The sequence below is a fragment of the Phoenix dactylifera genome, chromosome 13, assembly GCF_051530095.1.
Source record: "Phoenix dactylifera cultivar Ajwa chromosome 13, Ajwa_hap1_PhDact_Kaust_v1.1, whole genome shotgun sequence".
NCBI lineage: Eukaryota > Viridiplantae > Streptophyta > Magnoliopsida > Arecales > Arecaceae > Phoenix > Phoenix dactylifera.
This window is the reverse complement of record NC_143202.1, coordinates 26117158-26187834: the sequence shown is the minus strand read 5'-3', so window position 1 is coordinate 26187834 and position 70677 is coordinate 26117158. Positions and strand designations below refer to the sequence as shown.

At 38.3% G+C, this 70677-nt stretch overlaps 6 protein-coding genes and 1 pseudogene across 13 annotated transcripts in view; 4 read left to right on the top strand and 3 right to left on the bottom strand.

Annotated features, from left to right (window-relative positions):
• Window positions 1-7512, bottom strand: part of LOC103719963 (protein PSK SIMULATOR 1-like) — a 10457-nt gene extending 2945 nt beyond the window's left edge. For 4 of the 5 annotated variants that reach the window (XM_008809457.6, XM_088710179.2, XM_088710178.2 and 1 more), the window contains exons 1-8: window positions 7106-7512; window positions 6433-6799; window positions 3331-3656; window positions 3084-3176; window positions 2896-2986; window positions 1881-1974; window positions 693-790; window positions 274-343 (exon numbers count right to left, since the gene is read on the bottom strand). In XM_008809457.6, the coding sequence (XP_008807679.4) occupies window positions 274-343; window positions 693-790; window positions 1881-1974; window positions 2896-2986; window positions 3084-3176; window positions 3331-3656; window positions 6433-6732 (1072 nt within the window). In that variant the 5' untranslated portion in view covers window positions 6733-6799; window positions 7106-7512. Of the gene's footprint in view, window positions 1-273; window positions 344-692; window positions 791-1880; window positions 1975-2895; window positions 2987-3083; window positions 3177-3330; window positions 3657-6432; window positions 6800-7105 lie in introns of those variants that run through there. The other variant, XM_088710181.2, reaches the window with a different exon arrangement.
• A 3094-nt stretch (window positions 7513-10606) lies between these two features.
• Window positions 10607-13292, bottom strand: LOC120112219 (protein-tyrosine-phosphatase PTP1-like; annotated as a pseudogene).
• Window positions 13293-17716: 4424 nt separating this feature from the next.
• LOC103719962 (zinc finger transcription factor YY1-like) lies at window positions 17717-26259 on the top strand. Of its 4 annotated transcripts, none has more exons than XM_008809451.6 (6): window positions 17717-18147; window positions 18343-18401; window positions 19546-19745; window positions 20417-20506; window positions 22581-22724; window positions 25379-26259. In XM_008809451.6, exons 1-6 carry the CDS (start codon window positions 18062-18064, stop codon window positions 25910-25912), a joined length of 1113 nt encoding a protein of 370 aa, XP_008807673.3. In that variant the 5' UTR covers window positions 17717-18061; the 3' UTR covers window positions 25913-26259. The 4 variants fall into 4 exon arrangements, with proteins under 4 accessions (XP_008807673.3, XP_008807676.3, XP_008807675.3 ...); XM_008809453.5 differs by having other exon boundaries at window positions 17718-18256; XM_008809454.6 differs by lacking the exon at window positions 18343-18401.
• A 6272-nt stretch (window positions 26260-32531) lies between these two features.
• On the top strand, window positions 32532-34179 carry LOC103719961 (myb-related protein 308-like). The gene is made up of 3 exons (XM_008809450.6): window positions 32532-32811; window positions 32929-33058; window positions 33265-34179. Exons 1-3 carry the CDS (start codon window positions 32679-32681, stop codon window positions 33770-33772), a joined length of 771 nt encoding a protein of 256 aa, XP_008807672.3. The 5' UTR covers window positions 32532-32678; the 3' UTR covers window positions 33773-34179.
• Window positions 34180-43567: 9388 nt separating this feature from the next.
• On the top strand, window positions 43568-49006 carry LOC103719960 (transmembrane 9 superfamily member 1-like). The gene is made up of 12 exons (XM_008809449.6): window positions 43568-43837; window positions 45286-45478; window positions 45602-45706; window positions 45872-45889; window positions 45991-46079; window positions 46172-46324; window positions 46534-46668; window positions 46837-47003; window positions 47362-47456; window positions 47586-47959; window positions 48301-48574; window positions 48670-49006. Exons 1-12 carry the CDS (start codon window positions 43730-43732, stop codon window positions 48735-48737), a joined length of 1779 nt encoding a protein of 592 aa, XP_008807671.3. The 5' UTR covers window positions 43568-43729; the 3' UTR covers window positions 48738-49006.
• Window positions 49007-50260: 1254 nt separating this feature from the next.
• LOC103719959 (uncharacterized) lies at window positions 50261-56762 on the bottom strand. The gene is made up of 11 exons (XM_008809448.5): window positions 56463-56762; window positions 56349-56387; window positions 55240-55331; window positions 54505-54754; window positions 54196-54315; window positions 54011-54086; window positions 52966-53174; window positions 52694-52802; window positions 52306-52398; window positions 51154-51314; window positions 50261-50904 (listed from the first exon to the last, which is right to left on the bottom strand). The coding sequence occupies exons 1-11, from the start codon at window positions 56607-56609 to the stop codon at window positions 50347-50349; spliced, it is 1854 nt and encodes a 617-aa protein (XP_008807670.2). The 5' UTR covers window positions 56610-56762; the 3' UTR covers window positions 50261-50346.
• A 6048-nt stretch (window positions 56763-62810) lies between these two features.
• On the top strand, window positions 62811-65554 carry LOC103719971 (patellin-3-like). Its single transcript, XM_088709979.2, has 4 exons — window positions 62811-64033; window positions 64412-64536; window positions 64641-64782; window positions 64912-65554. The coding sequence occupies exons 1-4, from the start codon at window positions 62882-62884 to the stop codon at window positions 65170-65172; spliced, it is 1680 nt and encodes a 559-aa protein (XP_088566105.2). The 5' UTR covers window positions 62811-62881; the 3' UTR covers window positions 65173-65554.
• Window positions 65555-70677: the final 5123 nt, after the last annotated feature.

The following is a 70677-nucleotide window of genomic DNA, read 5'->3' as shown; positions in this document are numbered from 1 at the left end:
TATTCACCAAAGATAAATGATAAATATCTAGTTTAAAAATTAAAAGTAAACAAAATTAAAGAGCTACAAAGAAGGTATACACAATCCACTTATAGGCAATCATTCTTTAGAACAGAAGCACTGAATAGGATCATGCCATTCGTATTGCAGGTTCTGGCTTTGCATCAAAGAAGGTAAGCATAAAGGGATTGATAATAATTCTCATATTTACAGCACTGAATATGAATATGGTTGCATATAAGTGATTAGAAGTAATTTTTAAAAAAAACATACCAGCAATCCCAAAGGCATCATGAATCTGCAGATGTAAGAAGTGAACAATGTCTACCAGCTTCTCCACGACCTACAACAAAGGTAAAATCTGTTTGCTATTCCAGTCAAAAAGTTTACTTTTTAAAACTAGTCATACACTTGATACCCATAGTTAGGGCCCTTCAGTAGCCCAGGCATAAAAATTAGATGCTTCTGAAAGGAACACCATACCGAATATTTACATGCAGGAAGAGTTTGCAACAACATGTACAGGGCATACGGTGAAGAAAGATAACTATAATCATAAATGTCCACCCTTTGCCCAACTATTTGGGGTTGGCAGTGAAGAAAAATAACAATATTTAAAATAATAATATAAATGCAGAGAAAATTACATGCTAATGGAAATGTTGACATGTAAGTGAATACTAACTACCTACCTCTTCCAAAATTCTGGACCAAAGTGATTTTTTCTTTAAGCTTTTTACATGCTTCCGTTGGCTCTTCAACTCCTGCCTTAGAATTTGAAGATTGTCCCCTACAGGTCAATGACAGACATAACATGGTCCAAAATTAATTAAATAAGTTACATAAGCAACATGAATTATCTCATCCGTTGGGGAAAGATTAAATCTAGTTATTGAATATCACACTCATGACAACAATGTTGATGATTGAAAATCAAGGCAACACCCAATGAAGTTAAATAATATCATAAAGAGCAAACATTTTTGTATTTTCTTCATAAATAAATAATAATTTGTTGTCTTGTTGAAAGCTGAGATTGTCTAAAACAAACATTTAAATGAGACTGGAAGAGTACAACAATAGTGAAGTGAGATAAACGTCTCATCTATAGTTCGCCATACTGGCCCGAATAGGGCGGTACAAGACGTACCGTACCGGTTCGGTACCTGCACCGAGTACAAGTAGCGTACAGACACTCGGTATGCAGAAAAGATTCCGTACCGTACCAACACAGTACTAGTGTGGTACCGGTATGGGATCCGGTACTGAGACAGCGAACCTTGATCTCATCAATTTTCTGTGATCTATGGATCCCAGTGTACTAAGCTTCATTGATAAGCTAGCTTATACAGTAATTTGAGCACAAATTTGAAGTGATGCCAACCTGTTAGCGGTAATTTTCTGCAGATATCATTTTTAATTTCTAAAAGTACAACATTATAATATCCATCTCATACACATGCATAGCTGAATCTACACCACCCTATCAGTGATGTTGTCCTCACTCTGACTCCCAATAGCGGGCTCTAAATTTTCTCTAGAACATTGTGCACTAAAGACAAGGTGCTATTTATACAGCATGGAGTGCATACTACCCAACAAACTACAAGAATTCAGCATAATTGGAGACAAAGAGTGTTGGCAATTTATCATAATATATTTATGCTTAGGTATATTCTGATGAAGTTGATACAGGCTCAATTATCTAGAATGATTCAGCTTTCAGCACTCATCAAGACAATCTTATTTTGATAAATAGCCAATCTTTCCCAAAAACAACAACTAATCTCCTATATGAAGAAAGCTTAAAACAAGTTGTTGGATAATGGACTTTTGCTGATATGAATAAATGGGAGGTTCACGTACGAAAAGAAGTGTACCTCTTTGAACTGCAGTTAAGTTCTCCTCTTCTTGGTGTTTCCGCCGATAATCTTGTTCAAATCTGTCCAATGCATGCAACTCATGGTACAGTTCCTGAGGGAAAAAAAGTTAGCAACCAACCCCAAAACAAATATGGAAATAGGTAAAAAATTATAGGCACTTCTAGAAAGACAGGGCCCTGAAAGGGTAATTGGTGAATTCCTATGACAATTATTATAAAGTTAACAAATTTATAAAATCAATAAAGACAGTGATGTCATTTCCCTATCTATATGATAGGTCACTTTCTATGTACTTGATCGTTGCCACGTTAGAGTGCTAAGTATACAAGCAAACCTATCTTCAGCAAGCTTCAGGTCAAACGACTAGCTTGTTACACCTTATACTGCAATGCCCGATATTTTAAAGACAGATTTCTTTGAAGGAAGGAAAATATCAATGGAAACAAGGCATTCGTGAGAGTCATGTCTTACAAGTTGAAATTTTTGCATTACAACTTCAACAGCACAAGACAATTCTTCTTGTGCCATAACAACAATCATCATATAAAAATAGATACAGACATAACAAACATGTAGCTAGATATAATTGGGTTGCTTCAAAAGCATAAGCATAGATAAGGAAAAGCCTAAGCAGTGTTAAGGGTATAGGTTGAACTCTTAAATATCTAGAATCATATTTTATATAATTAAAGTATTATTTTATAGTTAATCCACAAAAATAAATATCACGCATGCGACAATAACTTAAGTTTCCATTCCAGCCTATTTGAACAAACCTATCCTGAATTATCTAACCCCATCAGGAATCTGTGTTGGCAGTTCAAGCATTATGTTCATCAACTAATTCCTAGTTTAAAGGGGTTCTAGATACAACATCAGATTGCAATGATTTGTTAATGACCTCAATTTAATTAAATTGCATATTTTAGTCATTCATGAACGAAATCAGCATGCACATTTATAATAGAACAGATGCTTTATTCTTATTCCACCAAGAAATAAAAATACTCACAGCTGTATGACGAACCAATGTCATCAAATTATGCATTGCACCTGCTGTCGTTTCTTTCAGCTGCTTCTGAGGTGTAAGTTCTGACTCCTGTCTAGAAGATGATGAAGTAAACAAAAAAATATAAGTTATGCATTAATGTCGCAAAATGCATCAAAAATAATATACTGCAGAATAAATGAGATATTTACTTGGCAAAATAGCGGTCCAGGTTGTGCCACTGAGGATCTTTACAACGATTACCAAATCGAACAATCTCTCCTGAAAATACTCTCAACTCTTCCCTGTTTAAATGGTCATCAAAACAGACTAGTTATTTCTTGAGGGGGGCAGGCATATAGTCCATTTAAAGAAGGCAAACAAAATTTAACATGGATTCTTCTCCAAACAGATTATGACTCAGATTGAAACGAAAATATTTTCAGGCCAATTGCACACCTTTTGTCAGCTGCAGCAATCCTCAGCAACTCATCCATATCTTTCGAAATTAAATTGTGCACACCTTCTGAGCGAAGCACCACATTTTTCAAATACTCTATGTTTTCGTTTGAAAGTGATTGCATGAGATTGGCACCCTTGACTATTGTATTTGCAACCTCGAAAGCCAAAATTGATATTTTATTGCCTTTCGTTGCGACTGCTGAAACAAACCCACCATTGGGGTTCAAACTAGTCATGCTGCTACCAAGGGTGTCCAAAACCTCCACTGCTTTTCCAAGTCCAGCAGTACCGGCCCTGCCCCAAAGTGAGCTGACTTCTGAGACCTGTAACAACATGAATAGCTACATTGGTTGCTCTACTGAAGAATCTCAAAGAAGGAACAGTGTAAGTAATTATACTAGGCTTGCTTATCAAGGTAATAGTTATAAAAAACAATTAAACAGAGACAAACCTTTTCAAAAAGGTACATGAGGAAAGTGTGCAATACAATGAATAAGATGCATATAAAATCAGCAACCCACCAAAATTAATCAGCCATGGTAGATGAAATTCATAAGAAAAACAAGCTAGGGTGCATCACGATGCATCAGAAACTGGAAAAAAAAACAGCAAAGCTAACTCATTTACAGCTGTGCTAATCATTCATCACCATATATTTCTACTAAGGATTGCATCTGCTGCCAATGTGGGCTTTTCAGACCTTGGAACTTCCATAATGTTCAATTAGAACCTCTTCTTATCAGAGATGTATTTGACATCATTGCACATGATGATACATTCTCAAAGTTTGACCAGCTCTCATCACTATATATACTACTGATGCAACTCCTAAGCTTCCTTCAAATGTACTCATGTCAATCCATAAGACATTAGAGTAAGAGGAACAAGGGGCAGTTATATTTGGTTGATGGAATAGCATCCAAATTCCACAATGAAGAACAAAATAAAACCACCATGTAGGTCACGCTGATAAATAATACTATCTGAAAAATGCAACTTCAGAAACAAATTGCTATAGGGAAGTGAGAATTTCAATTTCTAGTTGCATGTCATTTGGCTCAACTCATATTGGCAATGTCAGGTATATCATTAGCCACCTAATAACAACTTCATTGCCATCATTATGAGAATTTGCAAGTTAAAATGAGCCAGGAGTTTCATGGACTGACCAGATGCAATCTCTCATGCTCTTTGTTAGAAATATAACAAGTGAGTTATATACATCCAATTCTACATTGTCAGAAGCTTAATTTGATGGAAGGACTATCGACAAAACCTTTTGAATACATATGAAAACAAGTGATAAAAGCATGCATTATCGAGTAGCTAAAAAAATTCCAAAATTGGTGAGTTTCTGAGCTCCAAATTAAATTTGAAAAGCACCGAGACATAAACATGATTGAAGCCAAGATTGTCCAATAAACTTGTTTGGTATAACATGCCCTTGGAACTTGATATGTTTCCTATCGCAATAAACCAAGAGTACTATACTATGCATAAGAATGCTGTTCTATCTTTCTTAAAGTATCATAAGAATAGGAGGAATTTTTGGAACAATGAGTTTTCGGAACAAGGAAATTTACTTTAAACACACAGGGAAGAAAGGAAAGATATTATTGAAAATTTTTGGGGAACCATTTCAACGATGTGTTGGCTTCCTAATTTGCTAATAGTATGTTTAAAAGTCACGTTTAATTTATAGTTTAGGTTGTGGTTGTTCTAGAGTCATTAAGATTGTATTTGAATGATTTAGCTGTTTCGCTAAACAAAGTTCCATAGGAAGCTGAATTTTGTGAGCTTAATACTGATTGTTTCCCAAATTACTGATGGCTAGCCAGCAAGCAATCTCCATAATTAGAAGAAACCTCCTGTATGAAGATTTGATTCAGCTATTGAAGTTCAAAAAATTCAACGTGATTTTGTAGCATTATCTAATATTTTGATCATCTTTTATTCTTCTGTTTGTTCCTTCTCTACCAACTGCATCAACTATGCTAGTGGTTTGCATCACTTGATGGGTTGATGTAATATATGATGCCAAGATATGTTCTGAGACATGCCACAAGAGACAATTAAAACAACGTAAGGAATGAAGGACAGTAAATATACATGCCAGACATAGTACTTTCGTCGTGACTACTACCTCTGGTTGTTTTACAACAACAACAAAAAAAAACACATATGTTGAAAATATAAACTAGAAATTTATACACCTCTGGTTGTCGTGACTACTACCTTAATGTTATTTATGCATCCTTGTGTTTTTAGATTGACAACTTAATCATATACTGCAAATTGTAAGCAAATTTAAACAATCAACCAACTTCTCTGATCATTTTGGTTAGTAGCTGTTCTATATATATTATGGTCTGGTTTGCTTAACTACAGGTTCTATTTCCTCCTCACATTAAGTTCATGTCACAACTCTGCCATGTCCATCTTCTTTCCTCCCTTCTCCAAATCATTTGTACCCATCACTGTTGTAAACGATGCATTCTAAGGGTTTGCGTTGCTAAAGTCTTAGGAACAACCAAGCAAGATCAACTCCAGGTCCATATTTTAAAAGAGTCATGCATACTACTAGTAATAGATGTAAGCAGCTAAGATCAGTTACCAATGGATGCCAATGATTTTGGTATATGCTTTTTGCCTGATATTTATGTATTGAACCTCAAGACAAGAAACTTAATTTTATTCTAGGGCATCATTGAGATCGAGTTTATGATATGGATTCTATAGCTTCTTTGACCCAACACATTTAAGAATGATTAAACAGAAGCAAAAATTCACTTAAACAGCAAAAATTCAGGACACCGTATGGTTAGCTTGAACTGTTGATTAATGTCATTCTCATGAATTTTCATAATAGACTTCATGTTGTATTTGCAGTGGAACTATATCCATTTAACCCAATTTTTTAGTTCAATTTTTAAAGGTGAAAAAATACTGATCCCCTAATCATCCATACATAATCATAGAAAATAATTCCTGACTGAAACATCGTACAAAACACAGTCCGTTATTTATATCATGCCATTCAAAACAATATGGTTCCCTTGATAATCAGAACAGAAGGAAGCTATCCAAGAAAGGGCTTGCCTTGGCCGTCGCGATCTTCCCAGAGGAAGCTGGCTTTGACTTTGTTGACTTGGCTTTCTGGGAAAGAACTCTGGACAACTGTGGTTCTTTGGGATCTTGGGGCTCTTTGGGTACCGAGTAGGGTTGTTCATGCAATCCCTTCTCCATAGTTTCAGCCGCCGGTGCAGTCTTCAAATTGCTCTTCTCCTTCCCATGAGACTCGTAACCAATCATGTCAGCATCTCTGAGGCCAATAGCATTAAGAGTGATTTCGCTTGGCGATTTATCGACAGCAGCTCCCTTCGAGCAAATCCCTCCCATGGTGTCGAACCTTCTTCTATTCCCTCAATTCTTTCTCACTCTTTCCATATGAAAAGAAGTAAACTGCCTGAGAAACGAAGTCAATGGCGAATTATACCAGGTTGAACAAAGTTGGATCCGATTTAAATTTCAATAAGAACTTCAATCCATCAACAGACCTCTGGAAACAAGAAGCGCAACAAAGAAGAAGTCCAAAAATAGCAAAAAGAAATGATCTTTAATATCGAAGCAAGCGAACGAAAGCCGCCCAATCCGCCAAGAACCAGAATCCGAAAGATTGGAGCAAACGAAACCCAAATCCAAAATCAGAGCAAAATGGTTCGATCCTTGAGCGATCCAAGGCGAGGAAAACTAAGGAGAAAAGAGAACAAACCTCTGGGGACCGACTGCCGGGGGGCGGAGGAGGGCCAAACAGAGGGTAATTGGTGGACTGCTAGATCGATCCGTCGCTCAAGAAGAGATCTTTCTCTCGGAGGCGGCGTCAAGGAGAGAGGCAGAAGAAGGAAGAAGAGGGGACGGAGGCAGAGAGCCAGAGACAGGAGGGTGGTTGGCTGGCTTCCGCGACAACGAATCACCGAGTCCAAGCACAAAATAATTCGGAAGCCAAACCCCACCCGCTGACCGAGATGGATCTGGTCAAACCCAACTCTCCTGCTATTAGATAAATTATAATTAATTAGCTTCTAAAATTTCCCATCCCCACCCAATAAACCTTAGCTATTTTTGCCAATAAGCTATCTTTGCGCTCTTGGAGACCGGTCATTGCTCCACAATATTCTTAAATTGCTGAAAGAGTATGGCTCTCATCATATCTATAAAAAAGCAAACAGTGCCACACATTGGGTTGCCTCATTTGTGACTCACCACTTTAAAGATTTTATTTAGGCGGACTGTGGGTCAGTGCCAAAGCCCCTGTATAGTCTTTTATTTTCTAATTTTATTAGCCACATCCACACTCGTCGTATATGAGCCGCCATTATACAAAAAAAAAAAAAAGACTTAGATAATCATATGAAAATTTTTCTCCAAAATGTTTCGGCTGAAACCAATACCAGCATATGCTGGTGAGCTTGGTTTCAACTATAAAATGAATTAACATTCTACTGGAATTTTGCAAAATGCAAAGCTAACCGGACCTTTCGGCGATATTGACTATGTTTAATAAGTGTCAATAATCCATCAAGAACTTATATATTGATGTATAGTATATTAGACAATTATTTATTGTATGGCAGTTGATCATGTTTTCAGCATGTTTGTTTTTCGTAATAATAGAAAAATTTTGTAACAGATCAAAATGTGATTGGCCAATAGCATAAGCAAAGGATCACGCATGTATGCTGTTTGGAGGTGCACTAAGACATCCAGAATAGTACAGAGGGCAAGCAAGAAAAACAAAGCAACAGCGTGGCATACTTGTTCTAATCCAAATTTGCTACCGGATAATCCTACCAAACCACATCACCAATTTGCTTGGAGTCATCTCTTCATGATCATATCCTAATTTGCCATTAATTTCCATCAAAAACCAGGTCCACCACTTCCCCATCAAGTGCATTTGCTCCATTTTGACTTTTTTCCTCTTTTTTCCTCCATTTCAACATCCCTCGTTCCAAACGCGCCGCCTCTAGTCCACATTTGACATGACCATACAATCTAATATTTAGTTCTAAAGAAAACTTCTTTGGAAGAGCCCTTCTCCATTTCTGGACAACAACAGTTTGAATCATCTCACCATACAATCTATATTTAGTTTCAAAGAAAACTTCTCTCGAAGACTGGATCAAACATGTTGCAAAACTGAAAATTAGAAATTCGCACAACTAATATTCTCTTCACATAAGCACGGTATTAGTGTTCTTGGCTCTAGAAAAGCCAGCTCTACATGGTTGATAATTTTGTGTTTGGTATGTGAGGGAGAGGACTGGAATTAGGCCCGAAGCAGCAATGCAAATTGCAATTTTAAAGGACAGATGCATCCCAAAACCCGGTCAGGCCGTCGCACTCGATTCACAACACTGCCCTTTCGGAAGGAAACGTCTTTGGACTTCCTTCTCCTTGGCGCTTGGGACCGGTTGACCTGGAGAGTATCAGATGAAGCTGTCGTCTAGGTTAGGTTAATGCTGCCAGAAACTTGAATTAAGGTTCATTTGGTAACAATCAGATTCATTTCCTGTGGGGGGGGAGGGAGGTGTCTTACAAAGTGACGAAATCATGGCGTTGTGCAGGGAAAGTCCATTGATTGACCTTCAGAAGATTTACCCGGGTGAAAACAGAGGTAACAAGCCCTTTTTTATTTTATTTTATTTTTATTTTCTAAAACGAATGTTTCATAGTACAAATATATCCAATAAAATTAGAAAATAATAGATTTTGGAGTACTCTATACAGCTCTCCCTTCCAGCCCACAGAGTGTCTGTAAAGTGACAGACCATATAAGCAGCTACTAAGTTCGCGGCCTGTTTGGTCTCTCTGAATACATGTTTAGCTTGAAAGACCATCCTGTTTCTTTACTTTCGGATCAGTCATTTTACTTTCTCTCTCTCTCTTCTTAAATTGGAGCGTCCCGAAATGGCAAGATCGCCCACAAATGGAATTTAGAGTAGCACTCCTCAAGTTAAAATCCAGAAAGAATTAAATAAGCCGTTCGCCATTCAATCACCGGTTGACCCAAGTAATCACTAAACCTGGCGTATCCACAGAGATCCGGCAGTTAGAGGTTGTGGTCCTTAAGTTCAAAGGCTCTGGTTTTCTATTATCAGAATTCAGAAGATATATATATATATATAACCTGATGAATTACTAAAATGAACATTTCACCCGGGCATGGAAATGTGGATTAACTTGATTCTGCAACACTGATTTCATCATGCTCTATATATTAAGTAATACAACTACATAGTATGGGATCAGCCCAAAGGAACACTGCATCCGCCAAAGCATAAAAGGAAATGCAGTAGGTTCTGGTCACAAATAAAAAATCTGAAGAAACCATAAAAGACAATTCCGTCAATGTTCATCAATTACTGCATAAATTCACGAGTTTCTCATCACAGGACTGAGATACCTGCTGCATTTCCAGGTAAAGCTCTTTTTTTTTTTTAATTGCTAGCAAACAAAAACCTAATATGTAAGCAAGCAAAAGAATTCTTTGGAGAAAAGCCATCTACTCAAGCTAAATTATCCGACTGCTCTATTATCTCATAAAAATGGGAAGAAACACATGTTTAGGAATCTTTGATACATGTTGATGAAACCATATGCAATGTTGTCAAGTGATAACTACGGCTTTGTACTTGCTTGATTTCTTGGAAAGGAGATGCCACTTACAGAGAATCAACTGGCTTTAGGAATGAGGGTGTGACAACCAAATGCAATCGACCTATATGAAGGTTAAAGCTTCATGTACCAGTTAAATTTAGGAAATTGTTTGGTGCACCTTCCCTATAGTTCATTTTTACTGGCTTACTATGTCAGAACAACAGCACTGTAAAGGCCACCAAGAGTGCATATTCAAATTGTGAGGCAGGAATATTGGTGCAGCAACAGCCCTTCTTTCTGCTGAGGTAACAGATTGCCAGACTTCATAATCTCTGCATCAATCCAAAGTTTGTTACAAAAATAGTCATGATACAACTTACTTTTGTTAAGAAGACTGCAACATTCTAAACTACCTTCATATGGAGCAGATGACTGGTATTATACAAGAGCTGGCCCTCATTTTCTTTTACTAGTCTCGATTTATTTATACCATGCTTTCATCCATGCAGGCAGGTTCTTGTGTATGTCTAGATGCATGTCAAAAATGTGTACACAATACTCCTTGTGCAATATGAAATTATTTGTAAGAATGTAACCTACCTTTAAGTGCACTTTATTGTTGATTGGATTTTAACACAAGGCCTTCCAGTTCATCAACAATTGCAGCATAGCAAAAGAAAAATTGCTCCTGAAAATTACCAAACAAGACAAAAAAATTCAGCTATTCTATAAGTCAAATAAAAAGTGTTTTCACAATGTACTATATTTTAGTTTTAGATTTTGATGCAACAATTTTCTGATAAGTATTGGACAATTTAACAGTTTGTAAAATCATGGGTAAAATATTTTTCTGTTATTCAGAATCAGTACTCAAATCTTTCATATTTGCATAAATTATCCATGGCTAATGATCTTAGCAATCTTCAGTTTCATGTAATAAAATTGGGACCTTCAAAAAAATTTTATTTTAATATCACATTAGAATCATTGATTTCCTACTCGAAAGTTTCAAACTTCAGTTGCTGATCCAGTTACTTTATATGATATCTTTTCCTTTTTGCATAATATATTTGTTTCTTATGAACTATCCTTAATTTTCTTATGTAAACAGCAAAATCATATAATTATTTTTTAAAAAACAGTCTGAACTAAAATCTATATAAAAATACAAGAAAGAAGAAATACCATTGTCTGAACCATCCCAATCCGCTGAGATCCAAATTGGGTAATAGTTTTAACAAGATCTAAAGAAGACATATCGCCAATAAGGATCCTTTGGATGGTATTATGAATTGTACAGTATGTACCAGTCGTTCCAATACCTGCACTAAGCCAAAAGAACATGACCCTATCAGATGGAGTATATTATATGTTGGAAAAACCGGTTCGGTCCACCCATGATGGTTCAACCAAACCGGTTAACCAAGAGACATGTTTTTTGTTCATGTCCAAAGACATGATCTTCCATGTCCAAAAGAGATGTCTTTCCAAAGACATCTCTCCAGCCCTTAAACTGTCTATAGACAGTTATGCATTAAAGCTATATATATATGTGTGTGTGTGTGTGTGTGTGTGTGTGTGTGTGTGTGTGTGTGTGTGTGTGTGTAAGGCTTCATTTTGTAAAGGGTGTCGGTTAAGAGAAAGGAAAGAAAACCATAAGAAAATAAGAGAAAAGAATGAAAAAAAAGAAAAAAAAATTCTAGAAATTCTCTGCAAGTGTCTTGGGCATTTAGGTTGCGGAAAACAGTAGATTTTCATTGGTGAAATCCGTTCCTTGACCAGTGAATCGAACCAAAGGAAGAAATCTGTAAGTGATCCAGAATTCTTGCTTCTGTAAATGTGTTTATCTTTCATTATAAAATATGCATATTGAAATGAAGTAGGCTATCAATCTAAAGTTTAAACCTGCAATGCACAACTACGGGGCCAAGATCAGCGGGACATGGTACATCCTCTTCAGAATTTCCCCAACAGAGACAGTATCACAAGGCACCCCATGATCAGGCCATTCAGGATACTGAATGTGGAGAACAGGCAGGGCAAACTCCTCCAACTACAAGAAACAGAACAAGCAAATGAACTTTATTTAAAAGGACACAAATTTCGCGAGCAAGGAAAAGGCTTCTGATAAAATAGTATGAAAGTAAAACCAGATCTGGAGATGTGAATGCATATGTGTGCATGTATATGTTACTTTCTTAAAATAAAGAAGAGTATATATGTGATTTTATCACAAGACTACATTATTATGAGCAAGCAGATGGAGATTTTATTAAGTAAAGAAAGTTTGCATATTGCTGATGAATGAAATGAAACTGAAAATAAGATTCACTTTTAACTTCAATGTGTCAGCTAAGACACACATGCCCCTGTGAATCTACCCTCCAATGCTTGATTCTGAACATCTCAAGCTGATGAACTCAGAAAACGAAGAATGATCTCTGAACACTCTGGGTAGCTTCAATGAACTCATTGGCCAAATCTACCAGTCCAAAGGGCAAGCCTCAATAAAGAAGACATTTGGCATTACAAATAGCAACAGCATAGCATATCTTCCTTCTATGCAACTAGGAAAAAAAACAATTTAGGCATTTCTCTATACTATTAGAATACCCCTCATGACTAGTACCAAGCCCTCCTCCCCACTTGGCTGCACCTCACACCCCTCTCCAACAAAAAAAACACAGAGAGAGACAGAAAAAGGATAAGGACACATGATAATGAGGATACCTACATGGATGAACTCGTACTATAAAATTAAAATTTCTAGACATATACACTATCTCATATGCACGCATTTATTGTAACCACCATTCATTTTATTCAGAACAAATTATCTCTCCATGGCTTGTAGAAAAGCAACAACTGATGAATAATGCTGTTTTAACAAAAATGTAAATTTATTTATACAAAAATTTGCAACTGCAGTTTAAAGGTGAAAAACCATAGCATCTAATTTTTCCTATTGAATTCATTTTATCTCTTTGCACTTCGCCTCCAAGCAACGCAGCACTGACGAAGACTTACTGATTCTTGTATTCTTAGTGAAAACATTTGTTCTTCCAAATTCTCTCAGCCCATTCTCTGTTTGAAAATAATCAGCACATTTTTTCATCATCTGCCATTATTTGGAAATGAGATGACTGTTTGATTTCTAGAACCTAATAACGACAATCAGTGGAAGCAAAGAGAAACTGCGGGATGCAGTTACAATATGAAGCATAAAAAGAATATCGATGCCATACATAAAGCACTAACACAACCGAAAGGGATGATGCAGGGCATTTAGATTTATACAAGGCAATCATGAAACTACACTATAATAATGACATTAATTCCAACTGAAGAAGGGAACTGAAATGAAAGTAGCAGCAGCACACAATAGAGTCACTCAAAGTTAGCAGATGAAAGCTCTCTAATACTCAAACACCATATAAATAAATAGGAGATCGGTTCACTTCATCTATTTTCTTTCTTTCTAGCAGCAGGAGGTTTAGCAAGAGACGACAAAAGGGGATATATGCGCTCTCTCAAGCAGTTAAGAACAAGACCATACTCGAAGTCGAGCTCTTTTGCATCTTCCAAGGTATGAAAATAGCAGCTGTCAAACCGCTTCAAATTAAATAATGTGGCAAGAATCTTATTATATGCACACCTGATGGTCGTACATGCATATATGGACTGTCAGCTTAGAGTATCAATACCCACAGATATTAAGTTTTCAAGAACTCCAAACATAACTTGAATGGAGTCTAACAGCATGAAGCAGAAGCATGAGCAAGAGCAGATAACATATGAAAGCAGGAAAGTAGCAACCCTAGAGACAAGGACTCAAAGGAGTCTCTGACAAAATCCTACTGTTCCAACATAAGGTGTTTACCTAGTATTATCATATAAGATACTATTGTCCAAACAGTTTGCCGACTTTACTTAAAAAATATCAACAAAAAAAAAGGGGCGGCCCCCTGTTTTGTTTCAAAAAAGGGGCAGCCCCTATAGCCGGTTGCTTGTGGAGAAGATGAGGGCTTTCAAGCCCTCTCTCCCCCTCATGGCCTCTCCTTCCTTTTTTTCTTTGGGGGGAAGTTGTTTAGCGGTCCAAAGTTAGACCCGTTTATAACGAATAGTCCCTGTTGACTGTTCTTACTCATTTTTTTTCCACCTTTCCTCTCTCTCTTTTCCTCTCTTTCTCCATCTCTTGCTGGATTTCTTGAACCGGGGGGCAGAACCAGGCCTGTCCACCCTCCATTCGGTCCAGTATGCAAAACTAGGCAATTCAGAGTAGTACGGCATTCCTTACCTATCAGTATGCAGCAATTGCCATATCTTTGACATATGGTCTCGAATCGGAGACGTGACAATTAAAATAAAATCAGAGCGAGAGTGTTCAGAGATAGTAACTTGTACCGTGACAAAGCTTGCATTGATATAACCACTCCCTAGAGATTTGATGTTACTAGAACCGAGAATGACTCGGGTGTTGTCAACTGAAAAGAGAGAAGAAAACAAAAATCAAGCAGATTTGTATATTAAATAACTTTGAAGATGGTCACTGCAGAGAAATGTGATGTTTGATTTTCTGAAATGACTTCAACTTATGAATCAAGAACGATGCAAACAGAATGGAAATTACATGGCATGACATCTATATAACGATTTTTGTTCAAATTGGCATCTTGAAGAGCCACTCTGCACCTTCTCACCATCTCAGCCTTTGTTAACCTCATTTCCTGGAAATATAAAAGCACTTATAATGAATTGTAAACTTTGAGGAGCATGCCATCAGACAGACGCTTGAAAACTGAACGAATCAATACTGCTTGTCATTCATTTGACTTACAAAGGAAAAAAAATGCAGTTTTCTTTACTCAACCATTACTAAGAATATGATAATGATGAGCAATAACATAGCAGCAATTTCTTAGGGAGTTCCACACCAAAATGTCAAGGAGACTTTCGGCAATGCCAGTCCCAGCCCACTGGGAGGTAGCATTTCATGCAACATGGCTCGGAATCCGGGATCGGGGCAGTGAGCACGAGTTTCCCCGGTCTCAGTTCCCTTTGTTTCCTTCTGTTGGAAAGGACTCACAAGTGAAGGAGAAACTCAATCACAAAAATTCATAGCTGCCATAACAACTGTAAATTTGAATTTCAAATTCATCCGAATTTAAAATGCACCGGTTTCCATCAGAACTCTCCAATTAAGCGTGCTTGGGCGAGGGTAGTACTAGGATGGGTGATTCCTTGGAAGGTCCTCGTGTTGCACTCATTTTATTTTGCCCCTTTTTTTATTTTTTGATAATATTTATTTTTAATTTTTAGGCTTTTTGCTTTTCCGCTCTGCATCATTTTTTCGCTCCGAAAACAATCCGAGTCTAGAACTAGAGGTGCCATGCAGCATAGCGGGACCCGCACGTTCAAATTTATAGCTGTTATGGCAGCTATGAATTTCTGGGATTAAGCTTCTCCTTCACTTGCGTAGAAGATTCGGACTCTTCTGGCGAGTCCGTTCCAACAGCTTCTCATCCAGAACATCATGGTACAAATATAAGTTGTGTAAAGCCTCGAAACCATCTCCATGCTATACTCGAGCAATGCAAAATTCCCCTCTCCTCCGACACAAATGATCAACGACTATGATCCTTTTATCTGCTTGAAGATCCAGGAATGAGTAAGAGTAGATTCATATGCCCAAATTCTTAAAAATTAAAGATTATTTCTTGAGATTTTTTTAATCTCAAGCAGGAAAGTTTTTGTTTCAAAATTTCTTTTCTAGATGGCAGAGTTGAACATCTACATTAGGCTATAGACTTTGTCTTGTAGCTGTATGGATATCCATATCTTGGTTCTTGAGAGAGATAGGCGAGAGAAATGTATCAAAGAAAAAAAGTGGGTGTGGGTCATCAATCTTTTTGGGAGAAAGGAATTTAATCAGAAATTTTGGAAATACGGACGCATGGAGCTTCATCAATGCAGTTCTCTGTAAGGTGATACAACAAAATGGAAAAACAATAAGAAAGATGTGTAAGTTCTTGTTATTCATACTTTTCTTGTATGGAAGTATCGTTGGTGGTTAATGTATGCTAGGAGAGGGAAGCAAAGGATCCCGCATATCAAAATATTTGTAGCCCTAAAAAATTTAGCCTATCTCATGGCAATAGATGTAAAACGATTATTGTGGTAGGAGAGCTGATTATTTATATTCGTTACAAGTATCCACATTCTTTTGATTATTTGTTCTTTGTACAAAAATTATTGAGCATGGCTAATGTCGATCTATCAAGACAAGGACAAACAGAGATCATGTTATGGTGTATAGTGCATATTGCGATACCAATATGTAACGACCTACACAAGGATCCATGCAAGTATGTATTTAGTCCAACATTAGTTATTCGCCAGAAAGATCTTAAGTGCTTGTATAGGACTAAAAAAATCAAAAAATATCTTTTGTTTTTAGTTATTTTGGATGAGGTCTTAGATTGTGACAAATGCCATCAAAACGGTCCTTGCTCATGGCTTGTGTGGACTAGCATGGGCTCATTGAGGCTGACCACGATCCAATCATGATGTTTATGATTATATATGAATATATTTAGATCCTTAGCTTGAAAAGAACATCATGCCTTAAACACACACACACATACATAGAGAGAGAGAGAGAGAGAGAGAGAGAGAGAGAGTATATAAGGACTTATGCGAGCATGGTTATTTATGCAAAATTATGGAACTCAAAAAAAAAAAAACATTCTATCTAGCCATTTAGGATGTAGTCATGGACTCTAATAATACTAAAATATATATGATATTGTATCAAGATATCTAACAGTATATAATAGCTTCACTACACTGCAACGAACAAATAGATAAAAAAACTTAAGATTTCAGGCATGTCGTCATTAAAAAAAGTACTGGTCATTTTTTTTTTTTTGCTAGAACGGATGATTCATATCTTACGAATACGAATATTTTCAATAAAATCAGAAAACAAAATATTTCGGAGTGTTCGAAATAATTCTCCATCCTTAGTCCACATGGTACTATCTGTATGGCTGGTCACATAGGTGGCCATCCAATTTATTGCCCTATTAGCTTCATGAAAAATATGCTTGTCCTAAAAAAGAGGAGAAGAAGAGAGGAGGAGGAGGGGGAGGGTACTGGTCACCTCTTAAGGCACAAGCTTCTAACTCAACTTTTCTGTAAGATATGATGAACTTGATCGAATGGTGCTGGCATGTTGACAAATCCTTAAAAAGTCACATCAATGTACCTTTAGATTGTCCAATAGAAGAGTAGCATTTAGAGGAAGAATCGGTTTTAACCCTACCAAAGTTTTGACCTCCCTTGCACTGAGAAATATAAAAAATGTGTAGCAATCCTAATAGGTTAATGATATAAAGTTCATTATCTTATGCAGGTAAAATTTTTTTAAATAAAACATTAAAAAAATACATATTTTTTTATTATTTAGTGCATAAGTTACGAATTCTCAAATTATATAAATTTTGGTATAGAAATATTTTAAAAATCGTAGGTCACATCTTACTTCCCCAATCATCAAAATTGGATTCCATGTTATCCCATCAGGATATGACTTCATCTCACTTAAAATCCAGTCATCAACATATAAAAATAACAAACACCACACACGTGCTTGTGCTGCATGCCTGTTGCCAGGTCAAATTTCCATGGCCTTTATCCGATCTGGGCTTGTCAACCGGATCCCAGGGTATTATTTAATAAGATCTAGGAAAAGGTGAGTCCAAGGGGAGGTGAGACGCTAGAAGCCAGGGGGATCAATTCATGGCGGCCTTTCCTCCCCTATCAGGGCTTCCTGCTACTCTTATTAGTCGATTCCACCGGTCACGTGGACTCCCCCACCCAAGCTCCTCCTCTGTGCCTCCTCTTCCTCCACTCGCGATTCGAACTCGTTCTTCCCCTTCTTCTTCCTAACCCTAACCTTAGATCTCCTTCGATCGCCCGTCCGCCATTAATCTTCTCGGCAAGAGAGGGGAGAAAAGAGAAGCAGAAGAGGGGGTGGGGGTGGTGGGGGGGTGGGGAGGAGATAGAGATGGATCTTCAGACGAACCACTCCATGTTCGAGAGGCGGCCGCCCGCCAAAGATCGGGCCCCCGCCGTCCGGTGGTTCAAGGAATGGTGCGTTCGCGCCTCTTGTGATTTTGGTTTAGGGACTAGGGTTTTCTTGTGATGATCGCTTGGCGTGGCGTAGGGTTTGCGGGAAGTTTGGGGATGTAGCTTGTATCGTGTAAGAAAAAAGAAAGAAGAAAAACCGATTCGTTGGCAAATGTTTTGATAAGTCTGATTGATTTCCTTTGGGGTTCTTTGATCTAGGGTTCCGCAGGAAGTGGTGGCGACTGGTGGAAAGTGCTCTCTTTTGAAGTGGGTTACAGGTATCTTTGACCCTGCGATTATGAGGATTAGGGTTCTCTTTTCGATTGATGAAAGGTTAATTTTCTCGTTGTGAACTGATGGGATCTGAAAGAGTGCTATTTCTTCTCTTTTTATGCGCATTTCACAAGGTGATGGAACTTGTTCAGGGCAGGGTTGGGTATGTTAATCAAAATAGCCCGATTTCTAGGTTATTTGGGATAACTCGGATAGTTAATATTAAGGTCCGTCGTACCATTTCCGGTCGGTGTACCGATGGCGGCCCGGACCGGTATGTACCGATTCCGTATCAGTACGTACCGGTGCCGAATCGATCCCATAGCGGTACGGCAGTTCTACCGGTTTGTTTTTCGATGAAAAGCTTTCGGTACCGAATCCCACGCTGATCCAGTACCGGCCCTAGCCCGGACCGGATTGTACAGGCCGGTATGGCATACTCTGGTTAATATAATATTGTAAACATTCAAAAACCAACATTCTGAGTTGATCATTGAGAAAGCAGTTTGGGTATAAGAATAATCGTTAACCAAAGAACATGGGAATTGAGCACCTTTTATCTTGTCGTAGCTAGTTTACTGAATGGTTCTTGGCACAAAGTTTTTATAGAAACTTGGGTAAATCTGCACACCCAAAAGGATTTTTTCAATTTGAAAGCAATAAGACTTATTAGTATTTATGCTTGTGAGCAAATTAAAGTCTTAAAAGTTGCTTATGTGAAGCATTGGGGAAAAATGGGGAGGCTATCTTTATGCTTGTGAGCATTTTGATGAAGCATGGAGTGATAATATTCAAATTCCTGGCTTAGGAGGTCTTTCTGCTGGTTGGTTTGGCAATGATTTCTATGTGGCTATTAATTATTTCTCGCTTGTCCTTATATATTTTACATCTGTACGCAAGTTTTTAAATGCTGGAACAGCTATATGTGGCCAGCCAAATGTTTGATGGCATGTTTTTCTAGATATTTATTGATGTCTCTTGCAAAGTTAGCACTTAGCTTCTCCCATCGTGTATCCAGGTTTGTTGTTTCCTTAATAATTGATATGTAACCAAGGAACGGAACAATAGTGGACATGTTTAAGCATCTGCATTAGCTTGTCTTGCCTGATTGATATCTAATTAGTTCCCCTTTTTTAATACATGTTCTAGAGGATATGCTAAAGACTCTGAGAGAGAAATCTAAGGAACCACAAGCAGAAGAGCCAAAAACTGAACCAACCACTGAAGTTCTTTTCCTCTGCAGCTATGAAGGTTGTGGAAAAACATTCGTTGATGTAGGGGTTTTAAGGAAACATGCTCACATTCATGGAGAGAGGCAATATGTTTGCCATTATGAAGGCTGTGGAAAGGTAATGCTCATCATTATTGTTCAATGTTACTTTTGAAATGTAAGTATTTTGCATTACTCAACACCATTCTCCATATCAAATGAGTAAAAGAGTTCAACTAACTGCAGACTCAACTGCTCATCCTTAACATATACAATTTAATGTGTGCTGAATTGTTTTATATACATAACATATATGGATATTTACGTTTCCCCCCGTTTGTTCACTTTTTTTTTTAGTTCGTATATGTTATGTTGTTACTTTAATGTCTTCAACCTAAGATGATAAAATGCACTTGATCTAGATGTTAAGTTTTCAATAAGATGTATACCCGCTCTCCTCTTGAAATTTAAAAAGTTCTGTTCTTCGTTAGATGATCTTGTTTCATCCACATATTGTTTGATTATGTTCCTTTTCACTGTGATTGTGGCCCAATTGATTGCTAGGGACGTAACATTATATTTAACTTCCAGATTGTAGAATGCTTTTTTTTTGTTTTTTTGCTTTCTTGCATTTTTCTTCTTTGATATCGGCCATTCACTGCATCTTATATCTTGCTGGTGTAGTTTCCCATTTTACCCATCAATACTAATATTTATCATGCAAGAGTTACTGTGAAATATCCTAATAAAATATTGATCAATCAAGTCAATTCTCAAGTTACTTCTAAGATTCATGTTTATGCTTTGCAGAAATTCTTAGATAGTTCCAAGTTGAAAAGACATTTTCTTACTCATACGGGAGAAAGGGATTTTATATGTCCTTATGAAGGCTGTGGTAAGGTAGTTATCTTGTCCATTTTTCCATACACTTCTCACATTCTTTTGTTGTGGTGAAAAACCATCCTGATTATTTTTTCCATTCTTGTTGCTTGGGTACTTCTTGTTTTGGATAATGGGATGATTATCTATATGTTGGTGTTTGATTTTTTTTCTAAATATTTAACCATCATAATACGGTTTGGTGCCCAATTAGTTTTTTAGAACGATAAGAAATATATCAAAATTAAATAAGAAAGAGAAAATAACAAGGAGAATAAATGCAGAACAATTTGGAACTTTTTGTCATTCTATCAAGAAAATGATCGACTAAAAGCCAGATGAAGTAGATTTAACAAATTAAAGTCTTCCCTTCCGATTTAATTTAAAGTGATATCAAAATAAGAGGAGAAAAGCTCTTTAAAATTTTGTTTTATAAAGATGTTCCAAGTCAACCTCAGGTTGAGTCTTTTCAATTCATATTTTGCATCAGTTCTAATAAAAAAATATGGGATTAGAAAATTATTTTTATTTGAAGATAAGACATCTGGATTTAAAACTTAAAAAAATGTCTTAGAGAGAACATTTGAATTTGAAAGATTGTCCTATAATGGGATTGTTGTGCTTGAGGCTTGCAGTCATGCAATCTGTGATGTATCAAAAAAGAAAAAAAAAGAAAAATTCACATACAGTCTCCTAAATCATATTGGATAAAGTAATTGTTTGTGAAACTTACTGCAACTACGAATGTTCATAACTCTGTAAAAATCTTCTGAATATGTTTTATTTATGGTTTTCTCAATGGGAAATTACTTATGAGGAAGTTAGTTTATAATGTGATTCCTTGGGGGCAAATGTATCATATGGAAGGAGAGAGTTATGGCTAAAAAAGGAGTAACGAGAAGCCAATGAAACTATTATTGAAGCTTTCAAGAATTAGAGCATTTTGTAGGTGCTATGCTTTTCCAATAGGGGAGGTTTCAATTATTTTATCTGTGGTTGTGAGTGGAGCTCCATTTGGAACTGACAAGAAGTTTAGAACATTCTTAACTTTGTTTATCATCTCCTGTCATGCAAATGCTAAAGTTGCTCTATGATATTAGCTTGTTAAAAAATTTTGATTCACTCCTGTAAGTGGCTTTCATAATCATGCCATGGATTCACTGTCTGCGGTTTTTTTGTCGGAACCATGGGCAGCAGGTACTTCAAAAATGAGATGCTGAGGAGGATATAATTGGTTGAGCTAATGACAAAGGGGAGAGTTTGTGCATTATTCATTCATTTATAGATGTTGCTAGAGTTGGCATCAATTTGTCATCTTGTTGATGAAAATTAAATAGCAGAAAAATTACAAGGGTGTTTTGGGAATGTATTGTTTGGACATCATTTCTCGTAGATGCTGTCGTCATGTGTTACTTCTAAATTCATCCATACATAAAGAGTTATGATGTTGTTCTGAAAATCTTAATGCTTAAACATATATATTTTCTTGCCGACCAGCCATAGCTGGTTGTTGTCCCTCTCTGAAAGAGAGAGAGAGAGAGAGAGAGAGAGAGATCTAGGGTTTGAATCCTAGGGGTGGCATCCCCACCATGTTTCTCAAAAATGATACGCATATATTTTTTCAAATTCGGTAAGAAGCTTGTCTTCAGGAAAGTTTTATAGGGATGGGAATTTATTTTAGTGATGCATTTCATAATTGATTTTTTACCTCCATTTCATCCTCATCCCTGGTAATTCTATTCAGAGTCTGATTTTATATTTTCAGTTATTGTCACCCTCATTAATTGAGGAACCATATAAGGCTAATCTAATGACTGCTTTTATAGCTAACATCTTTGGTCTGTCATTCGATTTATGAATAGGTGCAATAGATATTCAAATTTGCTGGAATTCTTACTAAAATCACCCCATTTTGGAACTTTCTCATAGTTTAGGCATTGAACATTCTTCTGGCATTTTATTTATTTGCAAATTCTTCAATATACTTTCGACTTCATTTTGCCTGAGATCGATTCAGTTTACATATTGATAATCGCCATGAGTTTCATTCTACGCTGTGATGATTCTATTTGACTTATAAAGCTGTGAATTGCAGGCTTTCTCGTTGGATTTCAATTTAAGGGCGCATATGCGAACACATTCGCTGGAGAACTATCACATTTGTCCTTATCCAGAATGTGGGAAAAAATACACACATGAATGCAAGTTAAGAAGTCATATCAAGGCCCACCATGAAAAGGTAAGACTGCCTATTCACTCAGAGCTCTGGGTTGGTTATTTTCAGCCTCATGCTACATCACTCGCTGTTTTGGTCATTCGATGTTCTGCAGAAATACTTGTATGCTGCTAAAGCCTTCTAACTTCGTCAAGCATCAGTTTTTTGGTTCTTCAGACTAAAATAACATTGTCCTTAGACAAATAAGATTGACCTTCTTTTCTGTTTTAATTCTCTCTTCTAATTGATGTGTTGCATTTCATTGATTGTGTACACTGAAAATGAAAAAAGAAGTGAATAATGTCAACATAATAAAGCTCTTGATAGAATTAAAGTTTGCTTATATTAGAATATATCGACATGTTCGTGTGCTCTTCCATTGTATCAACTAGGCAGTGCTAGATGCCGTTCAACCTTTGATATTCTCTGGATCCTTCACCTCCAGATGGCCAATGTGCTGTGTTACTATGTTGAGGTGCCTTGCAGGATGATGCAGACCTCAGCCTCCTTGGAGTGACAAATCCTAGCATGCCAGGAGTAATAGCTCAAAAATTATGGAAGGCTACCAGATGACTTTCCAAACCATTGTTGCCAATGTCCCTTGATGGGTTTAGTCTAAGTTCAACTAGTCTCCGTCTGATGTAGCCTTGTAAACCATTAAAGGCTGCACATTGATTAAATAATAGAGTCAACTAAGATCAGATTAGATCTGAATCAAGATGCGGAAGGGAAGAATATAATGGATCAAGAGAAAGAATAAGAAGATAAAGGGAATTTTTTTTGGGAGGGGGGAGGGAAAATTGCCAGCTGCCAACTTCACTCCAATTTTAAGTCCCCAGACTACCCCTAGAAGCATGCAATTACTGTATATGGATACTGTAGGGTGAATAAAACTGTGAACAGTGTTGCTACAGCAACATAACCTCCTTAGTCATCTATTAAGGCTTCAGGCCAAAAGATCTCCGCTATAAATAAACACGTACCAACTAAAGATTAAACATAAACAGAAATAACAGCAAAAAAAAAAAATTGAAAACTAAATAGATATGTTCACGATTTTGATGACCCACAAACCTTAGATGTGTCCTTCGCTTCCATTGTGTACATCTCATCCTCAGTATCTTCTTAATGGCATAACTTGCACAGTCTTCATTGCTGGATCTCCAAAACTTGGTGATGCAAACTAGCATATGGCTTCCTTGCAATTGGATCATTGGACGATTGGCTCTAGTTCATATTGATTGACAATTGCACAGTATTTGATCATCTGTCATATGATGTGCAATGATGGTTCTGGTAAATCAACAGAGGATGGATCTTCAAAATACCGGATCTTGGCCAAGATCATTGAACGCCGGTGGATCCTCTCTTAAATGATCGGACACTCTGGACGCTCACATGATTGGTCAATAATTATTGAATATGAACTCTGTTGCTCCTATTCTAGATTTTCAGCTGATTGGCCTTCCTTTATCATGTTTGAGGATGATTCTTTCACCATAGGCTCCTTCTTGTGCAGATCTTTAATCATAGGTTCTTCAACTTGTTCTTCATGTGTCATAATCACATCGAAACTACAGAGATCCTTGCAAATATTACATATTATATTCTAGTCAAACTCTTCTTACAGAGTTTTGTTGGATGATGAAACTTCAATGGAAGGATATCATTCAAACAAAAGCCAACTAATTTGCAATGTCATCTAAATTTGCCTCAGGATGATTCTACCCTATCAAGGAAAAATCACCTCTTACATTGTGCCCTAATACTCTCTTGCTGTCATTATTGGATCCATAATTCTTTTTTGGCTTTCAATTTTTGAAGGACGTACATATGAAGGTTGCTATATGTGTAGCCACTTAGTATCAATGTAAAGCATTGACAGCATTAAAAATTTTCTCGTGATATTATACAAGACTCTTAGTAAAAGTTATTCTGAAAAATGCATCAGGATCCTGTCAAGTTATACTGACATATCAATGTTCTCTTACCAAGAACTAAACAAGATCATATAAGTTCCGTTCGTTGGTTCACAAATTTGAATCGTTGTCTAAAAATTAATCTTCGTATCTGGAGCTGATTGTACAAGGGACACATCTCTAGTTCTTTGTCCTCAATGATAAAAAGAAAGATTTCTACTTCATGAAGCAATTGAAAACAAGAGAGAGCATTCTGTTTGAGTGCAGTTCAAGTGTAAGACAGATATGATGCTCATTGATGTCATGCTTTTCCAGCAGCTTTTGTTGGAATAATAATATATGTGACATGCGAGTAACTTTTCTGTTGCTTGAGAATGAGGTATCTCATGCTGCTCTTGTTGGACCAATGATGTATGTGACACATCAGATGAATAACATTTCTAAGTCAGTCGAGGATAAGATATCATATGCCAGCCTGGCAGTGGCATGGTATGTACTCTGCCATGCCCAGTCTGAGTCATGCATCTTAGAAAGGCACTGGCATAGTATTACATATAGCGAACGCCATGCCATGCTGACCACCATATAATTTCATGAATTTACTAAATACCATTTCTTTTCTTTTCTTTCAATGATAAGTCAAACCTCAACCAAGGGGAAAACTGCTGGTGCGGTGTGCTGCATACATTTATCTGTTTACTTGTTGTCCTACGTACAGAACATCTTGGTATTGACTTGTGTGCCCAATTTACTTCACAGAACTCGGTGATCGATGGAATGAAGCACGCACCAGCAGCAGAAAAGCTCCATAGTACCCCAAAGACTCCTGCAGCGGCTTATGGTTCTGCTTCCTCTGAGCGCCCTTATGCCTGTCCATATGAAGGCTGTGGTAAAGCATATATTCATGAGTACAAACTGAACCTCCATTTGAGAAGGGAACATCCTGGCCACAATTCAGAAGAAAATGGCAAGCCCGCGCCTGCTGCTGACCATGCGATGGATGAAGCCAGCGATCAGGATGCTTATATTGTGAAGGGTGGTGTTGGCAAGAACAATAAAAGAAGCAGCAAGGCCAATCAGGAGCAGAAGATGCCGCCTGCAAAGATGCAGAATCGGAAGGGCTCAAACTCGGCTTCTATAAATGTTAGCACTGTCAAGAAGCAGTGGCCACGCAAAGAGGTTTATGAAGAGGATAGTGAGGAAACGGAGGAAGATCGAGACAATGTTGAAGAGGATGGGTGGAGGTATCAAGGTACAAATGGCGATGATGAGGAGACAGAGGATGAAGACTAGGTCTTGGCTTACAGTCTGGTACGAACATTTTCACAGATGTAGTTGATGTCCATAACTGGTTTCATGTTCGACCAGAAATAAGTTAGTTGGCAGTATTGTGTTTTTTCCCCGCTATTATTGAATTTTGGTTAGATTCTGTTGAATGTGGATACCAAGTTGAGAGGACAAAATAGCAGACACAATAAACCTTGGTAAGTCTTATCCAGTCAGAGACTGGGTCTACTTGCATGTATATGATTGCACCCCTGTGCTTGGGTGAGATGTTGGCCCGTCTGCTAAGATTTCCAGCAACAGTTGTTAGGCTTGCTGTTCTTTAATTTCACCAAACTGAAGCTTGTTCACGTTTACCCTGTGAAGTAAAATGGTAGTGCCCATGCTCGTAAGAGCTTAATTCTTGCAATCCAGGGAATTCAGGGGCCCAATCAGGAATATAAAAACAAGGGGCCAAGCTTGAGGTCTTGCAGTGGACTAGAAACTCATTGATTGGGAGCGGAGACAGCAACTTATTAATGAAGTTAGGTAGGCCAGAGTTATTGACTATATTGTGCACCACGAAGCAAGATTTTTCGAAGTGCTTCAAGAAAGAAAAGCCTTCCTGCTTAACCCTGTGGAGGAAAGGAAGCTCTTATGAATGTGTCACAGATTGTTGCGAAGTTATCCGAGAAACTTGAAGCCCATGATCTTATAAATGAGCTCACCATAACATGTAACGTTTTCCTAACACATATCCTAAAATCCCTAGAGCTAACATGTAACCAGATACTAGGCTCATGAAAAAGAATTGCATGATGGGTTTTGCTGTATTTCCGAATCATGAAGGGAAGGATCTGATATGCTTGGTTTCTGACAAAAATTAGAATTGAAATTGAAATAAATTAGAATAGAAACCGGAATGGCCATATATTTGACTCATATTTGGAATTAGAATTGAAATGAGCGATTTCCATTGTTGTTTGATTTATTTAAAAATAAAAATTGGAATCAATTCAAATTTTCAATTTTACCTTTAAACTAAAAATCTTTAAAAATTAATTATTTTTATTTATTTTTATATATTTATTTTATTTTATATTCAAAATACATATCAAGAAATTTTGAAATTGAATATAATTTATTAATTTGGATTATCACGGGGCAAGTGCAGGTGATTTTCTCCTAACTTAGGTCCAAAACTCTCAGCAATAAGCAATCATTTATCAAAGATATCTTTCAAAAAATATTGTGCACGACAAAATATGATAACTAGTCAGATTTTTCAGTGAAGATATATTAGTTAGAAAGATTGTATAGTTGCTAATTTCAAAGCACATTCTATCATGGCTTTATGCACAATTGATTATAGCAAAATAATCGCACATATAAAAATTTTCATGCAGCCATGTAGTGCTGAATTTTACCCACTGGTCCTCTTCCTTGTGTTATCAGTTCCTTGATTTTTTTTCCCTCCCAAAAAGGCTCACTGCTGCATGATACCCCAAATGCAACCACGGTTCGCGGTTTCAAAATTAATGAAATATTTAATCAAATTGTGTGCGAGCCGCACGATGGGGCAACCGAGCCTCTCATGGCAAGCCTCATCCATCCATCAATTCCCAAAAAAAGCCAAGCACGTAGCTCATTGTCCAGAAGCCACAATAACCACTGCCTCAGTAATTAAGATTAAGGCTTCATTTGGCATAGCTTTTGGTAGGCCAGAAAGCACTTTCTAACAGCAGTTGCTAGATAAGACTTTGCCCGTAGGTCGATTTTTTTTCTCTCCTTTGGGAATTGATCTAGTCTTTCAATCTCTAAGTGATTCTAGGTTTTTAATTATTTCCAGTAAATGACAAGCTTGCCTTACTTGTAACCACTACAGTGGTGAAATACATGAGGACTGGACACGGGGTGGCATATTGTTTGATCAGTTAAAGATCAACTTTTAGACAAATACATGGTGCTTAACAATCTACTTTTATCGAAGTTAGATGCAACAGCAGAAGTGCTCAATTCTTCTACCCCCACCCTGCCAAAAAATAAGAAGCTAAATTCTTCTCAAAAAATATATGTAATGTATCCTATTCTATCTTTCTAAATAATAGTCTTGTAACGCCGGCGCATACAAACAACAACCAATCTCTCACTTCAATTGTGATGGACCAGTTGATGGTGATAATAAGAAGCTGAAATATCCAGTCACTGTGCCATAATAGTTAGATGCATCAGTGGTAAGCAGGCGAAAACAAGGAACATGTGTTGACCCTTTGATGCCTCCTAGGTTGAATACAAGAGCAATCTAGAAGTACTTCATCAAACTAGCCAGCACGAAAACCTTTATTTTCCTTCAAACCACCTCTCTTTTTTTTTTTTTTTTTGCTAAGGTGCGTAGATCATACCTGACGAGTATGAATACACATAATAAAATCAAAAAACAAAATATCTTGAAGTGTTAGTGGCAACTCCCCATCTCCAGCCCACAAAATACTAACGGAGTGACTGGCTACATAAGCAGCCACCCAGTCCGCATCCCTATTAGCTTCACGGAACTCGTGCTTGGCCTGGAAGTTCCCTCCAGTCAAACTACCTCTTCAGTTATCTAAAATACCACAAAAACTTTTTTTTTTTCCATTTTCCAAATTTTTTTTTTCCTTATCTATCCTTACAAATTTATAGCTCATTATATATTTACCTCCAAAAATTATTATTTATATGTCTCTTAACAAGTTATCCTTTTTTTTTTGGCATGGATGCCTCTTTCATTGGATTTTTGACTATGCTTAGTATCATTTGACACTATTGCCATTTTATGTTCATACCCATATTCAATTTACATTGGGAAGATCTATATCTTTATATGAATTCTTTAAAAATATTAATGCAGAAGAATAATCAAGTCATTTTATACTTAAAATGGTTATTTATTAACACAATCAGTTAGAAAGCTAATACGAAGAGCATCCATACAAAAACAGAATAATATTAGAATTATATATGTAAATATAAATTTTTAAAAAATAAATATATAACTTTTTTCCCGTAACCATCTTTTCCATTTATTAGGAATACTTAGTTGGTGAATATCTTTCAGGCAAGGCCCGGACTGTCGGAATTTTGTCTAGCTTCACGGCCAGGACCGACGGTCCTTTACAGAAATAAATAAATAAATAAGCTATAACCAAGCGGCGGTTGGTGGTTCTCATGAAACCATATCAATGTGATTGGTTGGCGAGCTACGAGGGTTTCGTTAGGGAGCTTTCTGTTTGGTTTGCCTAATTGGATGTCCTTTGCTTGGGGTCCATGCCACTGCTCGTTATTAAAAAATAAAAAAAAAAAGTTGGTGAAAGCCCTTCTAGAACTCACGTGACTATTGGCATTAGAATATAAAACCATAAACAACAAACCTAAATCCTAATGATATAACTTTGCATTTGGTAACCTATCAACATTAGCATCCAATTGTCTTTGCCAATCAATTTCTATTTCGTTAGGATTTGGCAGTTGATAGCGCAAATTTTATTTTATTTTTTTTTAAATTAGAGAAAATTTCTATTCATGAAGAAATTCTATATTTTTATTATGACATGTTACTGGTTCATAGGTTGTTTCATATGTCTTTGGAACATTTATGCGAATCGTGGGATCCATAGATGGAGTGAATATGGTTTAAGTGAATCTTAAGTTGTCTGCCACTCGCCAATGCATGATATTTTGCACATAATTTGATATAGGAACATTCCTTTTAGTAGGATATCATAGGGGACCTTGTATATTGCTAGCTTGCATTGTATATGATATCCTATTCTTTCTAATCAAGATAATTATTTTTTTAAAAAAAGCATAACCAAGAGAAATGAAACGTGTATTACAGGGTTCTAAGTCATAACCGCAGTTAGGGATGTTAGATCATCAAAAAAAGGACCATGAGTAATGATTCTAGAAGCTAGAGACCTTATATCTGAGATAATGATAGCATTATATATGTTACTATTTTCATTCTATTTCATAATTAATTTTCTTTAAATTTAAACTAAGTTATTAAAAAAATATTTATATCAAAACAATTTCAAAGTACTTCTGTGCTCTTTTCTTTCTTCATGCATGGAAATCCTCATGTTTTTACCTTGCCAAGTATTTGTCATTTTTAACTGCACCTTGCTAGTTTTTGTCCTGTACGTATAATATGTCTGCAATAGAAGGAAAACAAATAATCAAATGAATCCCATGTGTCATAAAGAAAGAAAAAAAAAGAAAAAAAATAATCTTCTGCATGCAGGAGCCTCAATTTAGGCTGTCTATGTGCAACATTACCATAGTCCTTTTTTTTTCTTTGATTTCTTTGTTTTGGGATGTTTAAGTACATTTCGATATCAATGATAAGCTAATGAGGAACTAAATGAGGTGGCGTCCGGAAACCTGCATGCATATCGAAGTCTCAAGACCTATTTGAATTGAAACAATGTGCAATAAATATCCACCAACTTAGCCACTGACCAGCCATAACTATCGAACCCAGATGATTAGATAACCCCAAAAGCACATCAACGGCCCCTCCCTCCCTCTGGAAGCACCTCAGCCAGATCCCAAGCTTTACCGTACGTTGAGCTGAGGCCATGAGGGGATGGTGGGTAGGTAGCCCTTGCCATCTCTGTTTCTTTCTTGGCAGTCCCACATCCCACCAAGAAGCAGCGAAAAGGGTGGTGTAAAAAGAGTTTAAAAAAAAAAAAAAAAAAAAGAGAGGCAGGCGTGAGCTCAGATAGAGGAACTCAGGAGACATTCGGTGGTCTCCCACGAAGGCCATATTAAATGCCCCACTTGACCCGGGAATAAAGCTGCCGCTTCCTTCCACCTTGTATTTGTAGGGCCTTCAGGCCCTTCCCCCTGGTCTCCATGGTTCCTCCTCACACGTACCACCTCTCTCCTTCCTTCCACAGGGAGGGGGGTCACGGGCCACTTGCTTGACCTGGTCAAGAGGGCACCAAGATATAGGAATGGATGGATGCCAGTTTGGTGAGAGTGGTACTGGTTGCAGATGAGCATTTATTGAATCAAGTACACACTCCTGCTTGCTGGAGTTAGCTTGTGAGGTTAGCTCGGCATCTCATTACTCCACAGCTGATTGTTCTTTTCCTCCCCTCTCCTTTTACCTCCCCCTTCTTGAAGGTTTGGGAGTTGTTGGGGGTGGTGGTGTGGTCCATATGTAGCAGGGACTGGCAGGTGCCCGGAATCATAAATAACTTGACCTTGACACCAAAGTTACGTACCTGAGATATTTATTTCAGGGGATAACTAGCTTTAGCAATTGACTCCAATCAATCATTCTCATCTTTAGTTTTTTTCATGAATATGTGGAGAGTCGCTTCGAATATTCAACATTTATCTCAGATAAGTGGCAGTTACTTTAATCTTCTGCACCCTGAGTAAGAAACTTGATTCTAGTTGGAAAGATAACCATGAAATCTAGATTTTTAAGGTAATTTTGGCTGTCATTTAATCACAAAGATGAGCATACATTTCGTTGCGTCTAAATGTTTTAAGTCCTAATTCTCAATGCAGATCAACCGTGATTGCTGATCCACGACGATCTCTCACGTGTCACTTCCCTATAATCTATATTAATTTAATGTTGTATACTCCCACATCACTGCACCAACCAATTGTGTATGCAATTTATAATATTGCAACTGTCCTAATATACGGCTGATGTTTGGACATTGATTTGACCTAAAGGTGGCCATGGCTTTTGTTGTCATCAAACTTCAATCATTGTAGACATCCAAGACTAGAGTTGTTATCCAACGCTAATCCATATCTTTCATCACAATTATATCACCTAACAGCAGCAATAAAAACAACATAACATCCATGCAGGAATGTTCGTGTTATCTCTAGTCATGTCAGCCAAGTAAAACAATTCACAACTATAAACAAACAAAAAGCCATCATTCCCAACAAAATAATTAATGAGCATGGAAAGAATGTTAATTAGGAAAGGCAAAGAGGCTAACAATCGACTGAATCGAGCATATGTAGACTAAAGATCATAATTCACACCCCATATCAACAATATTGGATTGCCTCCTTGGTCGAGAGAATTCCATGCATCAACAAGGAATAAAGAAGTCATTAGTAAATAAAGCCCAACTTGTTCCACAACAAGAGGAGGGGTTGATGGAAGAGAAGGGTTGGTCGCCAAACAAGGTAGATTCTCTCCTCCTTTCTCTTACTCCCACACCACGCACCAAACACTGGCTAGGCTTTCTAGAATCCTTAAAAGGTGGAGTGAGTGCGAGGTGTTAAAAAAGAGAGGCGGTGGGAATGAGCTGTAGATAGAGAGAAAGGGACAGCGATGGAGATAGATAGATAGATAGAGAGAGAGAGAGAGAGAGAGGATTATAAACTAATATAGAAGCTAATATATTAAGTCATAAACTAATAAGTGAATAGAGAAATTTATAAAATGGAACAGGAAATACTCACGTAGCAGTAGACCTACCAACCAAATCCGGCTCCCAAGGTTTGCAACCACTAGCGCCCTCAGCACCAACTCGGTCAAATGGACCAAGGGGATCGAGTCAATGGGCGCTCCCCGCAACCTCCCCTCCTCTCACATAAATCCATCCCCCTCTCGCTTCCCTTCTTTCACTCCTCCATCCCACCCACAAGAAACGAGAGACGAACCAACGCCAAAACCGGAACTCCTCCCCTCTCTCCTCCTCCCTTCTTTCGGCTTCTCTTCTCTTGGATCTCTCCTCTCTCTTCTCGCTAGTTACTAGCACTGCACTATTACACTATGGGTAGGTCTCCATGTTGTGAGAAGGCTCACACCAACAAGGGAGCTTGGACAAAAGAGGAGGACCAACGGCTCATCGCCTACATCAAAGCCCATGGAGAAGGCTGTTGGAGATCCCTCCCCAAGGCTGCAGGTCTCTTCTTCTTTTCTAACTACAAAAAAAAAAACGAAAGAGAAACCCATTTACAGGTCTATCAAACAAATTTTTACTAGTGAAAAATGTGTTCTTGAATTGTTTTTGAGATTATAGGTTTGCTTCGATGTGGCAAGAGCTGCCGTCTCCGGTGGATAAACTACCTCCGGCCCGATCTTAAGCGTGGTAATTTCACCGAGGAAGAAGACGAGCTCATCATCAAGCTCCATGCCTTGCTTGGTAACAAGTATGCATCATGTTCTCTTAGCCCATACACTTCACATAGTTCTCGAAGCTATAGGTGTCTTTTTGTTTAAAGACTTGGATGTATAATATCTTATCATTAAAGGCTTGGATGGAAGTTATAAGAAAATTTTTAACGGTATTGTTTATCTCAAAATAATTTTATAAAGACATTAATTCTTACGATGTAGTTGCTAATTGTGATCACAGATGGTCTCTGATAGCCGGGAGGCTACCAGGACGGACCGACAACGAGATCAAGAACTACTGGAACACCCACATCAAGCGGAAGCTCCTTTCCCAAGGCCTCGACCCCCAGACTCACCGGCCGGTCCGCTGCGCCGCCCCCTTCGCCATCCCTCAGCAACAAGAGGCCCCCACCGCCGTCGCCAAGCCCGTGAACTCCGCCGACGAGGGCCAAAGCTGCGGCACCAGCCTCGACGAGGACCGCATCCCGGACCTCAATTTAGCCCTCTCTATCAGCCTCCCTTACCACTCTCCCAGAAGGTCCTCCTCACCTTCAGAGGCCTCAGCAACAACACCAGCCGCAGCAACGTCCAGAAGTAGTTACCCTCAACCCATCTGCTTATGTTGCCATCTCGGATTTCAAAGCAGCGAAGCTTGCGGTTGCCAAACTTTTCCAAACTCACACTCGCATGTCTATAGGTACATTAGACCATTGGAAGAAGGGCAGCACATAAATTACTCTAGTAATTAAGCTTGTGTTGCACTCTTCTTTCTTGATCATATTAGCCCACAGAGATGAGAAAATATGTTTTGGCTCTGACATGCTCTAGACCAAGACTCCCCTCTGTTCATATCATACACTATTATTGTATGCAGTCTTCAGTAGTTTGGGTGCACAAAAACCGAAGCTAAGCATGATAAGGTTTGTGTGAAACCAAGGGCCGGTGGCTGGTGGTTTTTATGGGTGCTTGGTTCTTCTTGCGTTGGAGGCATCTGATGATCTGAAGTAAGAGAGGGTGTGAGAGTACATGTGAAGTGTCTTTGATAAATAAAGAGGAGAAGGGATGTGGTGGTTAAGGGTTGGCAAGGGGGTGGCCGGAGTTTGTCATTTGCGGTGGAGTGTGGCGGTTGGTAGCCTAATAATAGTTTAATCATGGATGTCGCGGCTTCACAAGGCCGGATGGGGTCGGCCCCAGTGGGAATGAGGGGCTTTTAGTATGAGGCTCTCTGCTCACCAACTTGTTGCTTAGGTTCCATACTAACTTTTATCATAGCTCAGAATGTGATTTGTCCCGTAGCAATATATAAAGGAAAAAGTCTGCAATAGGTTGTGATATGCTGATATAAACATTAACACTACGATGCCGTAGAGATGGGAATTAATAACTGCAGAAATATAATAAATGAGCAATATTTCAGCATGACAGGCACCAACCCAGGTCTAGTTGTTAGTGAGTATAATCACCACAGGAAATAATGATGATGAAACCTTATAGTCAGTGTAGTTCTCATCCATTTCATGTCCTTAATAAAATGAATACAATGAGGGTCTGCCCATCTTTTTCAAAAAAAAAAGAGAAAAAAATCATTGAACCGTACGTAGTCAATAAATATTATACATAACATTGGTTCTTTTCCCCTTTTCAAGTGTAGCTTTTTACTTCGGTTTTGAAGTTACAACAATAATTGATACCTCTGGCCATTATTTTATGCTCAAAAACTAACCGAAGAGGATCCCAACTCTTACCAATTCAATTAACCATCCACGTTAATAAGCAATTTGAAGTAATTCTAGGCATTGAAACTTCTCATGTTGTGTATGTTTGAAGATATGAATGTCACCAATAGGAATAAGATGGTACAGAAAGGAACCCACAATTTTATAAACACCATGGCCTCTAGAATTCTAGGCAAATGGGGAACAACTTGCTGCAAAAGAACCGATGGTGCAACATCGGCCACAATTGATAGGAAATCTGTGGAGTGTCAAATGCCACCTGACCATCAAACATGTGGATGGAGATTTCTCATATATCAATCCTACAGCATCTACCATTGTCAAAAAAAAATAAATAAGGACAAAACTATTCCACCCAAGTATTCCTTCTTTCCCTCATGCTCATCAATGATGCAAGGGCATGGGTCCACCACAATCCCTTCTCTACCAACCTAGTTGTCTGTTGTTGGGATTGGAAAGCAAAGGCCTGGGAAAGGATCCATGAGCGGCAGTAGGTGGTGGTTGGTAGCTCCATGGCATCATCCATTGCAACTACCAATGTCTTTCTGTGCTCTCCATGAATTCCGGCTTATGCTTCTCATCTCTTTTACCTTTTCCTTGCCTGTGAATGTCCTTTTCTCTAGGCTTTGGGGTGAACGAATGGCTCCTAGAAGAAGATGTGGGGTTGTCTTCTAGAAGGCCAAATCCCCCACTCAAACTCAAGCCTTTTTGAAACATATGGGGATAACTTTATTAGGCCGGAAACCATCCCCATCAACCATTGGAAAATTTTTACAGGTAACCAGGGATGTGATAAGATATATGGTTCCCATATTGGCACAGGTTAGCACGTGGACAATTTGAGGTTGTGCAACTCCGCACGCTTTGGGGACAAACTTGCGTCAGCTCACTTTGGCTCATTCATGATTCACACAATTTAATTAAGTTTGGACAGATGGTGCAAGCAACACAATTTGTCATGGAAATCTTGTAGCAGGTTCATGACACCCATAACAAAAACTTTCTTTTTGAGCTCTCAGGGTTTTGGCCAACATGTCTGTTCTCTATAGTTATTGTTAAAGCTCTGATTGATTCTCTCAAGAATTTCTTATCCTTGGTTGATAAAATTCCCAGTTTGGATAGAGTCTTGGATCCTCTGCTTACCTACCAACTTGTTCTGCACATCATATGCTGGTGAGCTGTAGAGATAAATGAGGGGTGTCGCCTTGCTTCTCCATGACACCATCAACATGGGAATCTTCTGAGTTCTGAGCACTTGCCTGCTCTTGTTTTTCTCGTATTCACTACGGAGAAGTTAGGTGCATTTGGGGTGAGACAAGCATAGAGTCTTGTTATGTTACTCTGCCAAACATTGGGGACCTGAGTCCTGAGGAGACATGGATTAGGTCAGTTTGTGTTTGCAATCAGTTTTAATGAAAAAAATTACCCAAGCTGGAGTACTTGCCATAAAATCTGGGCCATCAGTCCTGAGAATTAGTTGCGCAAAATGTTTAATGCCTCCACTTAGGAGAACATGCATGCTTTCATCTTTTGAATGATATGGATGCAAAATTTTGTGCAAATGCAACAACTCAGGACCTTTTCTAAAAAGCTACATGAAATATGTTATTTTAGTTCATTGGCTTTACATTAACATCCAAGAACTATGTTCTTACATGCTCTCTTATTTAAGTGCGAGCATCATTGTCAGACTAAGGATCTAAAATTCATTTAAATTCGATCACGATTACGAAAAATCTAATCACAAACACCACGATTAGCTCGTGGTCAATCCAAATAGCCCAAATGCTGCAGCATCCCTCAGTCTGTATAGGCTATGGGTCGGATTCGCTTAGATGCTATTTGTAATAATCCAACATCTCATCTAAAAAAAATTAGTTGGAAAGTGTTATGTTGATTTCTTAGCCTTGTATAAGTATCCAAGTGCATAGTTGATGTAAGACTAAATACAGACTGCAGGGTACTTGCAGCAAAATTGACATGCAAGCCAACTTGGAGGCTGCGCTTTGGGTGTTGCCAAAAGTGGGAGCAAATTTGACACAAGCCTTGGCTCAATCTGCACTACAAAGCAATCATATGGATCGGCCACTTGTGCTGCAAGGTCTAATGGAAACAATTGATCAATAAACATCACACATATTGGGTGAGGTTGAGTCCATGGTTGGTGAGCCAAACTGCCATTTGATTTCCTTCTCAACAAGCATGGAGATAAATATAATCTCCATCTGCTATATATTTGCGACAAACCGTCACACTAAAGACTCCATTATATTGGAGCTTTCCCTACCTACAAAAGCAGGATGCTGTCAACTAGATCCCTTATGGTTTGACAGGCCACCCAGATTAGTGTTTCCAAGGCTGTCTTCGGCTCGGAATACTGTGTGCTTGTGTTCGTCTGACAGGTTATTTATATTCTCATGGATGGCCACAGTAGAACTTTTCATTGATATCGACAATGCAGTAGCCTAGTTAGGTATCATAAAGTTCCAAAGGTTGGGAAGGATTCTACTGTTCCTGATCCAATCCAGCAAGTAGGTGGGATTTGATGAAGGCAGCGTAGAGGAAGACGCAAACCTCCTTACCTAATACCTAAGATTGGTGACATGGTTTGAGTGCTTTAATCTTGCAATTACGTCAGTGTTGCAGTGACGAAGTAACCAACCCAGCAAAGTTAGGTTAATGGAACCTTCCGAGATTCTTATCATTGACATCACGAGGAACACCTAACATAAGGAGGAGGAGGAAAGATGAGTTTGCCAAATACCTATCTCCTTTATCATTCTCAAATAATGCTTATCTATTCCATCCGTGTAGCTTTTACTTTACCTATCAGAAAACCAACATTTTAAATGCTCGAACTGAACCTTTTGATATGTAGACTGCTACTTCTCTATGTGCAATAGAGAGTCAAATCGCATTCTATGGAGAATCCAAGTGGAACCCATAGGATAGAAATTTGGAGAGGCTTATTTTCCTTGATCTTCTTCTTTCCCAGAGATGATCCAAAGGGAATGTCAGAAAAGATTAAATGTCCCTTAAACTTTCTCCTTTTCTTGGCAGACTCTTGTGTCCGCTAATGACTTTGGTGAAAGTTAGGTTAGTTTGCACTTTCTGGACGCGGGTCAGCTGTGTCAGCTCAAACATGGTTTGGCCTCGGAGCTGATGTGTCAGATATTCATTGGCTGGGGACTGCAGGACCTAAATCCCACACAGGTTAGACCCATGCAATTGCAACTCTTGACCACTGTGGATGGCCGCCTATGGATCCTACCAAACTGGCCAATATTTGACTAACATCTCGGGAGGCAAGAATTTCTCCGAGCTGCTCTAGAATATTGGAAATTAGAGCTCCTGGTCTCAACCATCAACCTATGAACAGCCTCACTTAAATGACTCGCGGAAAAAAAAATTTGGGTTCTTTAGTCCTGTACAAATTCCCAAGATCTTCTCGGCGAATAACCGATGTAGGACTAAACACATGCCCGCATGGGCTCTCACACTTTAAGGCCTTAATGTACTATGCTTATAAAATAATAGAAATGGTAATGTCATCGATAGTATTATAATCTCTGAACAATGTTTTTATGAAATAACACCTGAGGAAATGGTCCTCTGATAGAAGATATAAAGCAAATAGTAATCCTAAGGTCCATTTGTTTCTCAGATACATGGACATCGCTACCATCATAACATACTGCAAGCGCAGAGCATTCCCTTTAAAATGGTGAAACATTGTCCTCATAAGTTGTATACGGTTTCCTCCTCACCCTCTACCATCTTCATTTGCTTTGTCCTCCTTTGCAGGTTACCTGTTTGGAGATAAACAAGGAGCCTGCACTTGCCAGCAAGCTAAAAATGGATCAGGTTTTGCCCTGAAACCAACCTGAACTGCAGTTAAATGAACTATCTAATAAGTGAAAGCAGCTCAAGTTGGTAACCAGCAATAGAAACATTTCCCTCCATCAGCTGCAAGACTTATATGATCAGTTACCAGTTCACAATTTTCAGTTGCCCGGCCAATCGGAGAGCTTGTAATAGCAGTCTGGATGATATTGATGAAACAACAAAAGCATACTCCCACCTATCGCAAGCATCGGAGAACAATTAAGCATCCAGATAGCTCATAATAATGGAGATTGACTGATCTAAGAGATCACAAATTCTATAGTCTTTTAACTGCATGAATGCAACAAGAAACCAGAATGTAATATGGAAGGGAGGAGTACAGCATGATGAATAATGTATGCAGCTGACAAATCCAATGCGAAGGAATTTACTAACCAGATCATAAAAACAAAAAGGCCGGGCCCAAGTGCATGAGGCTCTGGCCATTGCGGAGTCTAAAAAGGATCGGATTGATATATAAAATAAAATAACTTAACATTTCCGTACTTCAAAACTTTTGTTACAATGATACCCATCTTGTTTACTGTACTTTTTGTTTAAATGAGACGTTAAGGCTTCTAACTTTCAAAAAAAAAAATGCATCAAACCAAAGTTTTGAGTTAAAATTTCAAAGGTATCCATCAATTATATGAGAAATGTTTGTTAGTGAAAATTAGAAGTCAGCATGGTGCAAACATGAACGGACGATAGGAGCCACTAACGACCCTTTCTCTTACTCTTTTCTTTCCTTTTCTCTTACTCTTTTCTTTCCTTTCCCTTTCTTCTTTCCCTTGCCAATCTTCTTGAGGCAAGCATCATTGGTTTAATTGGAGCTGGCAACGACAGATGCTTCACAGTCAGCACACCTTAAAATGACCTTCGCTTGTCTTCAACACAGTGTCTTCTAATTTAGCTTTCGCAGTTGATCATTATTCTTTCCAGCATTCTTGGCAAACAGCCCAAGAATCAACCCCTGACATCATGAATGCCAGGATATTTGAGACATGGTTTGTTCAAATGGTATGTAAGAACAAAAGGATTATGGTGAAAGATGACCTCTTCTATTTTCGTTTGCGCTATTTGCTTCTGATTTTTTTCTTGCTACTTTTGCCGCACCAAGTGGTATTCTGTGCTTTTTAGGAGGCTGTTGAGAAGAAAATGCAAGAAGTTACAGATGGCCTGATGATTGCTGCTGATTTCAAGGATCTCCAAATGTCTCAAAGAATCCTTACCTTTCCACCCAAAGCAACCACATTCCAGTTTTCCATCTGCTTTCTCTCCTTCAGGACACATTGGAGGCACCTTCACAAATTAGAAAGAGTAAGATGATTATTACTGCAACACAAACCAAACGTAATTCTCGCTACTTTAGAACATGATAAGTCAAAATATGGCAAACTTACAACTAAAGGAACCGGAATACAAAATCATGTACGGTGTTGTCAGATTTTCAAGAGCGAAGTGTCTCCATATTTTGAAATAAAATTAAGTCAGATTTGGCACAATTCAACAACTAACAAACCAAGCCTGCAACAATAAATTCTTTGCAAGTCAGAAGAACTTGACAAAGTCCGAAGCTCAAGAAACTAAGTGTGGTGAGACTGCTATATCAACTCTCGTTTGGTCAAATGATAGAATGATGAGGTGCCAGTGAGCAAGTGGTTAACATCCAAGATTCAGCACGTATCTGAAATGGATGCTGAAAGTTATGGTCGCCAGACTCCCATTTTCTGATACGTGGCTGCAGGGCTCCACTTCATCTTCATATGCTCACTTGAAGACCTGCTTGCTACTTCTTACGCTAGTAACCCAATTTCCTTTTCTTTATATCTACATTCTGGTACTGTTAGATGCCATAGTTCTTGCATTCAGTGCCATACTTGTGGCCAATTCTCAAAATATGCAATTTGGTGGATAACTTTGGCTTTTTTACCTGCACATAATGAACAAATTCTAAAGATTCCACTGTTGTACCACTGCATTCCACTATTGTATGCCTAATTTGAAATTATACTAGTTGTTTTGAAGGGCAAGTGGCCACCAAGCATAAAAAATCGATGCAACAATATTTACTAGAAGGCATGTTTTAATCAAAGGTGTATTAGTCAAAAATCCAATTGTACTAATCATAATGATGATATTGATATTGATATACTCCTACTTATGCATATGGGACCTATTGAGCTACTCTGTTTTCCTTATAAGAAAGTTCAGCTCAAAGTTTTTAACCTTATACTTTCCAAATAAATTGATGCAATATGAATATAAAATAATAAATAACTCAACATGTTTGGTCAAATAACATTCCTGTCCATGTTGGATACATCCCTCATATATTTTAACTAGAATTTCTTGATACACTGCTACACATAGAGAGAGAGAGAGAGGAATGATAATTCAACACAAAACAAATTGGCTGACTTCTACAATTCACCTAAAATTCATGTCTGATAAAAATGTAACAAGAGGATTTAGTAATATCTATGTAAGTTAATTTTAGCAATTGCACAATAGTTGAAGTAATAATATGCATAGAACTCTGCACTCCATAAGCTTTTGTGTAGGAATCAGCAACAATGCATGACTTCTTTTTCTGGCAGTTAGGAGATGGCCTTCCCCCCATCAAATGCTTGAAATCTTAACATCAGCCAATTATTAAGCATTTGTGCATGATTCCCATAATCTAATATGCATATACATATACATATACATATACATATACATACATGCATACATATATATAATACACACAAAAGCTACATACATACATACATACATACATATATAAAAGGAAGAAAAAAATAAGTAGGCTTTTATATCTATCAAATTTTCTTTTGTTTCTATTACCTATTCCATTATATTTCTTCTATATTGTATCTCAAAAATAGTGGAAGAAAAAAGAAAAAACTTTATCGCGCATATCTCGCGATTTATATGCTAGTTTGGGACTCCAAAAGAAGAGTAATGTCGAGTAAGCTCTTGCAATTCGGCAAACTCTGTTTGGCTATTTTGTTCGGCCATTTGGGAGTTGGGACGATCCGAACTGGGGCCATGACTGATCCTCTATTACTTGCAAACACATACCCAACCTGGCCCATATTTAGACTAATAGGCCTGTGGGTCGGGCCTGGGTGCAAAGATATACCTCTAAATTTTTGGATGGTCTGCAAAAAGTATATCCAACCTTGATATGACCAAGAGTTTTACCTTTATATTCCTTTTTTTTTATCATAGAATTTATTAATCATATCTTGATGCTAAGTCATCAGAGGATGATAGATAAACGATTGAGATTTTGGAATAGTACCTACTTGAGACTTGCATGGGGTCCTTATCCAACTTGGTTATACATAATCCAATTTACCTTATCTAAATCTAATCTCTATCCCTCCCTCTCCCCCCACCCGCCTGAGACCTAAATAAAATGTTTATTTTGGCTCATGCAAAAGCTTGGCAGGTTAAGTCGAAAACTAACTAATGTTAAGTTTTTCAAATTATACACTTTCATTTGTTTGTATTGGCTTGAGTTGTAAGTTACTATAGTTGCATGTTTATTTTATGTTATAATTTAGTTGGCCTAGGTTTAGAGCCCCGTTATTAATTTGGATTAGATCAAATTGTTGGAGCCTCGACTTGAAGTTTTGACCTAGATTAGAGATATACAAATATTTCTCCCAAACCTCTTCAAGTGAGGTGTACATTAGCCTCTAAGTTTAACTTTATCCATGTTACAACTCTATTCTCATTCACAATCATCTAAGCAAAATCACCCAAATCTCTAGAGCATGAGTGGATTAGAAGTGGTCCGTATCAATCTAATGCACAAAAGGAAAAAAAAAAGTTTATGTCATGATATGAAAGATAATTAGGTCGGGAAATTCATAAACGATTTTTTATGGTGTTGCTAGGATTCGCCAAGTTAGAAAAATCTTTTAGCTCCGACAACAATCCCATATACACTTCATGGGCTCTTCAAGGTTTCAATAACCCCCCAAATCTTGCGTCTCTTAGAGTCTACAATGAATCATGCCAAAACTTGTGTCCTCTCTATGTAATTTCTCCTTCTCATTCTCTTCCATAGTTTTTATTTCTTTATATAACTCTATCCTCTATATGTCCACAAATGTTGGATCCACAAGAATGTACATGCAAAACAAGCCTACACATGGCACAAGCTGGATTTAGCTCATCAACCTCAATCTAGTTCCAATGAAGTGCATCATGTCCTGAACCAACGACCTTAATATTAGCAAAGGACCAGGGAAAGTTCATTTTGTACCGAAATCATAAATACAAATAAAGCAATCAAGGTGCAGGTTAAATCTGACTCACAACCATACTGCAAACCAAAACACTTAGTTCCTAATTTTTTTTGCATGAATATCCTTCTAAATATCTGATTTTGCATGAATATCCTATCAAAACTAATATTTGCATGTATACCTCTGTAAAACACTTATTTTGCCATTCTGCTCTTTTTTTATTCTTATTTTTTTTTTATATGTACCCATGCTATCTAACGGCATTAAAAAAATTAAAGGTTTCAAATTAAAATGACTAATACACTATTAATGGGAAGCAGTGTAAATAGATCGCGATCCAATAGTAAGAAAAGAAGATAGAGATAATAGCATAATTTTAAAATTTTATTTTATTTTTAATTAATATAAATATGTATTTTTTAGCACGGTTAGAACAATTATTATATTAGAAGTATTTTATACAGAGGATATATATATATATATATATATATATATATATATATATATATATATATATATATATATATATATATATATATATATATATATATATATATATATATTAATTTTGAAAAAATATTTATATAAAATTTGATACGTAAAAAGGTACCTACGTAAAAAACCCTTTTCCTTAATAACACTAGTGCGAAAGGGGAAGGCCGAGTCTGTGCCAATACTGAAGGCAAAAGGCTCGCTCCGTGTTTGCCCCTCCTCTTTCTCTCTCTCTTCGAGACTCGATCGAGGGAGCGACCGAAAGGATTGAGGAAAAAGCCCGGCAAGAAAGGGACCTCCAAGCTCCGGGCTCTCAGATCCGGCCGAGGCGATGCCCTCCGACGCCCGATCTCCACCTCCCCTCCTCCCCCTCCTCCTTCTTCCCCTCCTCCTCCTCCACCTCGTCGCCGGCGCTGCCGCCTCCGAGTCCGATCACAAGGTACGCTCCCTCCTCCCTTCTGCCCATTGATCGCCGCATCCACTCGATCGCCAGCCCTAGTTCTCCTATTAGGAACCGGTTTCTAGCGAGATCTTGTAGGGGGACCGATGGATCCTTTTCTGCTGGTGGTCTTTCTTTCTCTTTGCTTGCTCGGATCGTTGGATTATTGTTCAGATCGGCAGTGTTTTGAAGGTGGTTCGGGGAACAAGTTTGATTCTTGGGTCCGACGGGATGCGAGTTCTCGGTTAGGGCATCTTATTTATTTCCGTGGGGGTTAGATCTGAACCGAACTCTCTAATTTCTTGCTGCGCTGAGAAAGTTTCGCCGGTTGTTCTATTCATCCATCACTGGCAATCAAAATTCCATCTTTTTGATCACCGTGGATTGTGAAGGTCCATTTTGGTGGGTGTTGGTAGGGGTAAGGAGTAATTGCTGGCGTATAGCAATATGCTACAGTTTCGATAATTGTCTCTATTTGTACATTTTATTTAATTGAGATATTGAAGTGTGACACGATCATGGAATCATAACCTAACAGTGGCAGTGTGTTTGTTTCTGAATCAGACATTCTGGGACTGGTAGATTATTTGTTTATTTCTATCATAAGTTAGTTAACATGCAGTTTCATGAAGGAATATAATAGGACGTAATGCCTTGGACTGGGTGGCTATGGCTCTCCTACCATGTGTTTATCATGACATAAATCCCCACATGACACCTCATAGAAGGTTTTGCGGTCGTAAGAAGGGAAAACGAGCAGATAAGGGAAGGAGAGTATATAAGTTGCAGCAGTACCAGAACAAGGAGAAAGAACAAGGAGAGAGAGAGAGATAACAGAAAAGGGAAGCATATAGAAAGCTATTTGGATTATGATCTTATGAGCAACTCGAGCTAGCTTGACTAATTAACACACAATTGAGCTCTAGAAGAGGGGGCATTAGTAGAAGAGAATGGGAGATATCTGGATTAGGAAAGATGTAGTTAACCAGAGAGGGGCAAAATAGCCTTCTGTTAATTAACCAATGTCTAGCTATTTTGTTGCAAAGAGTAATAGAAAGTATGTCGTATTTGCACACTTAAATTAACAGCATGGTTCGATATGCAAATAGCTAGTTGGCAGGAGTTTATATTTCTATATTTGTGGAAATTCCTTATGTAAGATACTTTATGTGTGTTCTTTGGAAGGATTATTTCCTTTAGCTTGGCCTTCTCTTTCTATTGTGGAGATTATTCTATGGGTATCACGTTCATGACCTAATTTTGGGATCAAAATTGTCTTTATCTGTTCTTATTATTTCTGCATTCTCTAATAGCATGACTTGCCAACGCGTTTTCAATTGACAAAATTGTGTTATGCAACTTCATTTGTAAGAGAAAACTTTCTGGAAAAGGTTTTTTATTTTTCAGTTGGATTTTCACTAAGGATTTTATCATGGTCTTATATGCAGTACAAAGTTGATGACCCTGTCACACTCTGGGCAAACAAGGTTGGCCCCTATAATAATCCTCAGGAGACATACAATTATCACAGCCTTCCATTTTGCCAGCCATCTGAAAACCCTGCACACAAGTGGGGTGGGCTTGGGGAAGTTTTGGGTGGAAATGAACTGATAGACAGCCAAATAGAGATAAAGTTTCAAAGTATGCACTCTTTCCTTATATATTCTTCCTTGTCTTTCCTGGATTACTGAACGGGAATGGAGTCTGGACCATGGTTGTTGGAATGCATCATTTTTTATTGCCTGGTAAAATTGTCTTTTTCAGGAAATGTTGACAAGGTCTCTATTTGTACACTTGAGCTTGATGCTGCAAGGGTGAAGCAATTCACGGATGCAATAGTTAACTCGTATTGGTTTGAATTCTTCATCGGTATGTTTTTCACTGTATACAAATTTCTTCTTTCTCCTTTTTTTAAATCTGCAGAATTGGCATATATGTCCATTTGCTCTTGGATGCCTTTTAATATTCTTGTGGTGGGAATGCTGACCCTTTCTTTTTCCTTTTTCCCTTATCCTTGGTGGGGCACAAGGACAGATGATTTGCCTTTATGGGGTATGCATATGTCACTTCTTCATGCCTTTTTTTAGATTTTTCATATTTTGTGAGATTTGTCATCTTTATAATTATACTAATTTACATGTACTTGTTAACAGGCTTTGTCGGAGAGACTGACAAAAACAATGAAAATAATCATTTTCTTTTCACACACAAGAGTATTGTTATTAGATACAACAACAATCAGGTCGATGGTTTATGAAAGCTTTATGAATCTGTACAATTACTCATTTCTGGACCACTTAGGATACTGACCTGGTCTAATTCTTTTTCCTACAGATAATTCATGTCAATCTCACTCAGGAGAGTCCTAAACTCTTGGAAGTTGGGAAGACATTAGACATGACGTATTCAGTAAAATGGTTACCAACAAATGTGACATTTGCACGTCGTTTTGATGTTTACTTGGATTACCCTTTTTTTGAGCACCAGGTAAGGCTTTTTAAAATCAGGCTGTCGAGTTCCATCTCAATTTACCTCAAGGGCACACTTCAAGCTCTGATTTCTAGCAAAATTTTAAAAGCTATACCTGTGAACTTTATGGCATTGTTGATTTGTCCCACTGATAGTTTTTAATAGAAATTATTGAAAATCTCTGCCCTGTAAAAGGATTCTTTCTGACTTCGAAATACCTTCTGCAGATTCATTGGTTCTCCATTTTCAACTCTTTTATGATGGTTATTTTCCTCACTGGCCTGGTGTCCATGATATTGATGCGAACTCTCAGAAATGATTATGCAAAATATGCTCGTGAAGATGATGATCTGGAGACTCTGGTGATTACTTGCAGCCCTTTTAGTGTCTATATATATGTATAATATATGTAGAGCTTACCATATGATTTGAGATATTTTTAATTGCCAGTTTTACCAATGTGGCAGAATGTAAATGAGTTGCTATCTTGCCAGCCAACTTGTGTGTTCATGTAGTTGCATTTTTGTCAGGAAAGAGATGTGAGTGAAGAATCTGGATGGAAGCTTGTTCATGGAGATGTCTTTCGGCCTCCTCGCAATTTGGTTCTTCTTTCTGCGCTTGTTGGTACTGGTGCCCAGCTGGCAATGCTTGTTCTTCTGGTGATTGTGTTGGCAATCATTGGAATGCTGTACATTGGGTACGTATGAGATCAGCTTGATGACCACCAGATGGAATTAGTTATTTCAATTTTTTATTTGAGGAGATAATGCTGGAAATGAAGGAAACAGTGCATTGTTACAACCAAACAGGCATGACAGAAAGCATGCTTATATACTATACAAGCATAAAATTCTCTTACGTGTTCATTCAATTTTTCCATTATTACAAACTAAAAAGCTCATTTTGTTTTCTCAGAAAAAGCTCATTGTCCTCTGATTACCTGTTGTCTGATTGTGATAATCTGCTATCAGTGGCTGTATTCTGTCTATTTAATCTTTTCTAACGGACAATAATTGCCTTTTCTACTTATTCTTCACAATTCCATCATGGGCCAGGCGAGGAGCTATTGTCACAACTTTCATTGTGTGTTATGCTCTCACATCATTCATTTCGGGCTATGTTACTGGTGGGATTTACTCGCGGAATGGTGGTATGTTTTTTCTCAGATTGGTTCTGTTTCTTTTTCTGACTCTGCTGCATGGTTCTTAAAACTTCAAGATGCTAATTTTTCACATTTTAAGACAGCTCGTAACTGAATGCATGTTTCATACATTGACAGGTAAAAACTGGATAAAGTCAATGATCCTTGCAGCATCACTATTTCCATTTATGTGCTTTGGGATTGGCTTCCTACTGAACACGATTGCTATATTCTATGGATCACTAGCAGCTATACCATTTGGGACAATGGTGGTTGTGTTCATCCTCTGGGCTTTCATCTCCTTCCCTCTGGCACTTTTAGGTACTGTTGTGGGTAGGAACTGGAGTGGCTCCCCAAATAATCCATGCCGTGTGAAGACCATTCCTCGTCCTATTCCGGAGAAGAAATGGTATCTTACACCTTCCGTTGTCTCGCTCATGGGAGGCCTGCTTCCTTTTGGCAGCATTTTCATTGAGATGTATTTCGTCTTCACATCCTTCTGGAACTACAAGGTAGACTATCAAAGTTATCAGGATTGCTCTTTAGTCTTTGTCCTTCCTTATAATAAATACTAGTCATGATATACTATTTTGGGGTTTTTAGGACGTGATGTTTTTTTTCTGTCATTTTCACTATTCATTTTCATTTGTGAAGTAAGTTTGAGTAGCCCTTATCCTCTGAAATTCCGAGCCTTTTCTTATTTTAGTCAATCATATCGACGTTGATGATTATTCTGGAAGTTTTCCTCAGCTTTTGATTTGGCCATTTAAATTCTGTGCTTTGTTGTAGTGCATTTGCAGAAAAGGATACAACGAGTCTGATCAACTTAATATTTGCTTATTTTACTTTGCAGGTGTACTATGTTTATGGCTTTATGTTGCTAGTATTCCTGATCCTCATAATTGTCACAGTGTGCGTGACCATTGTGGGAACATATTTCTTGCTAAATGCTGAGAACTATCACTGGCAGTGGACTTCTTTCTTTTCTGCAGCTTCTACTGCTGTCTATGTGTACCTTTATTCTATATATTACTACAATGTGAAGACCAAGATGTCGGGCTTTTTTCAGACTAGCTTCTATTTTGGCTACACTCTAATGTTCTGTCTTGGTCTAGGAATACTTTGTGGTGAGCATTTACTTCCACGATCTTTGCAAGAAGTGGTTCCTCATTTTTTTCCCTTTTTGACCATTGAACTAATGACATCCCTTTGCAAAATTTAGGTGCTGTGGGCTATCTGGGTTCCACGTTTTTCGTTAGAAGAATTTACAGAAACATCAAGTGTGATTAGCCACTGCAAAATCCCAAAGGTCGGCTGTATGCCAGCTATGTTTTGTGGAGACAGCAGCATCTGGGGGTAAAAGGTGGATCGCTTACAGAATCTAATGATGCTTCGTGAAACTGCAAGGGCCGGCTCTGCTTTCTTTATTCACTTTTTCTCTAGTCTTTTCTTTTTCTCTGGACTTGGATGGCTTTGCTTTTTTTTTTTTTTTTCCCACGCTGTAGGCAATAGCCTCCATATACTTATTTAGTAAAGGAGTAGTTTTAATTTACGGGAAAGCACCTCTTTTTTATATCTTGTTTGGTGTTAACTTTGGACCCAAAGCAGGGTCATCCTCAGCCAACGGAAAGACAAGTACCAGTGTCTTTCCCATCTTTATCCCTATCATCTCTTATGTCATCAAATTAATGTTTCTGTTGCTGCTTGTCAAAAATGTTTAGAACTGTTCGGTTCATTTGTAGTATGGAAGTTATTTTGTCACCTTGTCATGTATGGTTTTATTGATTTCTGTTGGCATCTGTACTCAATTCGAATGAGATTGGTACCTAGAGTTTCTTGGATGTTCCATAAATAAAAGTTGTTTGGATAATTTAATGGAACAAATATCAGTTGCTTAGGGGCAGATGTACCTTGGCTCTTCAGGGAATACCTAGTATTTGTCTGCCCATATTTAACTATTGTGGCAAAAAAAATCTGCCGTCTTGACATGCTTGTGTACTGATCATCATGAAGCATGAATTTGAAGGTTTTGTTTTGGAGTTTTAATGTGAAACAGCTCAGTATTGGCTTACTGCATTCTTATATGATTTATCAGTCTGTAGTTCTTTTAATACATCTTATCCATTGAAGGTAGCAACCAGCTGAACTAGCAGCTGTTGGTTGGAATCGAACCGTAGAGATGCAAAATCTTGTTGGATCTTTGTTGCCGAAAGGTTGGAAGGATGCACGCAGGCCAGTTACTGGCAAAAACCTTTGCCTGCACGAATTTTGTAATTTGAGGATGGAGTGATTTTTGTGGGCTTTCTGAATTGCGCTTGCTACCTTCTTCCTTCTGCACCAGAACTTCTCTCTTTTTCTTCTGCTATTACCTCTGTATCTTCCGCTTTCCATAATTTAATTTCCCAAGAGGTTTGGGCGAGAGGACTTCGATCTTCAAAATCTTGTTGGATCTTTGTTGCAGAAAGGTTGGAAGGATGCATACAGACCAGTAACTGGCCAAAACATTTGCCTGCACGAATCTTGCACTTTGAGGATAGAGTGATTTTTGTGAGCTTTCTGAATTACGCTTGCACTACCTTCTTCTGCACCAGAACATCTCTCTTTTTCTTCTGCCATTACCTCTGTATCTTGCGCTTTCCATAATTTAATTTCCCAAGAGGTTTGGGCGAGAGGACTTCGATCTTGCTGTGCGTAAAGAAAGCTTTGATGTGGCTCAGTTTAACAAGCAAAACTTAAGCAGTTTTGGAGACCAGTTTAGTACAAGACTACCAAACCCAAAACCATCACATCAAGAACGGGGTCCTGGAAACAACTAGAAAAAAGTTGCAAAAGTTGCAATAATCCATTATAAATTATTGCATCAGTGGAAGAATACAATAGCACAATTACAGTTCCTATATCAGGATGACAACATCCTAGATGAAAGCAAAATAAGCAGAGCTATGGTTGTTAGAAAGCTGACAATCATCCCACTCAGCAAAATCCAATCCATGGTAGCCAGTTTACCGCTCATTCTTCTTGTCTCCTGGTTTTCCAGGAATTTATTTGCATCCACATCATTCATCCTCATCGATCCTTGTTGCCTTCTCTTCCTCAGCAGCATAGACTGAAGTGAGCTTATAAAATTTCTCCCTATATGGTTTCTTGTAGTCGAGCTATTTATAACAATGGCAACAGGAGCTTCATCGTGACCACAACCGCTGATCTTCTGCCCCAAATTCTGCACTGCACATTGGCAGGGTTCTGGATCCTTGTCACTTGAACTGGGACAAGGAAAAGCTTCCAAGGTAATGTTCCCTTGGTATGTATTTTCTTTTACTTGAGCTGAAGGAGTCTCGATCACTTCACCAAAAATGGACCACCTTCCTACAGATGTAATCTTTACATCTGTTGAGGTACCTAGCATACTCTCTGAAGCAATTACAAGCACTTGGATATATCCCTTAGTATGGCCAACCTGCAGTAAGAGGAGATAATCCAGGTAAAAGACAAGTTAAAACTGCATCAAAGGTCTCAAATGACGAAAACTACACTTCAAGGTATGATGATTTTTAGACCCTCAAAAGTCGCCTTTTCTGTTAATGAGGAGGTGCTCTGGGTCTTGATTTTTGGTTTGCCTAACTTTACATTGAATAAACTCAAAAATAAAGGAATAGAAACACAATCTAGCATACATTAGAAAGAAGGAACGAGAAAACTTCCTTACCAAATGAATTCCATCAGTAGCAATTTCAGTAATCCAAATCCTCTCAACTCGACCTTCCATTCCTTTGTAGGGGGAAAAAGATTCAAATACATTAGTCAATTCACGACTACGCTTCTTCACCACAGTGCTTGGAACTTTCTTCATCCTTGCAGCAGGAGTCCCTTGAACAGCAAGATTAGACAGTTTTGTAATGCTTGTGAACACATAAACAAGATCCATATGCAGCCAACAGCAGTTTAGCAGGTTTACATGCCAGCGAGTGGCTACCAAGTGCCATTTGGGTTTAAAATTGAAAGTAAACAATAGCACATTAATTAGTTTAGTTGAGGGCTCTCTTAAGCTAGGCCTCTGTTACAACAACCTCATGAGCATAACCACAAACACTGTTGTCAGATAATAACATCGCACCATTTCTAGATTGCATAGTCTTCATTTGTTGCTCTGTAAATATCTTCTTCCTTTTCCAATAAAATCCGGCTAGTTAACACCTCCCACTTTCATCAACAAAAAAAAAGAACGAAGTCTTCATTTGTTGCATGAAACGAGGAAGCCTAACTTGGGAGTGACCGTAATTAGAGAAAACAGGTTGGCATGACAAAGAAACACCTGATAGTAAGGATCTTCAACTTCACAGTGTGGGGATGAGAGTGGATAAGCAATTCATTTTGGGAATGGAAGTGCACGAGTGGCATACTTGTGTTTAGTAATATGCTGTAACACATCCATTTATCCGGTGCCTAATTTTATGAGTTAGTATGCCAGAAAAAATAAATTTTAATAGATAATGATACATGGAGTTGGAAATGAAAAGCAGCAAAAAGTTTCGTTGTAATTGAATTGAGGTTGATCTTGCTAGAATATTGGAGGAATAGAAGATTTTCCATTTACAAGGAAATTTGCTCGGGTGCATGTAGCAATACAAGTTTAGGTGTTGCACGCTCAAGAAAGTGTTTCAGCTGCTAAAGTTGGAATAGTAAACACTGGTAAGTGATAATGATGCTTCTCTCCTATTAAACACTGATCAATGATCAAATAATGCTACAACACTGATCAATGATCAAATAGTATATGCTGATATAGACAAATAATGCTACAACACTGATCAATGAAAGAACTGCTATTTGAAGCATTAATAAAAACAAGAAAACATACCTGGTCTAGGATAAAACTGAGAAATATGAACTTGAGGGAATTGGTACTCCTTTATCAGACCAACAGTTTGCGCGAAATCTTCATCATTTTCACCTAGACAAATGGAGGGGATGAGCCTTTCTGTACCATTCTTTCATCATCTTCATATGTTCTTAACTATACAAGACCATCTAGATTTTGCTCAGAGCAGATAATCTCACAAACATTCATTTGAATGATTTTAAGGCACATCTTAATGTTTAAGAGAAAAAATTCAAGTTCAAAATAACAATGTATTTTCCAGTGAAGCAGAGAAAAATACATGCAACCAATCGTGAAAACTTAATGCAGTCTAAAAAATTCATTAGAAGCAGCAGGAGCATACATAAAGTATATTTTGCTCATTTACCAGGGAATCCACATATAATATCAGTTGCAATTTGCATCCCAGGTACAAGTTCGATTAGAGTGTCCACCACCATTCTAAACTCGCTCACTGTGTACTCACGATTCATTGCCTGACATAATGCCAGCACACACTTGTCAGGTCTATATTTGACTAAAATCAGACTCCTCAATAACTTGGTAGACTTTCATTACTGCACAGCAATTAAAATGCAGGAAACAAGGAGTACTTGTTTACATTCGTGTATTATGAAAAATTTATATATCAAAACTTACAGCCAGGACAGAGTCGCTTCCAGACTGCACAGGTACATGCAGAAATGAGTACACACATGGGTGGCACAATATGTTCGCTATCTCTTTCAAATGCTCCAGTATAAAAGGAGGATTAGTCATGCCAATGCGAAGCATGGTGCTTCCATCAGGAGGAAGTTCCGCAACAATGGAATTCAGTAAAACTGGAAGATTTGTTCCAATATCCCGCCCTGCAAATTTTTTTTGAAAGTTTCAGTCGTAATCAAGTTCTTCTTATTCTTATAACAACAACAACATACGGAAGAAGGTGAATTGTTATTATCAATATTTTAATTCACAAATGCATAAGCATGGTTACAAGGCAGAGAGAGAGAGAACTTATCAAGGACAATTAAAACCAAAGAGTACTTGGAGAATAAAACTTTGCCCTTTTTTTTTCAAAATCAACTTTGATTGGCCAAAAAGTTGCTATCTATAAGTTGAATAAATATTCAAAAACACGAACCTTATTCTTTAGATGATAGAAGCCTTCCTTTGGGTTACAATCTAGATAGCTGCTACAGGCCACTAAAGAAATGTGATACAATACTGATTTCAAGCACAGGTTCTTATCGCTAGCATTCCACAAATAAGAGATATGGCATACATGATACATCATGTTTCACATAGTAGCCGGAGATATATTTGACAGCATACTTTGAAGTTTTAGCTGAACCTGCAGAACTGGAACTAAAAGTTTTGGCTTTTGCAGGCACCAAATTCATGACAATGTGAATTGACTTTTATTAAATTGTCATCACACAACAACATGCAAATAATTTACTTTTTAAGATAATATAATTCCTTTATCATTTCAGCATGAAAACAATGAAACTATATGCCCAAGTCCCTGACTATGTGATAAGCTCAAAAACGCTCTTTGATTTATTTTCTCGACTTGTTTAATTTTAATTATTTTATTTTTTTGACTTTTTTATCACATTTTTTAGCTGAAACAGATTGGATTAAGATCCTTGGTACCTAGGCAGAAACACATAGTCAATAGAAAAGCATGTGATCAGCTTACCATAGGCACCGGTATCTTCACTGCTCAACCATATCTCTTTAACTCCTTCAGATACAACCATCTTTACACGCTCTACCTGCACCAATGATAGGTATGAAATGATATTCAAGATTTACTCAGAAAAAAGGTATTCCAGATTTCAAATGGATAATCATGGATCAGGGCAACAAAGGCAACAAACTTACAAGGCTATTCACTGTATAGCTCCCTAGATGACCACGGGCATGCTTTGTCTTGCAATAAGTGCAAGCACCTAGACAACCAACATTAATTGGAAGTATCTCAATAAATCTGTTCTTCCTCACCTGTTCAAACACAAAGTTAAAACAGAAAACCAGATGGTAGAAGATGGAATTATAGGAAAACAAAAATGCCCAAGAAAATCTTAGGACACGAAAGGGTGAAACCGCATTGCAGCAAAATTGGCAAAGCCAAGTTTATTTCCGCAAATGGTTTTGAATTAAAATTTTGGAGGCATAATTTGTAATGTGCACCTTAGGAAGGTCTAATGCAGGCAATGTTTTCCGACTTAATAGGCGGACTTCATGCCCTTTCAGTGTCTCCTCTACTACTTCAACAACACGACCTATTTGCTGCACCCCGATTACACTGACCCCTTCAAGCTCCTTCAGATCTCTACTTCCCTGAGGTACACATCCTGCCACCACAAGTGGCTTCTTTGCACTTTTACATTTTGATATGAGAGTTGTCATGGCAGATTGACTAGGAGACTTCACTGTGCATCTGTGCCAGAATATAATTGGAGCATTGGAAACATATAGAATTGTAAATTAAACCATGCATCTATGGGTGCATATCCAATCCCACAGGGAAAGCAGAAGGATAAAAAGAAAAGAAAAAAAGAAGAAAACCATGCAGTTGTATATTATAGTCCATGATGGGGATTGCAAGCATATAAGTGGCAGATGCAACATGGATCAGGTGTCAACCTAAAATTTCAAGCCGAATTTGCCTACTAGGGCAGTAAAACTTTGAAGAGTTTTCCACTTAGGCATCACCAAGTTTAGGAAATATATGACAACCTAATACTTGAACAGCAAATGTTGATACATGATATGGAAAAACCATTCAAATTTGCATATAGAGAAGTAAAATCCTGTGAACTATCTGGAAGAATAGTAGAAAGTAAAGCACTTGCTAGCGAAAGAAAAATGGATTAAAAAAAGAAAAAAGTGTAATGAAATGTAAAAACAAGAAGGGAGCAGTACGTATTTATTAGCCATAAGTCTGCCTCCTCAGGATCATCAGTCGTTGCATATCCAAATGCTGAGAGCTGACCAGCCATGTATTCACTGTCACTCTGTGGAGCAAATACGCAAGAAGATAAGCATTGTAAATCTCAAATCAAATTTTATTTTATATTTATTGCGCAAGTTATGTTGTTTTTATTCAGCTTGAGGTTTTTTTAATGAAAATAGATCATTGAAGTCCTTCCAATGCCCAGTCATAAGATCCAAAGAAAACAATCATGATGATTGAATCTCATGCACGACAGATTAAAACTTTTTTTATTGCCCCCAATCAGATTTGCATGAGTGAAAGGTAAATATGGGGAATGAACAGAAAAGACAGAATGGGTAGGAAAAAGAAGTAAGTTGAACATGAAAATCAGATTTGTCTTAGGGAAGAGAAGGAAAGCATACACGAAGGATAAGAAGCAGAATGCATCGAGCAATATATCAGATCTGTTGTGAAATCAAACTATTACAGTTCAAAAACAGGAAAGCAAGGAAGGTTAAGGACAGATAGATATGAAATTGAGGATTCACTCCAAAGACTTATGCACACTGTCAGGAAGTAAATTCATCAAAATACCATTTAAATTTGTCTGCTCTCGGCGACCAAAAAGATGCATGGCTTCTTCCAGACTGTCAGATATTAATTGTCTACAGGGCGTAGCACCAATGCCCATGAATCCTTCTTCAATAACTTAAATTTTCAGCAAGTAGGTAAAAGGTCATGCAAAGTATGAATGTGATAAAGAGTCCAACTGGCCGTTTAAGAATTCACACTTCCAATTTCATGCATTGTGTGCCTATTTTCGCCATTCAACATAAGACCACTATCTAAGTTATCTCAATCCATTCATTCTCTGTTCTTGTTGCCCAAACATATACAAAGAATTACTTCTACCACTGATAACTATGATCGGAAATTAACCAAAAACTTCAAAAACAATCAATCAGCATAGAACCAAATCCACATTTTACCTCCTAAATTATTCAGTTTCACAGTTATCCAACCCAATATCTAATATAAAAAAAACATAAAAGGAAAAAAAAAAGGAATCTTTATGGGTAGATTAGGAATGGCTTGCCTGGTTATGAGAGCATCCGAAGGTCTTCATATATATAGTCTGCATAAAGATCAAAGAGATGCATCAACAAAAAGGGGCGGCCAGACAGAGAGAGGAGGGGGTGGGGGAAGAGACCTGCGTGCCCGGGATCTGAGGGTTGGAGAGGGGGTCGCCGACGAGGCGAACCCTGGGCTTCTTTTTGGGCTTCATGCCGACTGCAGTGAGCGGGAGGCGGAGCCCCGGTAGAGCTCCGGCGGCCACCACGTCTTCGATGTCTTCCATGCCGGCGATGCCTTTTTCTTCCTTGCGGGCCTATGGCGGCGCTCCGACCGGAAAGGGAGCTATCGCAGCGCGGCGGCGGCGTTACGAGATCTAGTACTCGGATAAGGCATCCGGGCACGCACGCTGCTTAGTTTTTGAGATGGGCTAATTCATGGAAACAATTAAATGGGCCGTGACGTTTATAGGCATGGCCTCCATTATCCACTTGAAAGTTTCATTTGGCCCAAAGCAAGTTCCCAAGATTTCCAAACCAAGTTGCAACAACTTCTCCTAGTCCAACCATATAGGTTCGCTTGATTTGAGTTTGGGTTCACTCTTCCCAATCCTTCCTTGATGAATCATGAATCTAAGAAGAGGGGGGAAAAATATAAGTTAATGATAAAATAGTACAGATTCATCTTGATGGATGATAATACTTGAAAATAGTTTAAAAGAGTTAAGAGAAAAGTAAAGAGATTATAACATATCAAGGAATTATTGGAACAGTTCTTCATATAGAATTACCATTATATTCACTTTTGTTTTTCTTTTAGATTGAATCAATTTCAAACTATAATTTTGGAATTATCTGTCATTCACTTGAGTTTTAGCAATTCACTAACATATAATCCATGCCTGGAGTACCGTTTTTTTCTTTTCTGACTATTGCCGAAATACAATATAATAATAAAATATATATATATATATATATAATAAATAGAAGGTTTCAATGGTTAAATTTTTGTTTCTATTGAGAAATAAATTTTAATGATGGCTAAACAAAACTCCTGACATTAATAATGGTATCCACATATCGAACAAAAAACTCTATATAAGTTGAGACTTTATATAAAAACCTTTAGCATTGATACCAATCCCGTGTGGTGTGTAAAGCATAGTTTTTTTTTGCAAGTAGAAACTCTAATCATTAGTACCAGTATCCACGTGTACAATGGAGGATATAGAGGTTTATGTGGTGTGGCCTATGGAGAGATTATTAGAGAAAGTTTCGCTAATAGTAGAGAAAGAAAAAGCAAATAAAAACCCCAATTAAGAAAACCCTCAATCTCACGGGCTTCGAAAACTACTAAGACAAGGACATAGTTCTCCAGCCCTACAAAAATTTGGGTTGGAAATCCCCTAGGGCATGAATGGGCCTAGGGTTCCGAAACAAGGACCCGAGAAGAGGCCTTTTTATCAATGTATCCTCAAAATACAAAGCATATCATGACAAAAGATCATCACACTATGCCATCTCTAATTATTGGGGAAGACCCTATGCACTATTGATCATTTGTGCCTCCGACAGCTCTACAAACTTAAGAAAAAAAAAAAAAAAAAAAACTGTTGACAAGACTTCAACTACAGCTGATGAAGAGCAGAATCTCCAACAGCTAAAATTCTATCAGGTTGGTGGCATGAATAGACAAGTTTGCAGACAAGATAAAAAAGAAGTTGGAATGGCCCAATGAGGGACTTGATGGAGGCCACATCTCGCCCTTCTTATATTTGGAGATGCCATCTCATGTACGAGTATTGATAATATTTGATCAGGATGCAGAGAGGGATGTGTGTAGAGTTACAAGCTTTAGTGTTGGATTCCAATAAATCCAACATTGCAACAGCTGGGATTCCCTTTGTGCCCATTTCATCACCACCACCATCACCATCCACCCTAATTAAAGCCCACATATTAATCATTGTGCTTGATCTTTACAGCAATACATCATTCATATAATCTTTGCTTAATTTTTTGAAAAGGAATCATTTATATAATATCAAACATGTCCTACATGCTGCATGAAATCAAGGAGATGTTGCCCATAGGCAAGGCATGACAATTCCTTCGAAACACAGTCAGGCTTTGGCTTGTTAAGAATGGTATGATTCAGGCAATGCCTAATTGATTCTCAGATGTATTTTTTTTTTAGAGAACTGAAATGCGTATAAAGCTGGTTGAAACTTCGTGTGAGGGTGATATGGAAACAAGGTCTTTTATATTAATAGAAGAGATTTCACTAACTCTAATTAACTAGCTGATACTCCTCATAAATAAATGACAATTGACAAATCTTTTCTTTTGATGCAATATATATTTTCTTGCTCGGAGCAAATAATTTTATCAAAGTCAAAGCAGGGCATTCTAATAACTTTCCTATGTTATAATGAATTGTAATACATGCACATGGTTGTTATTGCCAAAATCCGAGGTCAGATGAGATGAGATAATGAGAGTGGCCGGCGGTGGTTGTGCATGGAAGAAGATGCTAATTGTCCAATCTGAAATCAAGAAAGTCCACACTATAGTGTTGCCAGTGTTTGTCCAACATGATACCCTCTATACCTAAGTCAAACAAAAATTTTGAAAAAAATATCAAAGATTTGAGAGAGAGAGAGAGCAAGACTGGACCGTTGTTTATATAGAATGAGGATCGGCATCCATTACCGAGTAAGGAGAACATAACCACATACACATTGCAGGGCTTAACTGCACGTAGGTAAGCTATAACCATCGTATGTTAGAGAAGTTTTAAATAACTTTATAGCGCCTTTAGTGGAGACTACATGGCGAGCTATAATTTGTTGGTTCATATGATGTCAGTAGTGGTCGGATATGAGGCATGTCAATGACCATTTGTAGTATTATATTGTCTATCAACATTTCTCATCTGAATGTACAACACTATGGTAGAATTTTAGTATTGTTATGCAGCTCTCGTTACATGCATGTTATAAGATTTCCAAATCATATAGCGGGAGGGGATTTTTTTTTTGATTGTAGGAGGGGATTTGTTGCTCATGAGATTGGGTCGATGGCTTACTTGCCATGCCAGCTCTAGCAGGATTAAAAAAAATCATGTGAATGAAACAAGCACCCCTTAAGGAATTTTCCTGGAAGAGCTCGTTTGGTTCGCAGGAAAAGAATGGGAGGAAGTGTGGTCAACAGGAAAGTAATGAGATGCCTCTTGTTTGGTTAGAGTTTTCAAAGGAGAGAGATGAGAAAGTTGTATTTCCATGGGAATATGATTCCCATATTTCATGGAAAAGTCTTTCTCATAAGAAATATGGGAAAATTACTTTCCCATGAGATGAGAATCACTCCTTTTTTATTTTTTTCCAAAAAGACTCTTCAGCATTAAAGAAGCATTAAAGAGGCATTAAAGACCTAATTTTTATTAAGGGCATAATAGAAATTATACATAACTTTTCCAGAAAAGTGGATGGTCAACCAAACATAAGCACTTTGAAAATTTATCATTTTTCCATTGTCAATCAAACATGCCAAAAGTACTTTTATAGGTATCCTCTTGCTAAGAATCTAATTCTCAAGAGGAAAAATACTTTCCACGAACCAAACGAGCTCGAAATTTTACTTTGATGAAATCTGAGAGCAGGAGAGTCATCATGTTGGAAGGCATGGTATAAACAAAGAACTCAGACTACAAAAGAAGCGAACGAGCCCCATGAGCCCTATACAAGCGATTCTGGCCATACTTTTACCTAAAAAAAGGGGACTGCCTAACGGTCGTAAAGCACCGTCCGTCGCCGTCACAGGGGTTCCACTTCAACGTCCGTCACGCCAGGATTCCACGAAGCGATAAAAAACGCCTTGTGAGTCGTTTCTTGGACGTTACTACGCCGGCATTTCTTCACGCCCTTCTTGGATCCGACGGTGTTAACGACGAAGAGGACCGTTTAAACCATTAAACATGACATCGTCTGACCTTACTTCCGCCTTTACAAATGGTGGCGGATACTAATTTTTTTCAAAAAAATGTCACAAATCCCATGACTGATATAAATCTTCTGATAGAAGGACGAGACAAAAAGCTATACCGTATCAATATATTTTGGTACTATATCAATATGCGATATACCTTTTTATCTCATGCCATACCACATACTGGTATTATAACTGATACAGAATTTAATACCTAGAAACAAATTTTGGTACAAGCTTTAATTATAATAATATGGTAAAATTTGTCATACAAGCAATGTTAAAACTATTGGGAAAAAAAGAATATGACTTTATTTTTGCAAATTGAAAACCGCATCCTCCAATTACAAATATGAGATACTTAGGTACCTATTTCTAAAAAAAAAAAAAGAGAAAGAAAGAAACAAGCATTTTCTCCTTTTTAAACTAACCTCTATCTTAGGTGGATTCAGGGAAGCACATGGACCACCCCATGATTCAGGATATAGAGATGATGACGAGGGTTGGAGTGGCCTTCCAAGTCAAGCATGTTTTTCGAAAGGCCAAAGGGGCGGCCAACTAGGTGGACGCACGTAGCTTACCACTTAGGATACACCTGTGGTCAGGAGAGGAGGAGTTGTCATTGGTACTTCGCAAGCTCGTGTTTTTTAATTTTATTAGATGTATTCGTACTCGCATTGTATAAAAAAAAAAAAAAAAAAAACTAACCTCTATCAAGATATTTGATAGTTTTAGTAGGATCGCATGGATCAGGGGCGTGAGATGCACAAGGCCCACGAGGTACCGCCGAAGGCTGGCCATGCCTGCAAAAGTAGCAAGAAAAGTGGCATGAAAGAAAAGAAGAAAACGCTGTAATTAGCATAACGGCTAAATAAAGTTGGACCGTCACAAGGGATTAAGGGAAACAGCTATCCCGCATGCGGTGTAAAGAACTGTGACCTTATCTTCCTTGTTCCTTTCCGTCCTCTAATCTCAGTGCGCAGGTTAGATTAGTTTGGAGATAAATCTCAAGTCAAATCAATTTAAATTATTTTTTTAAATCAGAATCAAAATTTAATGGTCCATCTATAAAAATTGCTTGAAACGGATTCGCAAAATTCAGTTCTATTCTATTCAATTTATCATGTTAATGTTTAATAAATTGAACTATATCGATTAAGTTAAGTCTAAATATAAAAATTTCATTTTATATATATATATATATATATATATATATATATATATATATATATAATGAAATTTACAAACTGAAATATATAAATATATATGGGTCAGATCAGATCAATTCGATTTAAATCAGTTTTCTGAAAATTCAAATCGAAATTGGATCAGATTTTTTGGTTCAAATCTTTTCCAAACCACTACCAAACTAAATTTATTTTAAAAAAGAATAGATACACTGAATCGAAGGGATCGATTCAGATTCTAGACCTTCTTGTATTGTGAAACTATGAAGCAGGAAACTACTTGTCCCTCACCCCTTTTTGTTGGGTCATATCGACAAAAGCATCAAATTGCCAAATCTTCAAGGGGGATATCTTTGTACGAGTTCGAGCTAATACATGTGACTGGTAAAACTAATGTTTCTTATGAGATTATATTCCATGTATTCTTAAGTTCGGAAACAAGAATAGAATCATAGATAGAGTTTGAGAGTAGATTATCCTCATGCATAGAAACTTGTGCGAGTAAAACCATGGGCCGGTACCTTTTTCATTAGAAAAACCATTGACGTTTGCTGTTTTTATTAATAATTTGTCGATAATTACAAGAGCTAAGCTAGTTACCTATTTTAACTGTTAAAATTTATTAGAAATTTCTATGCACAAGTCCAAAAGATACTCTCTTTTAGAGGAAACCACTCATCCTTCCCCATGCTGTTAGCTAAAGACAGACACGGTTTGATCTTGGACAGACGTGAATATACAAACGCTCCATTAGACAAAGTCATTTAATATAATTATGTACAACTATAAGTTATGTTCTAAGTGAAAAAAAATTGATGCTCTCAAATCTTAATGCAAGTGTAGGTGTATAAGACCATGAGCTACCGCGTAAAGGAGATTGTTACTTCTATCACCTATCACCGAAACTTTTGTTAGTAAGCCTTGTACCTTGTGCAGCTTAATCGTTAACAAAATGGAAGAAAAAAAATAACACAGAGGTGCTGATGCTAGTCATCCCAAATAAAGCCTTTAGAGTGGTGGGCTGCAAATGAGATCATCTAGTTAGCCATGTTGTTTATCTTTCTATAGACATGTATGGTTGATGAGAGTTCATTTTTGTCTAAAAGCCTCATCATAAAATATTGCTCCTAGTTCTTATTGTTGATTAAATTTGGTTTGAAATTTAAAAGAAAAGAGCGAAAACGGTGGGTTTCTCCACCAACGGGTCCCGCCCGAGCGGTCCAAAGCTGGCCAATTGCAACGGACCCTGACAGCCTGGTTTCGCTTTCTCTCTCTCTCTTCCCTCGCTCGCCTCTATATAAATCTCCCAGGCTCGCCCCTAAACCTAGGCTATAACCCGCTCCCTTCTTTCTTTCTCTCTCTTCGCTTTTCTCTAACCCCAAGCAATGGCCGAGGCGGCCCGGATCAAGGCATCCGATGTGGCCCAGGAGGTCTTCGTTGCCGAGGCGGCGGCGGCGGAAGAGAAGGAGGTGGTGAAGGAACCGGCGCCTGCGCCCGACCCCGAGGCAGAGGAAGACCCCAAGAAGCTTGCTTTGCCCGCTGAGCCGGCGGCTGAGGACGAGAAGAAGCTTGCCGGAGAGGAGGCGGCGCCGGCCTCCAACGCCGTCGTCCAATCCGTCTCCTTCGAGGAGGAGAGCAACCGCGTCGCCGCCCTTGATGGCCCCGAGAAGAAGGCCCTCGACGAGCTCAAGCAGCTCGTCCAAGCGGCCCTCGCCAACCGCGAGTTTTCCCCTCCGTCGCCATCCCCGCCGGCGGTGGATCCGCCCGCGAAGTCTGAGGAGGAGCCCAAGCCGGAAGAACCCCCTGTTCTGGCGCCGGCTGCGGAGGAACCAGCCCGACCGGCCGACGTTCCTCCGCCGCCAGCAGCGGAGGAGAAGGCCGTCGTGGTGGAGGACGACGGCGCCAAGACAGTAGAAGCCATTGAAGAGACCGTCGTCCCTTTCACCGCCCCGCCACCCTCCGAGGAGGCGCCTCCAGCGGCGCCGGAGGAGGAGAAGGCCCCTGCTCCTCCGGCATCCGAGGCGGCGCCGCCGCCGGAGGAGGTGCTCATCTGGGGGATCCCGCTCCTCGGCGACGAGAGGAGCGACACCATCCTCCTCAAATTCCTCCAAGCCCGGGATTTCAAGGTGAAAGAAGCGATGGCAATGCTGAAGAACGCTGTTATTTGGAGGAAGGAGTTCGGGATCGAGGCCCTCCTCGAGGAGGACCTCGGCATCCCGGAGATGGAGAAGGTGGTGTTCATGCACGGCACCGACAAAGAGGGACACCCGGTGTGCTACAACGTCTACGGGGAGTTCCAGAACAAGGAGCTATACGCCATGGCCTTCGCCGATGAGGAGAAGAGGCAGAGGTTCCTCCGGTGGAGGATCCAGTACCTCGAGAAAGGCATCCGCCAGCTGCTCGACTTTAACCCTGGTGGAGTCTCCACCATGGTTCAGGTTACTGATCTCAAGAACTCAATTGGTCCAATGAAGCGCGAGCTTCGCCAAGCCCTCACCCTGCTCCAAGATAATTACCCCGAGTTTGCTGCTAAGCAGGTATCTTTGAATCAATAATTCTCTGTCCCATTCAATATATCTTTGGGTTTTATGAATTTCCTATGAGATATCTTTTGAGCTGTGCTTCAAGTAGAAAAAAAAAAAGTTTTGATTTTTATTTGTCCTATTGCTCTGTTTTGCATTGGATTAAATCAAGTCGGAATTTTGATTAAAACCAGCCAATATCATGTTTGAATCCAATCTGATTTTTTCTGCTATTGGTGAATAATAATTCAATAAACCGGAGCTTTTCTTTCCAGCTTTGAATCAATGGAATCTTTTGTCCCTTGTTCTTTAAAGAATTTTGGTTACAGAAAGGTTGGATCTTTATTATGTGATTGTGAAGGAGTAATAACATGGTTGGGTCTTGTTTGTTAGATATTCATCAATGTTCCATGGTGGTATTTGGCTTTCAATCGGATGATCAGCCCATTCTTCACTCAGAGGAGCAAGAGCAAGTTTGTTTTTGCCGGGCCATCCAAAACTGCTGAGACCCTTTTCAAGTCAGTGGAGATCTCTCAAGCTTCTTCTATGTTTTTCAAGTCATTTCAGGCAATTCATTTGAGTATTTTTTTTCTTTTCGTATGCTCTTGTTTAATTCATACAGATACATCCCTCCCGAGCAAGTTCCACTGCAGTATGGAGGTCTGAGCACGGAGAAAGACACGGATTTCACCGCTGCCGATGCGGTCACTGAGATCACCATTAAGCCCTCGACGAAGCAAGTCGTAGAGATACCAGTTACTGAGGTGGGGAGCTTGTTCCTTTCACAAGTTCATCAAATGATTCCCTTTCCACACTGCTAACTAATATGTCATGCCTTCAGCAAGTTGGTTTCAGAAAATGTAATCTTTGGACTGAAATGCTATTCCTTGCAGAAATGCCTTCTTGTTTGGGAGCTCCGAGTCTTGGGATGGGATGTGACCTACGGCGCGGAGTTTGTGCCGACTTCAGAGGATGGATACACCATAATTGTGCAGAAGGCCAGGAAATTGGTTGCCACTGATGAACCCATGGAGAAGAACAGCTTCAAGATCGGAGAAGCAGGCGAGGTAGTTCTCACAGTGAATAACACCACCTCTAAAAAGAAGAAGCTCCTCTACAGATACAAGATCAAATGCTATACTGAATCCATTTGAGGAGCTGCCTGAGGAAGAAGAAGAAGAAGCTCCTCTACAGATACAAGATCAAGTGCTATACTGAATCCATTTGAGGAGCTGCCTGAGGAAGGGATATAAGAATTAGGAAGTGATTTCTGAACAACGGCCTTTTTCAGTGGATAGATGCAGACTTGAAATGGTGTTATTTGAGAAGATAGTTATTCTGCCAGTGTTTTTGCGTCTTCTTTCCAGTTTTGAGTTTATTTTGTTTAATGTAAGTGTATTTTGGGGTGGTGTTAATTTTTTTGGCTGACTTGGTGTCCATTTGAGTTATTTACTTTGTAAATTATCTGTGTACATCTGGTCTCTCTTGATTTACTCTTGCTATATGATTGCTTTGCTCGGAACCTTGGCCATGGAAGCATCCATCTACTTCCTTTCTTATTTCTGGATCCTTCTTGCTGGTTGATTAGGCTTTTTGCCTAATCTTTTCTGGCAAAAAAAAATCCTCCTTGTTTGTCCTTGGTTTCTTCGTTCTTTCTCTGTATCAACAGTAGTATCTATCACCCAGCTGTCTTTAGAAATGTAATAGCTTTTCGTGACTTGCTCCATCATAATGTCTGCTACCTCATGGGAACCATCTTCCATCAGTCTCTCCATAGATTTGCCAATTCCAGCTCATGAGATTGGAGGAACTCAGTGAAGTTGACAAGCCATCGAACACTTCATTTTTATATCGGTGCTCCTTTTGTTCTTTGGTTGTATCAAAATAAATACTAGCTCCCAAAGGGAATGGCTATAGAAGGATGCGATCTATGGTCTACGGGGACAAGGAAAGGGACAAGAGTAATAATGTCAGGACTCTGACCTCTCTGTGCTGGTGAAGAATCCTATGTTTTCTGTTGCTGGATTTGCATGTGAGCAATCGTAGGCATCCGCAAAGAGTGATGGTCTTCCCTTTCTCTCCAGAAAACAGCAGTCAGCTCCTTGTTTCAAGGCGTGACCATGGGTTTCTCAGTGCAGTAACTAGAAAAAGGGTCCTCTATCCAAGAATGTTTACAGTATTTGACCCTGGGCATCAGCCCTTCTTCTGCACTCATATAGCTTTGTGCATGCAAGCTTAGCTAGAGTCTTTTTCTCTTCCTCTTCTTCAACTGCTGCTGCTTTTGCATTAGGTAATTGTGGACCATGAAACATAGGATAAACCTTCCCTTGATATCCTTGTCCCTCCCAATCTTAATGAAGGCATTGTTGATCTACTGGCTACTGATGCAAACTGGGGTACATGTCAGGACTATTTTTGATTTGGCTCTAGGTAAGTCAGCCCCACCTTGTTGAACGTGATCAATTAACACAACTAATAGGTCTTGATATTTTGGTCCGAGTGCTGCTTGCAATTGTTTCATCCAGTTCTGAGGGTTGTTAGCCAGTCAGGTGATCCAGCTCTACAAGGGACCCATACCTTTGTTTAGTTGGAAGCTAAATGAGCCATAAATTTATAGCTGAATTAGCTGGTCTTTGTGTCACTTCCTAGCTTGAGCTTTTTCTTTTTCTTTTGTTCTCTCTCCTAAACACCTAGATTGAGCTTTGAGGCAATTGCTTTTGGGCACAAGACTCTTTTTATTCAAGTCATACCTAAAGGAACAAGCCAGCTTGTCTTCATAGAGGACAAGCATATATTTTGGCAGGGTAGGTTGGATTAGAACTTCCCCACCAGTTATGTTGGTGATAAGGTATAAGTCGTTGTCACATTGTTCTCAGTTTCTCCCACTCCAAACCTCCTGTTTTGGTCCGAAAGAAATGAACCACCACTCCTAAAAATCATAAGGAGAGGCCCTACTTTGATTAATAATCCTTATGCTATACATATTTCAAATGATTCATTTCATCTTCAGCACTATTTGGGTTTCATTTCTGCAACCCAACCGGCAGCCAGATTTCTTAGAACTTTAGAACGTGTGTGTGGCCCTCTCGTTCCTCCTTGGAGGCCACTTTCTCTCTCCCCAAGATACGTATCCAGCTTTAATGGACTCGGGCCAATTCCCAGCCAAGCCAGCCCCTTTTCTTTTAAATGGAAAAGGCCATTTAAACTATGTTAGGAAAAAAGGTGATTCCATTTGATGTTTGACCAGTCCAATTGGTCACTGAACGCAATCATATGAAGTTCTTTGCATGGTCATGTGCATGATCTTTTGAACCCAAGCTTCACTTTCTCTCTCTCACCAAGATCCAAATCCTTACGGCCCAATTTAAGTTATAGTATAACTGCCATGATGTTAATTGCCCCATGCCCTAGTTTTTCCATTACCATTACCTCTTTAAAACTGTGATATTCTCATCTTTCTCAATTCGTTCTCCAAATTTATTGTTTTATCGGTAACCAAGATGCGCTAAAGTTGACTTTATGTTCACTAAAAGATTGCCATAGGTGAAAAATTCTAGGATGATTCGAGGTAGCAATTCCATGTGGTAAATAGAGTTTTATCCTCGAGCACGAATGGAATGACAGACAACTTTTTTTTTAAAAAAAAAGAGATAAAAAAAGAGAGATCCATTTGTACTATAATCATCTAAATTCCAACACTTCAAAATGCATCATTCAATATTTAAAACCAGAATCTCTAGTTATCAAGCAGAGGGGCACGGCCACTGAGACGAGCCCCACTTCATCAAGCATATGATCTTTCACCTCTCAATGTGTTTAGACACCAAACTTTTGAGGTATCTTTGGGGGTACATGATTAGTTTGCCACCTTTCCTCATCCTCATAAATTGCCTTTTGACCATGGTCATATAGTGCAAATCCAATGAGGCAGCTGAATACATACATATACCAAGAGTGCTAGACTAACAAAAAAAAAAAGAAGGTAAGGTGGCCCAAATGCATGGCTACATTAAAAGACTTTGGCATTCATAGACACAGTGAAATCCCTACTACATGTCCATATTACCTACTTGCATGTGTTCCTCTTTATTTTGACAGGAATTCCTCCACATAGAAATTAATGTCCCCACTGGATTTCGTTCAGGATTAACTCCAGCAGGAGGAAGGCAGAGAGTTGTCCCATGGGGGCAAGCAAACCAAGTCCTTATCGGTTTAGGAAAGGGAAAGGAATAGACTGTTTGTTTCGGGGCTGAGGCCTGTGGCTGCGTCCCTGGCCTTCTTGGCCCCGGTCAAGGCTGGGATCCTGCGGGGAATGCGGCTGCTTTGCTCCCTCTGAAGCGGCGTGGGACCAATGAGCATGTGCTTGTGGGTCTATCCCTTCCCCACTATTCGTTGGCTGCATTATTTCACTGGGGTTGATGTACTTCCGCCAGAGTTATCCAAATTTTTATTCCTGGGAATAGTATTATTCTGCCTGTCAAATTTATGTTATAAATAAAGCACAAAAGTTTAGATCCAACACCAAATTCCACTGCCATCTTTTAGTTTCCAAATCAGATCCAAGATACGTACGTACTTTGTGTGTGTCAAGGTTGGCATCTTGTACTACTTGCTCTGTGGTTGGACTTGAGTTAAGTTTAGCCATGCCTGGCTTTGGTCAATCATGCATGCCTGACCCAACTGGAGCTTTTGGACCAAAACGCCCCCATGGATCTCCTGGTCCAATCAGTAAATTGAAGTATGTGGGATTTAAATATTTCTACTCTAGGGTTCACCTTTAAAAACAGTTAAGTTCATCAAAATTATTGGGGAAACTAGAACTTGTTGGCTCTGTAATTGTTTGACTTTCTTGATTGGTGCTAAATCTTTATCCATTGTAGCTTCTGATCGGAGTGGAAGACTAGCTGATTCTAAAAGAAATTCTATTCTATAGGGGTGCATATTGTTTAATCTTGTGCAATAATTAAAAATCTCTATATATTTTTTATAAATCTAAGACTTATTTTGAATATTCCTATAGAATTAGGCCAAAAATTCTGAAATCGAATCTAGCCCCATCCAACATATATCTTCTAAACAATGTGCATGGATTATATCTAATATTACCGAATATAAAGCCTTGTCCAGAACATATCGTTTGGACTTATTTCAGTTCATTCCTATAGGATAGAAATAAAAGATCCGGTGAGGTCATTTTTTTTCTTCCTATAAAATTTAGGTAAGCTTATTTTGAAAAAAAAAATTCTGTGAAAGCTGTAAAAAGGGCCTTTCTTGGTCTATGATCTTGTGAATCCTATTGGAAGCGCTCAATAGAGTAGATTCTTCATCATCAAATGGCTACTTTTTTTTTGTACATACAAGAAAAAATAAATCATGACCCCATGCACAAAAGGTAGTCATACGTTATGAAGAGTAGATTAAATGAAAGAAAGGATTCGATGCCAGCCGTATCGTCTAATGACCGCTGGACTTGCGGGAGGAGAGCGTCTGAGCGTGGTTCACAAGCAAGCTAGTGAGGACTTGTCGCGAGGCCTTTCATCTCATTTGTTTCTCGTCTAGTTTGGGTGGCAACACGCGCACATAATGAGCTACAAGAACCTTTGCTTTGGCTGTATCTTCTAGTGCTTTGGTGCCTTGCAGCACATGAAGTGCATGTTTGGTGCAAGAATAAAGTCCTGAATCTTAGGCCTTGATTTCTGCGCAGATAGATGCCCTTCTTGTGATATTTATCTTGGAAAAATAATATCTTGGAAGGTTGTTGCTTTCAAAGCCTGAATTCTCCAGCTTAGTCTTGCTAGGATAGTAATATTTTTAAGGTCTAACAAATTGGATTGTCAAAACATGGTATAAAGACAACCTCTTTAGTAACTTTCTTCTTATTCTTCTTGTATCTTAATACTTTTTATCATTATAAAAGATTTTCGTTTTTATCATCACCGCTTTCTACATGTGTTCACAAGTAAAAAGCCAATACAACCTTTATTTGTCACATAAATATGGTGCAACTACTATGTGTATTTGTGTGAGATAGTTCGCAGCTGTTCAAAAATTTCTTGCAAGATGGAGATTCTCGAGATTTGGCAGAGGTCAAAATGTTTTGGGAGTTCCAGTTCGTAAGGTAGCTGGAGAGGAGATTTTCTAGTCCTAGACAATATTTTATTCAACTGAAGAACTGTTAATGATTTATGAAATAAGGAGATTCTTTACCGTCAGATTGGAATTTATGTTGTAGTGAGAGGGTGGCTGCTCCATTGCTTACGAAGACGAACAAAAAGACTTTCAATAGAAGTACAAAGGTTTCAATGAACTGCCTGGTGGGTGGTGGCTGCAGGGATGTGCATATGAAGAAGACTATTACTACATTCACGGTGGGTGGGTGGGTGGGTGAGAGAGAGAGAGAGAGAGAGAGAGAGAAATTAAAAAAAAAATTTAGCTTTTAGGAAGACATAACAATCTTCATCGCCCATAATAAATTTCTTTATTAGCATTATCAATCTATATCATTTTTTCTTTTTTAGGTACAACTATATTATTTTTCATTTTTAGTGTGATCCTTTATCAGCCTATATTATTTTTCTTGTATGAAGTGTGTACACAAGTATATATAGCCCCGAGATATACTGAATATAATGCAACAGAGAAATAAAATCACTATTTTC

Coding starts and splice junctions, on each gene's coding strand:
- LOC103719971 (XM_088709979.2), top strand. CDS start 62,882: ATGGCCGAGGCGGCCCGGATCAAGGCATCCGATGTGGCCCAGGAGGTC. Junction 64,537..64,640: donor ACTGCTGAGACCCTTTTCAA/GTCAGTGGAGAT, acceptor TAATTCATACAG/ATACATCCCTCCCGAGCAAG. Junction 64,783..64,911: donor TAGAGATACCAGTTACTGAG/GTGGGGAGCTTG, acceptor TATTCCTTGCAG/AAATGCCTTCTTGTTTGGGA.
- LOC103719959 (XM_008809448.5), bottom strand. CDS start 56,609: ATGGAAGACATCGAAGACGTGGTGGCCGCCGGAGCTCTACCGGGGCTC. Junction 53,175..54,010: donor TGAAGATACCGGTGCCTATG/GTAAGCTGATCA, acceptor AAAAATTTGCAG/GGCGGGATATTGGAACAAAT. Junction 51,315..52,305: donor TCAGTTTTATCCTAGACCAG/GTATGTTTTCTT, acceptor TTGCTGTTCAAG/GGACTCCTGCTGCAAGGATG.
- LOC103719960 (XM_008809449.6), top strand. CDS start 43,730: ATGCCCTCCGACGCCCGATCTCCACCTCCCCTCCTCCCCCTCCTCCTT. Junction 47,457..47,585: donor GATTTACTCGCGGAATGGTG/GTATGTTTTTTC, acceptor ATACATTGACAG/GTAAAAACTGGATAAAGTCA. Junction 47,960..48,300: donor CATCCTTCTGGAACTACAAG/GTAGACTATCAA, acceptor TTTACTTTGCAG/GTGTACTATGTTTATGGCTT.
- LOC103719962 (XM_008809451.6), top strand. CDS start 18,062: ATGGATCTTCAGACGAACCACTCCATGTTCGAGAGGCGGCCGCCCGCC. Junction 18,402..19,545: donor TCTTTTGAAGTGGGTTACAG/GTATCTTTGACC, acceptor TACATGTTCTAG/AGGATATGCTAAAGACTCTG. Junction 20,507..22,580: donor CTTATGAAGGCTGTGGTAAG/GTAGTTATCTTG, acceptor TGTGAATTGCAG/GCTTTCTCGTTGGATTTCAA.
- LOC103719961 (XM_008809450.6), top strand. CDS start 32,679: ATGGGTAGGTCTCCATGTTGTGAGAAGGCTCACACCAACAAGGGAGCT. Junction 32,812..32,928: donor ATCCCTCCCCAAGGCTGCAG/GTCTCTTCTTCT, acceptor TTGAGATTATAG/GTTTGCTTCGATGTGGCAAG. Junction 33,059..33,264: donor CATGCCTTGCTTGGTAACAA/GTATGCATCATG, acceptor TTGTGATCACAG/ATGGTCTCTGATAGCCGGGA.